The sequence below is a fragment of the Empidonax traillii genome, unplaced genomic scaffold (genome assembly GCF_003031625.1).
Source record: "Empidonax traillii isolate 1590-97213 ecotype Southwest subspecies unplaced genomic scaffold, ASM303162v1 scaffold545:size423049, whole genome shotgun sequence".
Lineage (NCBI taxonomy): Eukaryota > Metazoa > Chordata > Aves > Passeriformes > Tyrannidae > Empidonax > Empidonax traillii.
In genome coordinates this window covers 361374-414026 of record NW_020955738.1, presented here as the reverse complement: position 1 = coordinate 414026, position 52653 = coordinate 361374, and the positions used below count along the sequence as shown (strand labels likewise).

General features: G+C 36.0%; 1 protein-coding gene across 1 annotated transcript; it reads left to right on the top strand.

Moving 5' to 3' along the window:
• The first annotated feature begins 6692 nt into the window (after positions 1-6692).
• Positions 6693-51165, top strand: TBC1D19 (TBC1 domain family member 19). The gene is made up of 21 exons (XM_027897528.1): positions 6693-6829; positions 16549-16621; positions 17368-17413; positions 19177-19252; positions 22505-22579; positions 23629-23692; positions 24716-24762; positions 26730-26840; positions 27704-27776; positions 28653-28691; positions 31137-31249; positions 36629-36703; positions 37160-37222; positions 41061-41145; positions 43430-43474; positions 44583-44615; positions 46722-46831; positions 48043-48134; positions 48811-48926; positions 49740-49810; positions 50806-51165. The coding sequence occupies exons 1-21, from the start codon at positions 6731-6733 to the stop codon at positions 50878-50880; spliced, it is 1581 nt and encodes a 526-aa protein (XP_027753329.1). The 5' UTR covers positions 6693-6730; the 3' UTR covers positions 50881-51165.
• The last annotated feature ends 1488 nt before the right edge of the window (positions 51166-52653 follow it).

Here is a 52653-nt window from a genome sequence, read left to right as displayed (position 1 = left end):
AAAGTGTAACAGACTACCTTAAAACATTTATTACATTTTCTACAGGAGACAAATTCCCCTACTGCAATAAGTACGATATAGCATCCAGAAGCTATTTCAGTGGAGTAATGCTCAACACTGTATAACACATAAATACAAAATCAGAGGTTTTGATATTTTTAAATAGTAGTAATAAAACAACACCACGCACAGTTTTTTACATATTTTCATAGAATCGTAGAAAGGCTTGGGTTGGAAGGGACCTTAAGGATACCCAAGGGCAGGGATGCCACCCACTGGATCAGATTGTTCCTATTTTTAAAAAGGGAATACAAGTGACAGAGAAAACCCAAGTTCTGCTTGGTATTTATATCACATAGACTGGAGTCAATAGGTTTGAAAAGAACACAGAATCCCACCCTAGCATATCCACATACTGATAAACTCTGATCTGGACATGTTAACTAAGACAGCTCTCTACTGAGACAGCTCTTTTTAGTGCATTTCTTGCTTACGGGCCAATTGGTTAAAGTTCGTAAAAACCTTAAAAGAAGTAGCTGAAGTAAGCTATAAAATACATGCCGTGCATGAATATAAATGACATTTGCGATTCAGCGTGTGTTTCTGTTCAATGTATATCTAGATTGAAAGACTCCATTTCTGTTTTTAGTCCAAGAAATCCTACATCTCTATAATTATATCTTAATACATGGTAAGAGTACACATGGGATTTTACAAACTGGAAGATACAGAATGTTACTGCTAAAACCCCTGCCACTTGCCCAATAATAAAACACATGAAAAATGGACCAAATCTAATAACACTAGAAAAACTTGTGCATGTTAGTTTTGTTACATATCTGGTAACTCACAGTTCCTGCTATGACTCAGCAATGCTATTAAATAGTACCAGCAATAGATACTACGACCTGAGTTGCATGATCCTCTCTAGGGAGGCTTATACCTAGCTAAAGCTGAAGTCTGTTAGGAAATTACCTAAAATCAAGAACCTGAAGCAACGTGGTACTCCTAAAACTAGACTGATAATCCTGGATGTCATTGGGAGTCAGAGCCTAGCTCTCACATTCAGCCATGTATTAGATAAAAAACACTACTTCTCATAAACAACAGTTTGCAATAAAGGATATTTTCTGCCTTGATAACTAAGCTTCCTACATTCTTCAGATTCCAGCAGTGCTATTGGGGGGGTGGGGGTGGGGGGGTGGAATTCTCATTACTCCACAGGAATGGATTATTTTAAATAAAGTATTGGAACTTTTTAAAATATACACCATCACTTCTTGGGCAGCAATTTGAATAAAGCTTGAAAGTGATGAGAGTGAGTCATTGACAGATCTTTCTATTTTGTCACACCTCTTTGTTATCAGCTCCAAACAATATATTGTGGTTCTGACTGCACAGGGAAAACAGTGGATGTTATGAAGGGGAGCTTGCAGGGTTGGCCCATAATTGAGACTAAAATTTAATATATGTTTCTCTAATATAAAAAGTGAACACATGGAATAAAAGACTGTTCTCTGTGATGTTCTGTGTGATGTTCTCTATGATGTTCTCTGAAAGAACCTGCTTCGATGAGAAATTCAGGGAGCAGCTGTTGGAACCTGACACTTCATAGGTGAAGTTCTGGTAATGGCTTGAGATGGATGATTGAGATGGATTTTAAACCCTCATGAATTAAAATGATTCCAAGCGGAGAAAGAAGAAATGAAAGTTTGGACAGGAATAGAGCTTTAGATTAAAAAAACCACAAACCAACAACATAAAAATCCAGTTTACCTGAGAGGGGATAAAAACGCCCTGCCTGAAGAAAGGTAGATTTGGAGGGGCTTGGGGGCAGGGAGGATGGGTGTAGTTTTTGAGTTTGCTGTTTTTTCCTCTAATGTCTTATATGTTTGTTCCAGCAGAAAATAGGAAGTTGTTAGGCTGGAAGCATTTTTGTTTTGTTTTATTTTGGTTTGGTTTGGTTTTAAACATGGGTTTCTATAGTACTTGGCTAATCTGGAACACAGCCATCCTTACACTTGACACAGACAGCCATCAGGGATTGCACATGCTGTCATCCTCTTGGGAGTGTCTCATGCAGCACAAAAAAAGAGGGAATAACTTGGAAATCTACACAGTATTTGTCATAGAGTATTAGGGTGAATGCAATGTGCAGCTCCCCATGGATAGCATTAACCCCCTTGGCAGTCAGGGTGCCCAGGAAAGGTAAGCAGCTCACCTATAGTAATAAGTTCCCAAAATTGCATGCTGAGTCCAATTCTGCACCGTATCTCATTCCCTTACCCTGCTTTGAGTGCATGAAGACACTCACCTTCAGCACAGGTAAAGGGCCAGTCTCCTCCCTCCAGTCCCTCCCCACCCCTGCTACCCCAGCAGAGAAACAGCCCTAAGAGGAGACTTCATGACTGGGCTTTTCTAGCAGCAACAAGATGAAAGGTGAAGCTGGGATCAGGGCACTGTGAGTGCTGTGAATTGCTTAGGGGTTGAGTGCTACGTGAGTAGTTGACTGGAAGTGCTAGGATTTTGTTGACTGCTGGGATTTTGTGATTGGGACTGCTGGGATTTTTGTTGACTTCCCTCAACCATTATTCTGTCTTCTGAAGCCACTGCCTCCTTTGCTGATAGCTGCAGATAGCCCTCTTTCTTATTAGTTCAACTAACATTGCATGTAAAAATCCAAGCCAACTGACTACGTAATTTTTACTTTCCATTACCAAATTCTTGATGCTTTCCAGACCTGCAGTGGCAGATTAATAAAAGACACTTGGGATACCAGTATCAGGTACAGCTAAGTGCTGTAACTTGACATAAAACACACTAAACAAAGATATAACACTGTAGAGCGCTGCATCTGCCAATGGAGGAGGAATACAATGCGGAAGAGAATTGGTGTTCAAGGGTGTAAGACTGAGACACTGAGAGGGAAGGACCAACAACCCAAAACAAAAGCAATGACATCGACACCAGGCCTCTTGATAAAACCAGCGAGCTACCTCTGGTATGTGGTAATGGACACCATAAAACCACTCTATGCTGACTGTACTGCAGTTGCTTATTTGCAATTTAAATCACAACAAGGAAGCAGTAATTGTCAAAAACTTATCACACGAACCAAGTCAAACCAGTCATGAGATACCAGGGGGACAGGCTAAAGAGTTGGTTGGGATTTCTGCCAATGCCTGTTAAGTGATACTTTTTAACAACAACCCCGTATTTCTTGAACTGCCACACAATAAGTTCCTTGTAAGGAAGCAAAAAAGATGCATGCACTTAAGTATGCAGTCTTAACTGGATATAGTAAGGATACACAAGAAGCTGATAACAGCCCTTAGTGAGATTCTGCAAAGATTATCTCTTTATATTGCCTTATTTTTTGGCTTTGATAAAATAAGTTTTCCTATCTGTATTGCAGAAGTAAGTAACCAAAGAGAAACTCAACGTTTTCTGGAAGGAAATCAGACTGGAAATAGCCTAGAAAAACAAAGAATGAAGAGCGACAGATATGCACATGCAAAGGGTAACAAAAGCAGACTTGGAGCAGAGGTAGTTGCCTGCAGCTGACATTAGCCTGTTCTCCTGTTTTCCTGACCTACAGAGATAAGGATGGCTTTTGCAGACCTGCAAGGTCTTTTTCATTGCACAGGAAATTCACTGGGTGTATCATCCCCCCGTATTTCCCAGAAGTAGGGGAATTCACACTCCGAATCAGCAAGGCGTTATGGCTTTGTCCCACTCCACAACATCCCATCTGGCCAAATGTAGTGCCCGCAGACCACAGCATGGAAAACAGCCAGATGCTGTGTTGTGCTACCAGCAGGAATGTACCAGACCTCTGAGTCCTCACATATCAAGCAGTCCTGATAAATAACATGCTTGCTAAATGCCATGTAAGATTGCCACCCCTGTGGCAGTCCACAGGTTTTCACAAAAACTGGAAAGGAACTATGCCAGACAAGGAGGGAGGGCTTCCTTTTACACTTCCAGCTGCAATGTAAAAGGCCTGGACTTCAGGCATTGACCTGCAGAGCTTATTGTCATGCCTTGTTTTTCTGCTTGTACTTGTCTTAGTAGGTAAAGTTCCCACACAAACAAATGATCTGCCTCTTTTTTTAAACAAACAAACAAACAAACAAAAATATGAGCAGGGGTACTGTCTCCATGAGAACACTTTTTGCAGAATTTTATTATGAATTAGAACTGAAATCTATTACACTTTATATGCTTGTTCAGTTGGGAATGTAGACAAAAAGTTCATTAACTTCCAATACACGGAGAAAAAAAATGTGCTTGCTGTGTCCCCTAACTTCATACATGCATGTAAGAGCAAAACTGACAGAAAACTTCATGTAAATCAGAATAGATATTCAAGGCATTGGTAGACAATTGGGCACTTGATCTCTCCACTCTGTCCATGAATTGAGAAGCAAGCTCTCCTCAATATTTTGATTAGCATAAGTGACATCTTCAGGTTTCAGTTCATTTAAGAACTTTTTACCTCTGATCTTCTATTACTATTCTTTTTAAACATTATTTTATCCAGAAATGCTGACAGGTAAGTCAGAACAGGTTGTAAACATATGAGTTCAGGTGCATTTTTATATCTAGTTATATGTAGTTTTTTTTTTCTATCAGTGTAGGTGATGATAACTATAATTTCCTCATCTCTGTCACTCAGAATAGTAAAGAAGTTGCACCTGATGTTTCTGAACCTTGGAATATTTGTTTTACAGAGACCATACTCAGAGCTGTAAATGGGTACTGATGCTTGGCTTTGGAGGACAGTGATCAAGCTTTTCCACGTTACCTCCTCTCTTATTTATCAATTCTTCTGGGACTTTAAAAATTAGAATTTTTGACTTAAAAAATCAGTTTATTAGGTAAGAATTTGATTACATGGTTCTGTTGCTGATGCACATAGGAATAGATTTTCCCAGAAGGACTAAGCAGATGAAAATTCCTTGCATTTACATCATACAGTGAGGTGTACACAGTGCCACACAGCTGCTCTGCTTAAATGAGGGCTGTGTCGGCTCCTGCTACTGAGCCTGAAGTAATGCCTCACCATGCTGAGCAGACAAAGGTAAAATATTTAAGAGTGCAATAAAACTTCACCTGGGAAACCTTGGGACTGAATTTGCTGCTTACGCCATCTGGATGTGATACTTCAGGGCCTGAAAAGCAGCTTTAAAAATTGTCTCTCAATTATATGAATCCTGTTACCTCACACTGGTGCAAAGCCACTTAAACCACAGCTAAAGACATTTTTAAGCTACTCTTTCTGACTGCACTGAAATGGATTTGAAGCTCATGCACTGTCAACTCCAGCTGAGAAGCAATTTGAGAAGATGCTGCCTTGCAGCTTTTGATTGCAGCAGCTCAGCTGAGGGGCAACAGCTGACTGTAAAGGAAAGTTTAGTCCTTTCCACGGCAAGGCAGACAGGTTAATAGGGCCATAGGTAATGATGATTATTTTGCTTGTTGTGGAGACAGACCTGGAATGCTCCTAACTGGTTACATGATGCTGGAGCAGGCTTGGAGGTGGCGAGGATGAGGACACTTTTCTCTGCAGGCTCCGCTGGGGGGAAGAGCAGGGCCAGCAGCCCAGGTGTATTTGGATGTTTCCAACAGCGTGGCCAAAGTGCCAGACCCACACATAGGCTTTCCTCACACTCATTTCTAGTGATGATACATTATAAATGTTTACTTTGGAAAAGGAAGCAACGTGAGATTGTCAGGAGAGCTTGAGGCAAGCCTTATCCAACCCAATGGGTGTACAGCTCGTGGTCTAGAGAAAGCCTGCCAGGTGTTGGGGGCAAGGTTGTGTAGAATCCCAGTATGTCTTGAACACTGATAGTTGATGGCTGTGGAACGAAACCAAGCACTGTCAGAACTGACAGACAAGGATTGTTGGCACCAACGTGCCTTGAGAAAGAAGAGGTTGTGACTGGAGCAGAATAGGGCAGGACTTTTCTAGGACAAACGTCCTTGTTGTAGTTCCTGGGGGTAAGCATAACAAAGTACAGCACAACTGAAGGAATGAGGCTGAGAAGTGGGCATGGACTATGGGGGGGGGGGGGGGGGGGGCAGAATCAAGGCCACCAAAGACCCCAAAAGCACTCCAACCATTTCCAGAAAGGCCTGAAAGAATGGATGATAACTAATTCATATAGAAAGCAAGAAACCTGCCTTCAGGGTATCAAAACCTGTCCATAAAAAGGTATCCCCCAAACCTGGGTGGCACCCCAAGAACATCCCAGCAGCTGGATCGAGACCCTGGAACGAGGACTGATGATCTTTCTTTTCCTTCCATCCTTCCCTTTTCTCCCTGTTACTCTCTTTCTTTCTCTCTTCCTCTTCTCCTCTTTAATTCATCTCTTCTTTTCTTTCTTCCCTCTCATCCTACCCCTTTATCCAAAACCCACTGCCGTGTGCTTATATAGCAGGTCAGAGACTAACACACCAATTCTCAGTAATGTACTAATAAAGCTTTCTGATTCTTTGCGGACCCTCTGGCTTCTACCCTTCCTTTCGACCCACGAGCATTTACAAATCTTGGGGTTTTTCCTTCCCCTGAACGGTGGGACGGAGGCGGCGGGGAACCTTTCAGCGCGGCGCCGCTTCCCGCCCGGACGCTGCCGCGAGGGCGCTCCCGCGGCCGCCGTTGCCGGGTAACGGGGGGTGCGGCGGCGAAGGCGGCCCGGCCGGGCCGGGCGGGACGGGGGTCGCGATGCTGGACCCGGACCGCGAGCTGTCCCTCACCATCGCCAGGGTCGTGCAGCGCCTGCAGGGCTCCAGCCTCCACTCACAGCTGGAGCGACAGGCCCGGGTGAGCCCCGACCTGCCGCTGGGCCTCTGCGTTCTCCTCTCTTTCGCGCTCCCCCTCCCCGGCGCTTTGTTCCCGGCTGTCGCCCCCGGCCCCGTCCGTGTGGCCTCCTCCGGGGGGCCCGGGGGCTCCCGGTGCCTCTCCCCTTCTCCTCTCCCTCCCACCCCGGCGGGGCCGAACGGTTTGTTTGGCTTCTGGAGCCGTGTTTACGGTGTCTCCCTTTGGGATCGAAGGATTTCGCAGGGAATATGAAGACTATCCCTCTGAAATCTCACTGCTTCAAATATAGGTCCTGAAACGAATTGCTTTTTTAGTCTTCCATTTGGAAAGCTTTAAATGCTCCCCCCCCCTCCCCCGCTCCCCTAGTGCCCCTGAGGAAATGAGGATTAGGTGAAAGGAACTGAAAATAAAAAAACACGCATGAAAGTACATTTTATTAGCTGGGAAGACAGTTGCCTTTTTAGCTTATCTGCACTTGAAACCAGATTTTCATATTTCAGCTAAATTTAATTTAGGATGTTTCAGATTAAAATTGCATCAGTTTTCACGATCTTAATAACATAGTTGTGGTGCTATAGTAATTATTGTACATTACTGAAATATTTTGGATTGGGTTCTGTAAAATTTTGTGGATTTCTTTTTTTTTTTTTTTGGTAAACGTTGCTTAAAATTGTACCCTTTTTAAAAATCTGCCTTAGTTTTGTTTTGTTTTTAAATGAAATATGATTTTCCTCTTTGAATGTTCCTAAAGCTTTCCAGAGCAAGTGACCTCACTGTGTTTAAATTTGCTGATTTGGTCCCTAAATGCTTTTATAAATGTGTCTCTGCTTTGCTCCTGTTGGCTGTGCTCTCTGAGTATGTGAGTGAGCAAATGTGTGTGACCTGAGGGGGTCTGGAATTACAGAGGAATTTAGGGGTTGGGTTCTACTGAGTGTTGGGGAATTCAGCATCCCAAGTAGCCTTACAAGAGTGGAGAGGAGTGGAGAGGCAAGTTCAAGACCTTGTCCTCAGTACAGGCAGTGAACAGGGCTCTCTTTTAACGACTCTGCTACTGCTTAAATAAAACCTGTTTGAACTCACTGCTGCACACAGTCTTTTATCCCTGACCTGGCTTCACTGTCATTTGGTCCTTAGAAAGTTTGTTTTGAGACTGGGAGAAGCTTGGTGTAGTCAGGACTTGGTGGGGTGTTTAAGTGCTGCTGGTGGGTGACTTTTATAAAGCCATTTTGGACACTGGGGACCTGGGCAGTGTCTTTCCATGGTGGTGGGTGGTGTCTGAAAGGGCAATGAAGTGCCTAAATCCCTCCCTGACCCGATAGCATATCAATTTACTCAATACAAGCAGAACCTCTGCATAATCAAAGCATTAAGGTAACCTATAAAATAAATAAAACGCAGTGTAATGGCCACAGTTAAACCTATCACGGTAGCTTTGCAGAGCACTGTTTTATAAATGCCTTGTAAAGAAGAAGAAAAAGTATTTTGATAGGTCAGAAGATCATTCCAGTCACATGAGGAAAGAAAACAAATAAATAAGGGGACAGGAAATAAACAAATATTCAAGTTGATTCTGAAGAGTAGGTGTTATTTGTTTGAAGAGTTTGTTATAGAAGGTTAAATCAGAACTATAGTTCAGTGTAGTGATCTGAAAGACTGGAAAGTTTATGTATACAATAACTAGGAGATTACTCAAATTTCCTTTTGGAGCTTGCAGTTTAAATTAGGAGGGCCAAAAGTACACCGTGTTTGTCAGGAACCTGTATGTTCTCCCTGATACAGACTTTTTTAATAATGACCTTGCATGCATTTAAGTTTGTTCATGCACAGAAGATTTGTTTTATTTATAGTGCCTGGATGGTTGCATTATTGCTGTTCTATGCAGGTGCAAAGGCCATATCAGTGGGTCCCTTCTCTCTTGTCCATCCCTTTGCAGCTGCACAGAATTAAAAAGCTTTCTAAATTTTTCTGAATTTTGCTTCTCTCTCTATGAAATCAATGCTTGATTTCCCTCCCATTACAGAGGGTATTTCTGAAGTTGCATTGTTAGATATGAAACCTTTGCTGTTGCTGTGCATCACACCTGAGCTCCGTTTTATTGATAGGATTGCGATGGGGTTTTTTGTCTGCTGGTTAACAATGCTTGGTCTGCACCAGCTGCAGGTTTGATCTACAGGTGGTCCCTTTCTAGGCAATTTTAAGCTGTTTTGGGAGACATATACTGTATTTTGAGAAGTCTTTTGAAGCACTGCATCAGAATGAAACTTAATTCTTTTGGATCTTTATACTGCAGTTATATTTTACAAATATTTCTCTTCATCTGTTAGAGTGAAAAATGACTTTGCTGGTATTTGCTCCTCAGAAATATTTACCATCTTTGGAAACATGTATCAGAATGGATAATAAGGTCCATTATAATATTGCCTGAAATTTTGAGAGGTCATGTAGTCTCACAAGTAGTATTTAACTATTAACAAAAATGTTTTGTATGTTTTGTAAATTCATCTCTTCTTCTATTGTCTAGGAAGGAGAGCTTGAAATGAACAGTTTCATTCACAAGTTAATAGAATTTTTGGGGAAAACACAATATATCCCACATCATTTGTGAGAGGTGATAGAGTAGCCCTGTGGTTATGAACTGATCACACTGGTGCTATGCTTGACTGTCACTGGGAGCCTGAGCTTGTGTCATGGGCTGTGATACACAATCTCTTGGAAATAACTTGAGCCTGGGCACCAAATGATTTGCTGTCAAGGCTTTACCTCGGGGGATACCAAGATAATCACATTTTTGTCCCAGGGACTGAAGTAGAGGTAGAGTCATATGCTTGCAAGTGATGATTTGTTAAAAAAAAATGTTAGGTTGATTTTAGTAGGTTGAGTTTTGGGATATTGATAATGTTCCTGCAGTTAATGTAGAGAGATTAATGCAGAAAAGAGTGTTAACGTGCCTGTTGTTTGCTTTGGAATTTCTTCTGAGCATGTTTATTAGTGTGTTTGAAAGGAAAGAACCAAGAGCCAAAATATTACATAGTAAATTTTCAACAGGTAGAACTGTGGCTGGGGTTAGTGGGGTAAGGGCAGAGAAATCTCATCCTGGTTTCTCAGGCACAATGTCACTGTGCAAGTTTGTAACCAAATTTGCTTTTGTCTTCATTTTTCTCCTCCCTTTCTGAATTGTTAATGTTTTTAAGGTAAGAATTAAATGTGGTTAGAAAAACTGAGACATGGACATCATCAATGACAAAATGCAGTTTTAAAACAAATTATTTTGTGTAATCTTGCTAGAATTTTGTTTTAGGGAAAATCTGTGTCAGTGAACTGACAGTAAAAGTTGGAACAGCTCAGAGACATGAAAGAAGTGCTACATTTTTAGTACATTTTCGTGTGCAGACAATTCAGGAACATTGTCTTTCATCATGTTTGAAAGAAGCTGGGCTTTATTAATCAATTAATTCATTTTTGTCCCATGAAAACCTCTAATAAAAAATCAGTCTGACTCAGAGTTGCCCAGTACATCTAGTGGCCAGGGGCAAATAATAAGTTAAAAAAGTCGTCAACAAAAGCAATCAACAAACAAAAGCCTCAGAAGTTTATTCCGAAAGAACTTTTCTAAAACAGGAGGTGACAATAAAATGAAAGATAAAGATTCTAAATTATGTTTAAATGCAAGGTAAAGGACTCACAATGCAAGGAGTCCTTCTGGGCATCATCTGTGTCGATGTTCTCAGTTCTCTTTTGTGTAGCTGTGTCTGTAGTGGGACAACTTGATGGAGAACTTGTAGAACAGCTCAATAAGGGCTGTCAAAGTGGGCTGAAGTGGCAGTGTAAGCATAAGAATGAGCCCTGGCACCCCATCCCACCCTACTGTAGCAATTAAGTTTGGGAGTGAGAGTAGATTTTAGGAGGTACCCGAAGGTACGAAGAGGGTGTGGAGAGGAGATGTCATGATCAGAGTCGTTGTCCTGAGGAAAGAACTCTGCCATCATTCTTTGAGCAGACCTGTGATAGAACCAGAGGGGTTTAAAGACAGTATTAATCTAAGTAAGAGCTAAGGGTCTTCACAAGAGTTCAGATGGGGCAGAAGAGAAGAGGAGCTTGCTTTGGAAGCACAATGAGCATTGCAGCTGGAGTAGTGCCCAACTGTGTGCTTCTAAAGGGAGTACAGGTAAACAGATTAATTTCTGTGGAGTGAATGGTTTGCAAGGTATCTGATGATACTATTTTCATTACATTTTTTTCCAACAGTTAAAAAAGAGATTTATACCAATACCAGTTTAAATAAAAGATCAGATTAAGGAGGAGAATGTTTCTGTGCAACGTAGCATTTATTTAATAAAAATTAGCGGAGAAATGTGTAGCCTCATGAGTCATCATATGTAATTAATGGTTCATTTTCATGAACTGTATTTAGCAAAGGACTTATTATCGTCTCCTGACAGAGTTGTACTTTGTTTTAAATGATTCAGCAGTAACATTTGCAGTACAGTGAATTTTAAACGGAGTGTTGTTTACTGTATGTTGAACAGGAATTCAGAAGCAATGCAAGCTTGATTGGTGGAGTATTACTTTTTCAGTAATATGGATTCTATTTTTTGCCTTGTGTGTGTATTTTCTTTTCAGTAATAATTTTATATTCAAATAAACCCTAGAAAATTTAAATAAACATCAAAATTACATTATTAAAATATATCCTATATGTCTTGTAGCACAGTGTAGCATTTGAAGCTGTTTATGCCTCTGTTAGGCTGTTTCAACTGCCAGGTCATTTTTACTTGTATAAGAAAGTTGCCGACACTTCTTCCCTTAGTGTAAGTACTGTAGAAATTTTGAAGGGTTGGAAAACTCTCAATGTAAATCGGGGTTTTACACTTATTGAAATTTGTTTAGTTAGGCTCAGAATGATTACTCTTTCTGTTACAGAAATGTATAAATGAAAATCAAAATCCCTCCCTTGAAGTTACAGATTTTAAATTTTTAGGGAGTGTTTATGTTAAAATTGTTGTGGTTGTACTTGAAGTGGTTTTTACCAAGTCAGCTTGATCCTAATAAAGTCCAGTTATGGCAGAATGGAGTACATAAGGAAAGGTGAATATTTATTAGCTTTCGTTGAATTTACTTCTGCTAAAGTTAGGCTATGTTTGGGAATTATGCTTTATTGTAATTTGGGAAATAATAGCAATAAAAGCAAAAAACATTGTGCCCTTGTGCAAATTCATAATGAACAGTAATAAATGCTTTGAGAGGGTACATGCTTATCTAAACCAAAAAGGCTTTGAAGAGAAATTATAGTGGATAGCCTGTAAAAATATTTAGATTGTGTAAAGTTATTTGCAGAACTGTTTGCAGCAGGATAAAATTATGTGTTCACCTGATGCAGTTCCACATTTCAGTCTAGTTGGATCACTTCTCTGCTGTGTTTATTCTTGTTGAGAAAAGAAATAGTTTAACCCAGGAGTTATGCTGGAACACTTTGTTCTGTCAAGCCTCCTCTTTGTATTATGTTGCTGATCCTCTAGCTATTTTCTTTTATTTCTTTGCATGCTGTGGTTGATGGATCTGTCTCTTGCATGATCAGTGCTGCTCCAACCGTGATGCCATTTCCAAATTTAGATGCTAATTTGCAGATATGTTGATCTCTGTGTTCAGTTGCTCTATGAATCAATTTATTGTGCCCACCAACTTTTTTATCCTGGTGCTGCGCTATCCTTTTGCTTGTTTTCAGCCACATCAGTGTTGAGTGTCTGGATTTTTTTCCATCTTGGCATCCAGGCACAGAGAGTTTACGTTTAGAGTATCACTTGGGGTGGTGACTGCCATCACAGGATACATCACAGCAGAATACTTTGCCAAAATCGAAGGCAAAGATGTACACACAAGATTGCTAGTGGCACCTTAGGCACCAGAAAGTATGGCAAAATTTTGAAAGTCCCAAAACTATCCTGCTCTTCTGTACAGCTGAAGAACAGAGGGTGGCAGGAAGTGCTGTAATGAGAGCTTGTTTTATGAAGGAAGGTCTAACAGCCAGTTGCTTCTTGATTTGCAAGAAATGGACACCCAACACCTGGACCCCAGTGCCCTATCATAAGATTATGCACAATGGTAGTTTTATGGGAAAAGAAACTATTAGGCATTAACATTTATTAAAAATAACTTGTTATTTCTTGCTGAAATGTGCTACATTTGTCCCTGTTTCCTTTCAGGGCGCTGTGTTGGCCTGACTCAGCCTCTGAATATTGTGACTTTTTTCCCTGGTCTGGCTGCCACCCTTTGCCTTCATGGATTGTTCCCCTACATTGCTCACTGCCTGTTACCCTGCTTGTGATGGTCTCCTTATAGTACCAGATATTATTTTTCTTCTAGAAGTAAGATTCTCTTTCATCAAGATGTGTGTATTGAAATTGGAGTCTGTAGTTCTACTGGGTGTGTGCTGCATTTTTATCATGCAGGAAATGAATTCAGTTCATCAGTACAAATCTCATCGAGGTGGGTTTTTTTCCCCAGTAAACCCTAGCCAGGCGTTTTTATCTTGTAAAGTTGTAGTAATGATTTTTATATAAATAAAGTTTTGTCAACATATTTTTCGTTCCACCAAAAACTCAGAGGATGAAAATGCAAATGAGACTTAGGCAGTATGTTGTACCAAGCAGTTTAAAACAAACCAACCCTACCTAAAATATAAACACCTAAATGTGTTTTGCAACATGGTACAGCATCTTATAAGTTAGATCAGTTACTCCACAGGAAAAATAAAATCATGTGGGAGACCTGGTCTAGTAATTTTGGAACATTAGCTCTGCTAAGTCTCCTTTATTCCTCAGTTTAGTTCCCATAAACACATATATAAATTTCAAAGAGGCACCATGCTGTTAAGTTACAGCAAAGCAGTTCTGAAAGATTACCTTTCACTTAGCAAAATGGGTATTTTCCCTGGTTATGTCATATAGAGGCAGGCTGTGTTCTGTGTGAGAGCTGGCTGCAGCCATTAGCTGGACTGTCTGCTGGATCCTCACCTTTCAGCCATCTAATTTCTGATTTGAAAACTGATCAAGAGGGCAGTGAGTCCCTAAGAGTTTCTGTGGCTCTCTTGCTCTGCTTAGCACTTAGGAATATATCGATCCTAATGCAGTAGTGAGCTAAAGGGAAAGAGTAAATTGGAGGAGGCTTTGGCAATTGAATCCTGAATTGGCAAGAGTGGAGACAGAAGTGCCCCTATAATTTGGTGTGGAATTTTCACATTTCTTATATGAAAATTTGTCTCAGTAGGGCATTTTTCAGCCAAGAGAAGGAAATTACACCGGAAAGAGGCTAAAGATAGAAGTTTTGGGAAAATCAGGATTAGTCTAGGAATATTTGCTGCAGCTGCAGAAGGGCTAGGAATGAACGAAATAGAACTTGACTGAATAAATGGGCACCAAGATAACTGGTGGAGTTGATGCACTAATGTAATCCTTGGAACTTTCCCCAAAGTGCTGTCCTGCTTCGTTTTTGACTGCCATCCTGCTGCATGCAAGGGAGTCACAGGTTTTTTGTTCTGCATCTGGGAAACAGGCTCTGTTGGTAACAGCAGTTTACAGGAAAGACCTCTGTTCTTGTGGCCTTACAGGGAAAATTGGAAGTAGTCTGTAGACTGAACTCCTTTATCCCCTCTAATGCAATATGCTGTATCAATTTTCAGAATTTCAAGGAATCTACAGAAAACCCACTGAGAGTTGTCAATTAGACTGTCAGACCTTCCTTAATAAAACAAGATCTCACAGATGTGTGAACAGCAGAGAATTAAAATACTATTCTGATGGCTCTTCTGTCATGTCTCGCACTGTTTACAGTGTCAAGACAATTAACTCACCTTTTAGTGGATTGTACAGAAGCTTTTTTGTGTGTGATTCATCACCTGTCATTGAGTTGTATTTGTGAGGGGCCTTTTGCGTATCTAAAAAGCATGTGTACCAGGCCTGACAGGTAAACAAACACCCTGTGGACCTTGAGATTAAAGTTAGCCATATTTAACCCAGAAGACGAAGTTGAATGTTTACAGAAGGGTGCACAAAAACTTCCAAGGAACAGTACTGCAGATTTGGCCCAGCTTGATGCCCGTTAATTTAATTTAAAATTCCTACAGAAAAGGTACAAACCCACTGCCTTGCAGCAGGAGTATTCCTGTATGAAATACTCCTTGAGACTGTTGCTTAAAGGGGTATTTTTGAGCTGCCCAAGAGCTCCAGTGAAAATCTTAGTTTCCCTGACATTAGCAGTGATCCTTTGCCAGCTTTTGCCATTGTGCTGAATGGAGTATGTGTTTGTCATTTGACATGAGAGTTCTGTAACTCACCACACCTTATGGTCTGCGCTTAGGATGACCTTTCTTTCTCAAAAAGCATGCTTACAGTCTTTTTGCTGTTGCAGTCAATAAACCAAACATAAAAGCCTTCCTTACCTGTAATAGCAAGGGAACTTGAAATAATAGCGGAAGTGCTGGTGCTGTCAGTTTTGGAATTATTGGCCACTCCTCTTTTCAAAATTCATGTAGACCAGCTTTTCCAGCAAGCTGTGCAGCACAGAAACACCCTTTTGCATGTATAAATTGTAAGGCAAATTGTAGGACTGTGGAGTTTTAGTTGTGTATGGTGGACCTAAAGCATGCCATGCAGTCAGCAGTGCTGTTAGGGCTGACAAACTGTACAAGCTGGTGAAAGATTATTTTTAATAGCAGCATAAATTACTGCAATAGAATCAGTAGCTGATAGGCCTACAGGATATTGTTGAGTAGCTTTTGGTAAGAGGTGTCTCACATTTCTGCTTAGATGATGTGGCCATATGCTTCTAACATATGCCTTGAGCTGTCATGGCAGCGGAGTAAGTTGCACACAGATCTCCCAGTGTTATTTTCAGCTTGGCAGCCAGTATTGCTATTTTTTTTTTTTTCTAAACCTCCTGCTTTGTTATCTGACATTAATCAGCTATTGCCACATTCCATGCTCAGAAAATTATGTATTTGTGGTCACTTCACAGAAACTTCTGAGTTTTTACCTGTTGTCCTTTTGCACCCTTGTGGTGTATTTGTTTTCTCTTCTTGGTCTAGCTGTAGAAGAGGGAGATGCTATAGCAGCTAGTCCTGCTGTTGCTGGAAAATCTGCAGCACCATCTGTGTGGTAGTGTCACGGTATGATTATAAAGCTGGTTGGTGCCTAATTGTCTGTGTGGAGTGCATTTCAGTACAAGAGGTCGTATACACCCAGTAGTCACAGCTGCAGTGGGGAATGTTTGGTACACACTTGGCTGTTTTGGTCTGAAAATGACATTTCTTATCTGAAAGAGGTGAACTGTGGGAGAAGTGAGAAATTATAGAATGTTTTCAGTCTGATTCTTTAAGGTAAAATACAGTGAGTGTCTAGTTTTTTACATGTGTATGTGTATATTTATGACCATTTGTGCTAAGTGTGTGGGGTACTTACTCAGAATATTAAGCATATATGTCACTGCATACTCCTGCTCCCTTCTTCTCTCCTTCCCCACGTACAGCTTTTAGAACTGATGTAAAAGACAAAGACATTGAGTGAGAAAAAAGTTGACTGATATTTTTTTTTTGCTGCAATTACCATTGCTCGAGGAAGCAGTTTGTTTTGTGTGTAATCTTAAGCATGTATATGTCCTACTTCATAACTTAAATAATGCAATTTACTTTCTTTAGTCCTTGATAATTATTTATTCATTTTTCATATTAGGTTAGCCTACACAAACCAGAAATTAAGCTGGAATCACTAAAAGAAGATATTAAGGATTTTCTGAAGACATCAGGTTTGTAATACTTCATTGATTCATTTGTGAATAGTATAGTTCTATGTAAGCACATATATGTCATAAGATGAATATAGCACTTGGTGCAGCTGGGTGTCTTGTCACTGAGAGGAGCCAGAAGCAGACATTCAGTGATTCCAGATTATTAAAATAGAGACAGAAGGTTAAAAGAGAAAATGTTCTTGGATTCCATCAGCATTTTGAAAAACATACTATGCAAATAAATGCTTTTATAATTTTATAAGATACTGGAAATTTTTTTAAAGTTCTGAGTGATACGACCGTTCAGTCACTTCTGAAAATGGAGTTACTCTTGAAAATTTTACCTTACTTAAATTTCCCATTTGCATTGGAAGTTGTAGGCTATGTAACTATAATGTGAAGATTTTATGATAAGTGATTTAAAATTTATAATCATCAGGAACTGTGTCTGTTAATATTAATAGATGTTTTAATAAAATGACGTCTTTGAAAAAATAGGATGTAATTTTTTTAACCAAAACTATGTTGTAATTATTTGAACAGCAGATGGAAATGAAGGATGTTCAGTCTTTACACAGGTTTCAGCTTGTAGTTTTCCTGTCTGAATTGGATTAAGGTTTCTTCATCTCTTCCTGTCTGTCTGGTAGGTAGACAGGAACTGAGCACAGACAGAGAACTCCAGTGGCTGCAAAGCAACCTCTGATTCATGTTCTGTTAGTATTAATTCCTGAAGTTGTCTTCTGGTTATTTTTTTTTTTTAACAGGTTGGGAAAAGAAGCTTCAGAATGCTGTTTATAGTGAACTCAACGTGTGAGTTTATTTAGTATTTTTATTTAATGAGCTCTAGTCCCATCCTTTACTTTTGATTCATTTGTATATGTAGGTGTATAATGTGTTACTATAATCTGCAAGATCTGGCATACCAACAGTACCTGCTTCATTTCTGTTTTTAAAGTGTCATTAATTCTTTTTCATCCTAGTGAAAATATTGGACTCAAGTACTATTTAAAGAATGAGTGAAACAAATATCACCAAATCACCAAATTTTTTAGTTACTTTAGTATTTTCTTGCTTTATTTCCAAAGGTACCAACAGTCATAATATAATTCTTCTGTAGATGAGGTAGTTGCTGCAAATGAGTTTTAATTATTTTACTACAGCATTGAACATAGTTGGTGTATTATTATTTTTAAAATTTTTTAAGATATTGGATCTCTAGGCTTACTAGTGTGTACAGTCTTCATCATGCTTGGAATATGGTTATAAACACACTAAAATTGGTCAAGTTTCCTTTTTATTACTGTTCAGCAAACTTTGGATTAGACTTTTGGGAAGCATAAGTTGACTTTACATTCTGGCACATTGGAAAGCTGAATTTCATAACAGATATAGCCTTAAATGCAACTATAAAATAGGAAATGTGTATGGAAATCTATTTGTGCTAACTTAAATAAGCTTTTTAGAGTTACCAATTTGGCACAATGTGTCTTAGTAGTACCCGGGACTTGATTCAGCCAAATGCTTCTGTCTGTCAACAAGGATTCATCTTCATCGTCTTTCCAGGGAAAAATATTTACCTGTATCTAGGGCTAATGCTGATACTTTCTTTGAGTTCATGGAAATAAGCAGCGAAATAATGAAATTAGCCCTGGAAAATTGAAATTAACTAAGAATACCAAGATTTCATGCGCACTGTGGAAAAAGACAAGAAACAGCATTGCTGAAATCTGTTTGTATTGATTCCATTTTACACAAAGGGACACGGTAGTCCAGAATTTATACGCAGCAAGTAAAAGAATGACTTTATCAGTTAAAAATGGGGAAGGTTTCCCAAAAACATGTAACAGGAACTGATTGAATACATGTAAACAAATGAAAATTCAGAAAATTAGAGAACCTATATGTAAATTTTGTTTCCTGAAAGACATTTCAGACATTATAATTAAGCTGGATAAAATGTTTGGCAGTAACACATTGGAAATAATCTGCCCTACTGGAAGATAAATTAGTGTTTTGCTTTGGTTTTTATTTTTTGTTCCAGATTTAATATTTTGGCATAATGCAATTTATGAGTGAAACATTGAGTTTTGCTTAGTCAGCTCCTCAAAGTTCTAATTGCTCTAATTGATGTACATGCTCACTGTTGATTTTTAAAGGATATCCTCCAAAAAATACATTGTCTCTTGAAAAAATGTAATGCCCTGGAGAGTGAGAGTTCCAGGGAATCATAAAGACGATATGATGTGAAGAGAATACACTTTTAAAATACCTGATTAGTAAATGTAATGATTTGATTTTATTTTTAAAATATGTGAAATTATAAGAGATTATTTTTAATATAAGAAAGACTCATGTTGAAATGTTATTAGTTCTTACATATTGTTATATTATTTGTATCCATAGAATGGATGAGGAAAAAATACTTCTAAAAATAATTCATAATTTTGCTCAACATACCCTGTGTTTTTACTAGTGCTCTCATGAAAGAAGTTTATGTTTAGGTTTACAACTACAGGATTAATTAAGCAAAATACTAAATTGTAACATTTAAGGTATACTATATTTTCTTTAAGGTTTCCTTTGCCCTGTCATCCTGCAGCACCGCCTGAGCATATTAAAGAACCTTTAGCCTACATGAGAAAAGCACAGGTTGGTGGTTCAGTTTTATCGTTCATATCAGATCTTCTATTAGTTTATATGAGATTTACTCTGTAGAATGTGTTTGTACAATTTCCAAGGTTCTATACCTTAGGAAAAGAACAGATTTGTAATTGCATCGAAGTTAATGGTAATATTATATATGTGACATTTTACATACATAAAAACCTGCTCAAGTAATTCTCCAACTGTGAAAGAAGTATGATATAGCGGCAGGCGGGTGAAAAATGTAGAATAGACTCAATGTGACTATGTCAATGAGGAGAATTTGGTTTTACTGAGAAGAAGAAAAAGGGTAGCTATAGGTCGTTTCACCTGGGGCTACAAAAACATTTTTTTGAAGAGACACAGGCGGTTTTGCAGTGAAAGATAACAGGCTGCAGAGACAGCGAGATCTTCAGAAAGAAGAGATATATTTAGGACTTAAAAAATGTGAAAGGAAGATGAAAAATGTAGAGCTAAGCAGCTTATGGCATATTGAAGGAGAATAAGAGAAACTGAACTATAAAGATTAAATGAGGATTTTAGGTGTCAGAAAAAAATTTTGCTTCATTGGTTTTATTTTTTGCCAATATATGCCATTTGAAAAAAAATTTAAAAATCCATATAAAAATGTAAAACAAAAAAAAGCTTCAAGAATATGATCTAACCAAAACATCTGAGATAGTATAAAAGTGTATTTAACTCAGCCGTGCCTAGAAATACATTGCAGTATTGTTTTACAAGATATTTGACAAATCATGTTACTTTTGCAATCATACTATTGTTTATTCCAAGAAGTCTTACCTTGCTATCCTAGGTTTCAGTCTTTCGCATTTGGGGACAAAGATTGCATTAACCAGTTTTTCTTGTTCTTGTGTGGTGTGAAAGGTAATGCTACAATTTGCAGCCTGATTAGTGCAAAACCCACAGAGCTGTATCTATGTCTGTTTGTCTAAAGCAGTTTCACTGGTTATTGTTGTACAACAGTGTATGCAATACTTGCAGGAGCCAGTATTTTTAGCTTTATGTAGAAAGGCCTGTTATTTCAGTAGTTTAAAAATGAGGAGAACTCCTGTCTTTGCTAGTTCTAAAACTTGATAGGTCTATTTCCAAGAGTATTAATCATCCATGTCCTGTGGGGTGGGTTAACCCTGGAAGGCAGCTCAGCCGCTCCCTCAACTCCTCCAGTGAAATGGGAGAGAACTGGAAGGGCAAAAGTGAGAAATCCTGTTATAAAGACAGTTTAATTGGCAAAGTAAAAGCTACATGTGCCAACAAAGCAAAATAAGAATACTTTGACTATTTTCCATCGGCAGACAACTTCCAGCCTTTTTATTCAGAGCACAATGCCATAGGTCCGAAATATCCCTGTGCTCACTTGGGGTCATCTGCCCTAGCTGTGTCCCCTCCCAATTTCTTGTGCACCCTCAGCCTCCTTGTTACTGAGGAAGCATTAGGACAGAAAAGGCCTTGAAGCTCTGTATCCTCTTTGCAGCAACAGCTAAAACATTGGTGTGTTATCAACACCCCTTTGGTCCCAACTCCAAAACACGGCACTATACCAACTACTATGAAGAAAATTAACTCTATACCAGCCAAAACCAGTAGATGCTCTTTCAAACTTTTTCTTAAAATACATCTCTTTGAGAAAGACTTGTGAGTCCTTTCCACTGAGAGTTATTGGTATATTATGATAGTTGCAAAATGGTAATAAATACGCAGTTAGGGAACTAACATTATATTTTCTAAAACCCCTGAGATGTGCAAATGCTTGATTTTCAAGATGACGTACTTTTATTACTGTAGATGATGGGTCTGTGAGACCCATTATCTAGGTTTGGGTTTGTTACCTTTTCTTTAAAGAGAAATAAACAATGTGAAAATCTCACAAAGTGTTTGATAATTTTTTTTTCTGAAAATATTTGGAAATGGCTAAAATGCTAATATACAGGTTGCTAACACCTTTTGGGAGAGAAAGAAAAGTGGAAACTTATCAATTTACTCACATAGGTATTGAAAATGTAATTAATGGTTTGAAAGTAGAAGACTGTTTTTGTTTTATTTGTAGATTTTTTTTTCATTTTATATTCTTTTAGCATCATAGCAGCTGGAAAATAATATTTTGGTGCTATCATCAAAATTTGTCCTGGTAGAAAAATGTTGTCCATGTAAGTCATACTCTATTTTTATTAGGCACAGTCACCATTTATGATGCTGTTTCCATTGTTATGAGTTTGTTGACAATTTCTTTATCCTTTTCAATCTTAATTAATTTTGCTCCCCTTCAGAGTTCTGGAAAGAAGGGTAATACTCCCTGAAAACCATCTATGATATCAGTTATCAGAATGACTTTGAATCAGTAATTAAAAATGTATTACTATTTTTCTAGAGAAGATATTAAAAAGTTCACAATTAACCCTTCTTCTCAAACTGGTTCTTTTTCTCATAGGTAGCAGACTGTAGTTTTTCTATTGTTTTCCCTACCTCAAAAGAAAAACAGATTTCTAGTGAAGGAAAGAGCATTAATGGCAGTGAGCAGTAATGCTGTAAGTCATAGACATACAAAATGGTTTGGGTTGGAAGGGACCTTAAAGATCATGGAATTCTCTAGTTCCAATCCCCTGCCATGGGCAGGGACACCTTCTGCTAGATCAGGCTGCTCAAAGCCCCATCCAACCTGGCCTTGAACACTTTCAGGGATGGAGCAGCCACAGCTTACTTCTCTGGGCACCTGTTCCAGTGTCTCACCACCCTCACAGTAAAGAATTTCTTCCTTATATCTCATCTAAACCTACCCTTTCAGTTTAAACCCATTCCCCCTTGTCCTATCACTTGATATCCTTCTGAAAAGTCCCTCTCAAGCTTTCCTATAAGCTCCTTTTGGGTACTGGAAACCATTCAATGATTCTATGAAGCCATTTTCAAATTGCACTGCTGCCTTTCTCAGTTTCTACTATTTTACTGAATGTTATAATTGTAACCATAGCAATCCTGGTGGTGTGTTTTCGTAGCGTTATTTTCTTCATAAAACTAAATCTTGTAAAATGTATTGTTCCCATCAATTCAATTACTTTATGAGTTCTGCCTCTGCCTTTTATTTCAGTCAAGGACAGTGTTTTGTTTCTGCTCACTGCAGGTAACTCTGCTGTCCTGGAGAAGGAAGGATATCTTGCTTGGAGAGGCTGTATAACCCTCACACTTTTTTTTTGTTTTTTCAGGAAAAATAAATTTTCTATAATTTATTTTTTGTGTGTGTGTTAGGGAAGCTGGGAAAAGCGAATTCTAAAAAGTCTGAACAGCATGTGCACAGAACTCAATATCCCACTAGCTCAGAAGGTAATGTAATTTTCTGTTGTCAAACTGACTTTGTTTTTTAAGTTAGGCCTTGTCTTGCACACTTGTAATGTAATGTTCATTTTGCAAATGGTTTTCAAGAGCTGCATGTCTGATATCCAAATAATTTCAGTCCAAAATAATAATATATGAGTATGTCTTGTAATATTTTCTTAAAAGTAGTTATTTAAAATATGTTTGGATAGATAGATATGGAGATTTTATAAACATATATATATATATTTATATATATAGGTAGAGTGGAAATGAATGCATCAGCTCAACTTGAGAGAAAATGAAGGCCATAGGTAGATTTTCCTCTTTGCTGTTGCAGTAATTATCCTCTTGAGGGATATTGCAGCATGTTGGAAAGCTAATTATTGTGTTCATTGCTCTTAAATAGAGTATTTTGTGTGCAAACTCAGCAGTGTGAGTTCTAGCTGTGCAGCTTGCATATGATACAGATGTAGTATGTGTGCCAGAGAAGGCAGTAGTTGAACTGGTGCATTAGGGGAGAGAAAGATACTGGCACATTGCTGATTTTGTTTGTCATTCATTCTGGTCTGTTTTCTTTTGGGTTTTTTAATTAATTTAGAGGCTTAAATTTTAAAGATCATGGAATTAGGGAGCAGTGTTAGAATTTTTTGTTCATTCTCCCAATATATCTCTGTGGTAGATTGGCAGAACCTCAATGGTTCATCATGAGATAAAGGATGCAGCTGTGTTTGTTTTTCATGACTGCCAAGGAAGGAATAAATCCAGCAGCTGTATGGAATGGGCAGTAAATCATCAATAACGTGAAACTAAGTACTAAATAGCATAAAATTAATTAATAAATACCTGAAACTATTTAGTGGTCTCCTTTTTTTTTTTCCTGGAAGTGGAACCTGGGCTTCCTTCAGTAGAATGTACCTTCAGGCTGGGGAAAATTTTTAAGCAAAGAAGCTTGTGTTACAATTTTTAAAGTGTTACATTAATGTATAAATATTTGAAATGGGCATGTTTTTATTCATACTGTTAAAAAAAGAAGAGTTACTTTTTGTGCCTTTCAGAGGCCTGTAAATGAACAGAAAGAACTGCTTAGTAAATGGAATGAAATGGGAACTGATGAGCCAGGTAAGATCAAATAATTGTACATGCATTACATTTTTGTACATAGAAAAGTGGAATGCACATCTTACTTACCAGTCAAAGATTAATCTCTTCAAGGCAAACTGATTTCAATCTGTTTTCTCATTGATAATTTGTCATTATGCATAAATAAGTATTTCATTGTTATTTTGTTCCAAGTTATGGTATACTAGTATTGAATCATCACTGAGAGGTTATGTTAGAATACTCCATAGTCCAGTGCTTTATAAATTTATACAATTAGGACACAGCTCCTCTTAGTGTGTAAACTCAGGCTGATAGAAAGAAAACGTTCAGAACTGTGGATAATTAAGCTCAAACTTTTTCTTGATAAAAATATCTGTTGCACAGAATAGTCAGTGATACACTTTTGGAGAGCAAAACTAATTGCATTGCTAGTCCATATCCAAATTCCTTAAAATAAAGGATTTTCCAAAGGTGGTAGTTTCTATCACAGTGCCACCTGCCCGATGGCAGATAGTTTTCATGGATTGTTTATGACTACTCCCTAGTTTTTGTTTGACAGCAGTATGTGCAATTCAACAGTCTTATCATCATGGCTAGGCTTCGTGAACGAAGATTTGAGAAGGGCTCTACCCACACTTTCTACAATTCAGTTGTGCAGTTCAACAGTCTAAGATGTTAAAAAATACTCTGCTTTTGAATATCCTATCTGATGTCTAGGAATTGTTCAGTCTGTAGACTTAAGAGATTAAGTAAAAGCGACCTGTGACTACTGTTCACTTCACAGAATCATAGAATGTTTTGGGTTGGAAGGGACCTTAAAGAACTGCCCTCCCTCAGTTTACTTGGGGTTTACAAAACCAAGGCACTATCAGTAGCATAATCGTGAGAGAATATGTGGTGGTTGTAGGTGTGATATCTGTGATAGTGTTATTTTGATCTTTGCTCTAATATGTTATTCAGATTGCTAGATTGTGTTATAGATATGGTGTATGTTTTTTTCATATTTTGATTTTAACATATTTCATTGAAATCTCATTTCAGATCTAAGTCTCTTCCGGCCTGTTTATGCACCTAAAGATTTCCTTGAGGTAAGCATTTATGAAACAATACTCGGCCGCTGACTTGTATCTGTTATAGTCTTTTATGTGAAGTGGAAAAAATAATTGATAAGTGTATTTCATACAAGGTGTTGTTTACAGCAAGTGAAATTTGGCATATTTTTTATAACAGTCCATGTTTGGACAAAATGCTGTTGTCCCTTTTCTTTAACTGCAGTTTTAAATTGTACCTGTGATAAACTCTCTTTCTCCAAAGAACAGTCTGGGGCAACCTTTTTCCTCTGAGAGCAATTCTCCAACTGATTTTGTAAATCATTTTACGTTTTAAATTCCAGTACATTAAGCTGATAAATCACAACATGTGAAGCTGACACACTTGGTGGTGGTGGATTGCAGACCTGTATGCAGTTGAAATTGTAGGTCATCTATGAAGACTAAAAAATCAGATATGAAACAAGACTATGTGGAATTTGGAGGCTTTTTCTGTAATCAAACTGAACCATTAAAAGAATGGTGACTGTGGATTTAAACTCAGAAATGACAGTAATATTCATAATTTTGTATGGCTCAAGCACAGAACATCTTAGTAAAACAGAACTTGCTTTACCAGCTATGTTTAGAATAAGCATGGAATAATGGACAGTAAATGACAACAGTGAACTTAATGGTGACACAGTTGGAGATTTTTGGATTAAAATGTGATTGGAAATAAAATTTTTAAAATTGTTGTCTGTATATCCTTTGAGTTATACAGGAAACAAATCATCTAGAGCATGACAACAGTGTAGAATTCTGGAGTTAAAGTGGCCTCCAGATTTAGAGTAAAACTTAGAAGTTTTACTGAATTATGGGTCAGAATTAATGTATTCACATTTCAGTGTGTTTCAGTGCGAATGTAATGGAATGTGCTTTGTAGTAGTAGAGGAGATCATAGTGTTCTGACTTAAGTGTAAATTGTTTCATGGTTATGAATTGTGAATACATTTCTGAATCCAACAATAAACTCTCTATCCTTTTTATGACATTTCTAAAGAGGTCCTTTTGTTCACTTGTCATAAGAATCTTGAAAATGTTTCATTTATTCTGTTTTCCATCACTACACTAACAACCAACTTGTGTTCTTAATCTTGGATCTGTAAACAAATTAATCTTCTTTTTAGCCTTATCCAATGACCCTCACGATCACTCTCTTTTTCCTTTATACTGTTTCCTTTCCAGAGTTTGCAGTTTCTTTAAATTTACAAGTCTTAACAGTGAGGTTATATGGTATTAGAATGCTTACAAGATTGAGAATTATAGAGGTAGGATGTTATTAAAGAATTTCATAGCAGTTGGAAACTTGAAAGAATACTTGCAGTATCAAAATCTATACCATGGAATAACAGTAGTGAAGAGACTTTAAATTCCTTTATAGATCACAGTTATTTATCTTGACATGATTCTGTGTCCTTTAAATTTTATACTTGCTTTAGGTTTTCAATTCTGTAATTACTTTTGTTCTTAAATGAAAGAAGGTATTTAGATATATTGCTATTTAGTAAGAAATTATTTTAGTAATAAGTTATGTAGCACTTTCATTGGAAGCTCCATGAAACGCCAGTGGATAAAATTCTTTCAGAGAAAAGCAATACTGAAGAATATCCTGGATATTGTAGCCATCAGAAATATTCTGTTGGGATTTGAGCAGCTTTGATGAGGAAGTAGATTTTAGTTAAGACATTACTATGTAGCCAGCACTTAATCCCATAAATCAAAAATTATTTCTGCCTTTTTATTTCATATTTTGAGCCTACTTTTCAAAGTAGAATGTGTTTGCTTCCTTAAACGTTTGAATCCTTTTTGATTTTGAAAATATTGAGATATAATTTAATAATTTGGGTCTATATATATAAGTTGGGGCAAAGGGTTTTATGCTGAATTTACTGTTTCTAATACTGGTGATGTTAAGAATTGAGTTCTGAATGTAAGCAAGGAATGACAGAGCTACCATTTTTAAGGTACTGATGAATCTTCGAAACCCAAATTATGAAAATGGAGAACAGCCTAGTTTCAGAAATCATCTGGGGCTAATTCAGGTTCCTTTAAAAGTTAAAGATATTTCAGAATTGGTAAGTATATTTTTTTTTATAAGAGGTTTCTGTAAGAGATGTTTTGCCTTCCTAATGAAAAAGATTTTAAGGAATAAGAGTATTAGTATCATCATGAGTTTCTTCATTTGAAAGTGAAAAACAATCTAAAAATGTAGTTAAAATACAGAGCAAAAAAAAAGTTTTATGAGAAGACATTTTCAATGAAAAATAAAGCATACACAGTAAATTATCTACCAGTAGGGAAGTTTTGATTTTATGTTACACAGGTTTAATTTGTGCCAAAAATACACTTCTGTACATGTTATTCACTTACTCATTTTTTTTCCTGTACAAGAAACTTGAAATATGTACCTTAATTCAAAGTGTTATTTGATGCTGTACAAGATCAGTAATCTGACAATGAATTAGCTTCTGATTTTCTTCTCAAAGTAATTTTAAATCCCTTCATTGTCAGGTTGTAAATGAAAGAAAATGTTTGAGTACTAGTGTATTATAATTAGAAAAAAGGAGAATTCTTCTTAATGCTTTGCTGATGAGACTCTTGGGAATTTTATCCTAGCAGAAAAACTTTCACCTGGGTTGGAAAAGAGCTGGGAATTAGAGATCCTTAACCTGATCTTTCATTCAACACTTTAGTACATCCAGGTGTAAGTCGTAGTTGACATGCAAACTGGGGCTCATAACTAGAACTAGAGTAAGAATTGATGTGAGATTCTTCTCTTTTAAAACCTGACTTCATATTTCATATGCGTTTCATATGCATTTAAAAAAATTTAATTTGGTTTAGAAAAGATTTGCATTAAGCCTTTAAGAAGAAATCTCTAGTGATTTAGAGAATTAAACATTGTTAATTACTTTTTTTTGATTTTGTTTCTTTTCAGAAAGAAGACTTCAGTGAACTTGGCTTAAATATAGGACAGCTGGGTATTGATGATTCAGCACAAGTGCCTCCTGGTAAGCTAATGCTGTGCTTCAGTCATTTAAATAGAACACTAATCAGTAGAATACTTTGCAATTATCAGGTAATTTGTATGCTTTTCTTATAATAAACCATAAATATTTGTTCTGTAACTGTGGTTGTAGTGATTTTCTTAGTAAAATACAATTAATAATAGAAAACATTGCATATATGAAGAGTCAGATTTGGCTAAGATTAAAAATCATTACCAGAAGTTGAAACACCTCAGGATCTAGAGAACCACACTGACTATTTCCAAAAATATAGAAAATATCAATAAATGTTAAGCCAACTAACAGATAGGCATATATGTATGTATAAAAATATATTTTATTTATATATACATACACAGGTATATTTATATTTATAAATATATATTTAATATATACATACAGAAAAATGTATTTTAAATTACTACTGTTAAGAAAATATTACAGGGCATATCCATATGTTAATATTCAGTAGCTTAAATAGTGCATAATTTCTATTGGTTTACCATGGATGCATCTATGCCTGTATAAGAGGTTTTAAAATGGTCTTTCCATATAAAAATGGAAATCACTATAGATTCAGTATTGTTATCACTATTCTTTTTAAATGGAAACTTACCTAATTGAAAATCTAAGTTCATGTAGTATAGGGCTACTTTGATATTTGTGTCCTCCAGACAAGAAATAATCCTGTAGTATTATTTCCTCTTAGATTTTGAAAGAGTACTTTGATGTGGTGCATGTTAATTTTTAGTGATGTTAGCAGTACATATCAACTGAATTTAATGGTGTGTAATAAAAATATAAAATACATCACCAACTGGAGTAGCTTTTATTTTTATTTTATTTTTTGCCATTCTTCTCTGTGTCTTTATTTTCTAGAGTTCTTTGAAAATGAACATGTACGTGTTGGACAGAAAGGTTTGGATCTGTTTTTATCTGTAATAAACTGAGTAGTTAGGAATGTGATTAGTCAATTTGTGTCTTAATTTCCATGTACCTTTTAGAATTTTAAGAATTTAGACAGGCTAACACAAAGCATTGTCAGTAATACCATTGTAGTTTAGATAATACAGTCACTAATACTGTTGTCATTTAGACAGAGACAGAAAAGCAAACATTTGCAGTCTACCAGTAGCTACCAGATAAATAACTCTGCAGATATTTCATTAAAAATGGATTGGGAAGCACAGAGACATAGCTTTTTGGTGATAACTTAACTTATGCTGCTACTGAATTTCATTTAAAAATGAAAATACTGTGGACTCCCATCTCTGCACACAAAGTTCTCATCAGCATAATGGGATTTATGCCTGTGCGTCAGAACAGAGTATTTTAATGACTGTTTGCAATTGCAGAGTATTGCAATACTTTGCCACTCTGGAAAATTCACTCATTTGTCTCTGCATACTGCTTTTTCTGAGAAGGTTCCAGGTTTGTTTTAGTAGGTTAAGAAATAACCTACCCCCCCAAAAAAAAAAAAAAAGAAAGAAAGAAAAAGATAAAAAAAATAATAATTTAATAGCTTAGGTTTGCTTATAGAAGAAACATACAAGGAATACTTGGAATCCTCAATATTTGTTTCTCACTGTCTGTTGTGATTCCTGCTAAACATTAGCACTACAAAGGAAAAAGAGAAAGGATATCATCTCAGAAGCACTCCCTTCCCTCTTTTATGTGTTTCACTAACAAAAGAGTGACCTTCCTGGTGTCTTCTTTTGTGATCATCTTTCTGTCCTTCATTGTAAGTTTTCTAAACAACTCATTAGGTACCACCTCTCTGTTCTTTTCCCATTCTTCCAAATAAATTCCCTTGCTGGACTCCCCGAGCCATCCCTTCAACCCCATATTGTAGTTCTTATTTTTATGTCTTGTCTGTATAGAGCAACCTCTATTACAGAGAATGCCTTAGTTTTTCTGTATGCAAGGACTCAGAATTTTGTAAAAACGTAAGTTAAAAGTCTTGACCATAAACTGAAATCCCAGTTCGTTCAGTGGGAGTCCTGCTGCATGCTCTAATGGGTGTTAGTTATGAGTTTATTTGCCACTGATGTAATGATTTTGCTTTTATATTAGATGTATTGCCAAGTCTGAGGATTTTTCTTTGTTATACTGAGCAAAACTACTTTTTAATATTTTGTCTCAGAAAAAAAAATAGGACAAACACTCATGGACACCAAGATGAATCACATCCAAAGTCTTCCTAAAGTCTTGTGGAGAATGTAGGAATGTTTTTAATTTTTGCTCTTCATTTAGAAACAAAGGATCACAAAACATTTGTGTTAGCACTCCACAGGTTAAACAGAAAACTGGCAAACTGGTCTATTCAGGATTTAAGAGAAGTATTTAAGAGAAGACAAGAAACAATTACATAGATTTTTAATTCCAGACCTCTTCCTTCTAAGTCACATCAGGACAGGTATTGTGAATATTGAATTTACTGAGATTTAGAAAACCAAGTTATTTCATAGAGACTTCAGAAAAATCAGAGGATATGGATTTGGAAACTTCTGAGTACCAGTACAACACCTACCTGATGTCTAGATAATATCGTAGAAATTTCTCCCAGCTCTATTGTAAAAGACATTTTGGGTATGAGGGTGCAGTGAATCACATAGCCTTGGAGGGAAACACTTTTGCCAGATTACAATAGCTAAAGATATATGTCTCTCAAGTGTATAGATTTGAGTAAGGAGTGAGACGGTCTGTCCTACAGTACGTACAGTCCTGTATTCAGTATGAGACCCTTGTGACAGAGCAGCCTGAAGCTTCACAACAATGACGCATCTAAGCACACCTGTCAACAGCAGAATATTTGTTTTATGTCAGTATGAAGGAAAACCAAAATCTTTTGAGAAAGAAGGTCTTTATCCTCCAGAGTACGCATACCACTAATGAGAAGACATGGCAGTTCACTCTGAAATGGAAAGTTGTTGCCCCACAGTTACTTGTGAAGATACTTGTATAGTTGACGTGAAAACAAGGGAGACACAGAAAAGCCAGAATGAGTGAGTGCCAGTCTCTTATTTGAGCTGACATACCACTCATAATTAAACAGGAGTATTTTGTGACTGTGTGTGACTGCTTGTTCTGCGTGATGCCTACTAGCTGCAACTAGCCTTGATATAATCATGGATACATTTGAAGTGCTGTTTTATGACAGAAGGTAGTACAGCCTTGCTTATTAATACCAATGGCCTTGTTTCCCAAGGAACTACTTAATTACATTGTGGTAACCAAACTTTTCGGTGTTTTCCTGTTAGCTAATGCTTCCAGCATGGTAAACCAGTTTTTAAAGTTAAAAATTAAGGTATTTGAAAGAAGTCTTACACTATCTCAATTCTTTACCTGTTTTGTTTCTTCCAGTTTTAGCAGAGGAAGATAGTGCTGCAGCTCAACAATATGTTCGACAGGGATGTCCAACAGCACTCCGAGCTGATCTGTGGGCCCTCATTCTTAATATTTCTAATCAGCCAGAGGTAAGGAACAAAGTGAGAGTAAAAAATGAAGACTAGGTGAGAACACAAAAGTGCAAGTGCATATCTTCTAGTCATCTTCTTCCAGAATAGAAATGCTCTACTGAGTTGTCACAGAAACTGATAAATATTATGATGTAAAAAAACTCTGTGCTGTAGGCTCTTCCCTAGTTTTTTAATAGATATATGAGCAAAATACTGTAGAACAAATTATTCAGTTGAGCTGACTAGCTGCTGAGGTTTTCTTATATGATGCTGACTTTTTCAGAAGGAGGCAAGAAAAAAATCCTGGAAAGAAGACCTCTCTTATTTTTGCCAACTTTTATAAAAAGAAGATGTGTTATAAGTTTTTCCTGGTTGTTTGAACCTTTCATCATATGCATGCACATATTTTATAAATTGCTTCATATATTAGTGCATATAGTGCATGTGTACAATCAAAAACACTTAGAGAGGAGCTGGAAGATGTGGGTTGTTTTCATACTCCCTTGTACAGCAGCAGTTTTTCATAGTGCCTTATAGATGATGCAAGACCTCAACAATTAATTTTGCAGTATCTGAAGCCATGCTGTAGTCAGTATATCTAATATACCTTAAAAAGTTAAATCCCTATTTAAAATATTTGGAGAACTGGGAAAACTTTGATGCAAGGCTTTTATTGCATCAATAAAAAATAACATGCAGATTTTCTGATAAATGTGAGAATTTTGCAGTGTCTCATGTCCTTTGAGGGTGGAGCCATTTTCTTGTGATTCTGGGGGGTTTTATTGGTAACTACATAGTACACTCATAAGATCTTGCCCTTAGAAACAAATGTAAATCTTACTCATTAACATCTTACCTAAGGACTTCAAGTTATTTGGACTGGTATTAAAAGACTAAGTTTATTTGTTTTTGAAAAAATAAAATGGGCTTTTGTTTCTAGTAAATAACATACTAATTTTTTTGTAAAAGATGTTGAAATAATAATAAAATACTATACCTCTTACTTAAGATGCTCAAGACTAGATTTAAGCTGTGATAGTTTGAATTTTATAAGCCTTTATCTTTTTGAAAGCAAAAACATTACAGGTGTGAAATTACTGTTGCTGGTTACATAGCATCTGCTTATATTCGGTTAAATGCTTCATGTTTTAAAAGCATGTTTATCTTAACATGAAAAATGAAATAATTGAATAAAAACCAGGTATTCTGTTTTGGTTACTGAAAGTCAAGATAATAATCAGAAAAATGATAAATTTTTCATCCTATATTCAGTTTAAAGCATGACTTGTTATGGGAAAATACATTTCCTGAAATACACATGGGCAATTTTCTATGGTTGTCTTTTCTAAAGAGAAACAAGTTATGCCTTACTGTTAATGTATTTGTCAGCCAAACTGTTACGTCCTTTTAAAATTCAGGCCTATTTTATGGTTGGTTTTACTATGTGCTTAATATGTGCATGATCTGCTGAATTTCATATCAAACACTTCTTTCCTCTACCTCTTGTGAACAGTTTCTCTGCTGGAGTTGAATTGTGTGGTTGCAGTCATTTCTTGCCTGTTAGATTTCTGATTTGCAGTTTAGGCTACATTACGTTTATTTGCTGTGTGAATTTCTAACTCACGCAAACTGTGAATTTGCTTTCTTTAATGTAAAACGTTATTAGGGTTTGGTATGCTAGCATCCAATATTGTTGTTTGGAAAATTTTATTCAGTAAAGCTCAGCCTCTGTATAAAGCCAATATACAACCAGGCAAGGGATGATAGACAATCCAGCATCATAATCGCAAAACTGATAAACTGTGAGCTCTCTATGCAGGATTATTTAGAAATGCGGAAACACATTGCCTGACAATGAATTGTTTATTAGTTTTCATTTGTAATGGTACATTTTAGAGGAACTGTGTTAAAAGAGCATTTGTAAGGTTGCAAAGACAAACATTGGAAAGGTGAGCAGTGTCACAGTTAATATTGTCTGTGCAAACAATCCAATTTGCTGCATATATATTTTTATCGTATGATCTTGAATCACACAGTCACAATGATTTCCTGTGGGATGTCTGCATCATTGCGTAAAATGGATGGCACACACTTACTGAGAATCTGTTTAATTTTTTTTTTTGTCCTTCTGTTTGGAGTATTTCACGATTATTTGTTCATTGCATGCTATTGAAACAGTGTTTAGAAAAGAATTTGTTCATTATCTGCTGGGCTTTTTCTTTTCCCCTGTATTTTTTTTGAGTTAATAGGTTGCAAATCTTAATTCAGAAAATTCCAATATGCAAAAATTAGTAATGCTTTCCTTTACTTTACAGCTTTTACTGAATGTAGTTTTTGAGGTTTAAAAACTTAATAAATAGGTGAGGGAGCATTATGTATATCTGTGCCTCATCAGAAGAGTTTCTTAGATTAGGATCAGTACCCAAAAGTCCCCATCCAAAAAGCAGAGAATCCAGCAGTATTAATGCACTGTCATCATCTTTGAATGGAGAAGGATGTACTTTACAAGTACATTTCACAGATCTCTGGTAAAAGGAGAAAAAGTTTTGGACCCTTCTCAAGGATTTACCAGGATGGACTTCTTTAACTCTTTTATCTGTTTTCTCTTTGTATAATCTGATTAGATTTTTTATGTTTTACTTGTTTCTGGTGCTGCTGTTTCAAAATCTAGAGCTCACCTGATTAATGCTGGTTGCCATTCTTTAGGCTTCATCCCATTCCTGTAAATCTTAGTGTCTCCTTTCTGGTCTCGCCAGTGTCAATCTTTCTTCATATTCCTATTTCTGTGCTTCACCCACTCATTTCTTGTATTAGATTTGAGAGGCAAGTGTAGACAGTGCAATCACATGGCAAGGGGAACTAAAATAGATTCATGAGCTGCCTACAGTTCAGCAGTGAGAGTGCAGCTCTAGTGTGAGGGATTTCATGACATGAGACAAGTGGATTGTGCCTCCACAGAGGCTGCTGAGTAATCCAAACCTTCATTTCGAAGAAGGTGAATCACCAGATTCTGCTTAAAGTAGCTTTGCTGGGTTCTGCTGAAAGGTGCTGTTCTCTCTTGCTTGTGAGCTACTTTGAGCTCCCTTAAGCTCTCAAGTGGGTACAGTATAAGTGTTGGGGTGAAATTTTGGGATGTGGTTTTGTAAGGTCAAGAGGGCTGGTCACTGCAAGCCTGAAGTGTACTTTATTTCAATTTGGAAAGATTTGGAGGTGTAGTAAAACAAAATATATAAAAATATAATACAAATATAATACATCTTTAAAAGCGAAAAAGTTTACAAATCCAAGTTATATGAAGATTTGGCAGACAAAGAAATGATGAATTGGATGAAGATGATAAGATTTTGGTTTTGTAAGTGAAAACATTTTAAATAACATAAGAAATGTAACAACATGGTTTTGGACACTCCTGAAACCTGCTAGTAGTGAGTTAGTTATCTCATCTGGAGAAACAAATGCAGCCAATAAACAGTAAAAGGAGATTTGTATCTTTTTTGAAGCCTAAGTGAGGCTCCTAAAATATTCTTCCATGTGTAAATGAGAGACTGATCACCAGAGAGTCTTATGTCCTGAAAGTAATTCTGTGACCAATCACGTTTATGATTCAGATCTAAGGAATAAATTTATTAATACATCATCAGTCACAAGCCTCTGGTCTTATTAAGACACATGGGCAAGATCCTCTTGTAGCCACACTGTGGCTGAAAACCTGGCATGATTCACAAGCCCACATCACAATTTAAAAGGAACTGAATGACAAGTGATGAGCTAAAAGCTTTATTCTTAGAATGGTTATGATTGTGTTTGCTTTGCAAGTCCCGTTTCAGTAATTTCTGATGTGTTTCTCAAACATTTTTGCTTGAGTTCTTGTTCAGGTAGACAGCTTGCCTTTCTGTTCATCTTAGAATCATAGAATGGTTTGGGTTGGAAGGGACCTTAAAGGTCATCTAGTTCCAACCCTTGGGCACGGGTTTTGGTTTGGTTTTGGGTTTTTTTAGTTGGTGTTTGTTTTGGGGGTTTTTTATTAGCTTCTTGTGTTTTAATATAGAGAATCATTTGAGATGGCAAAAAAGCCTTTAGACATTATTGATTTGGTAGTTTTACACTTGATTAAACCACTGTATTGATGCTTTAAAGTTGCAACTCTAATATTACAATAATTCTCTGTAGCTTTGAAGAACAGAATGTTATGTTCATACTGCAAATAATTTACATTTAGTAAATATTTATTTATGATCCTTTGTGAAGTAATAGTACAATATTTATACCTCCCCTTTTTATTTCTCAAAAAAAAATCTTCCCTGTGGTAGTCATACTTAATAAATACTTAATATTTATAGTACCTAATAAATACTGCTTTTGTCCTCATTTCAACTTAACAGTTTAATAATATATTTATTCTAATAGTTTCTAAGTGTATACTGCTTAGAAACACTGCTTAGAAACACTTAGATACACTGCTTCTTAGTTTTGGATTAATAAAAAAAAGTTAAAATGTTCATCAGACTTCGGTTTTTTTTCCATTCTCTCCCTCTCAAAATTTCATCTTAATTCCCATGTGTTCTTTAAATCCTTACTTCATACTTGTCCATTTGTCAAAGAAATCAGCAGTAAACATGTAGAGCTTGGAATGTACAACTGTTTGTGTAATGTCCATATAGATACCTTGAACTCCAAATAGTTTTGAGAAGTGGGAAGGAGCCTCAGGACAGCTGATTTAATTTATCTGTTAGTTCAAATCCATCAGAAACTGTTATTCAATTGTAGGCATAATGGCAGTGAGGTATTTAGGGATTTGGGAGATAAATGACGACAGTGCCAATATTTAATTCTCCTTTTTTTTCCTTTTCAAGCTCATTCTAAGGAGAAAGGGATAGAATAAGTAAAAGCAGAAAAGTGTTCTGATTCTTCCCCATCAATTCATCCTTGTTTATGTTCTATAGATACTCAGAAAGTAATTGGAGTTTAAAAAAGATATGAGTTCTTTGTACTCTTCACAAGATTTTTTAAAATATTCATCATTTCATCTTTGCACATTCTTATTTTATTAATTAACTAAAGGGGAGCTTATTTTACAGTGTCTCAGGATCCTGAGATTAGCTCAGCTGATTAGAGCCTGGTGCTAATAAGGTTGTGGGTTCAATCCCCATATGGGCCATTTACTTTTCAGTTGGACTTGATGACACTTGTGGGTCCCTCCAAATAAGAATATTCTGTGAATTTCAATGAAGTCTTAATTCTTAGGGCTTAAACTAGAATAAAATATGATAGAATGCTTCATAAATATGAAGTGATTTTTTTTCAGCTTTTTTATTTTTCAATTCCTAAAAATTGAATTTGTTAGTTTAAATATAAAGTCATATCTCAGACTGATGATGGTAATATTTTTAATTTTAGGATATCTTGTATTATGAACAGCTTAAGTCAAACGTGATTCAGCACAACCTTTTAGTGGACAACCTGATTTACAAAGTAAGTAGTTCACTAAACAGTGAGTGAATGATTTATATACTCATCACTCTGGTATCTTGTTGAGTTTTTTTAACAAGGAAAATATTAGATAGTTTGGTTTTAAGGAATGTAAGAAGAACTAGTATGAACTTATTGTGAGCTCAGTCCTTTTGCATGAGTTGTCTCTTGTGGAAGACGTTTAATTTGAACTTCTAAGTTGTAGAGAAATGGTACCTTGATTTGTTTTGTGAGAAACAAAGAACAGGGTTATGACAGCTTCCATTTCAAGTTTTTACTTTGAATACTTCATCATGTTATTACCGTGTTTTTTAATTTTAAAATATGGAGTATAAACTTAACTACAGTTGTTTCATGATTCAGTGGTGAAACTGTCTTCTTCCACTGTGTTGTTTAGCCTCCACGGGAGTCTGAAGCGAGGCCTTCTGGCTTCAAACTGCTGTATTTTTTTAATTACAGGATGTAAAGCTGACAGCAAGCAATGATGACTACTATTTTGTATTTGAAGACTATTTATATCAGGTATGTAACTATTTTTTGGTTAGAAAAGCTAGGAAATACAGTTCTGTGGGATTGTACCTTCTTTGGAGTGAGGACTGCCTTTGTGTAGGCAGAGTACAGTGGGACACATGCACCTGTTTGCTGTATTACACATACTTTCCCTTCTGAATAACAAACTTGTACTCTTAAATAGATTAAGCAGGACAGGCTTCTAAAACTCCTACAGTGAAGAACCCTACAAAATGTCTTTCCAGTGCAGTAAGAAAATACAAAGTCAGCTATATTGTTCCCCTTTCCAGCTTTGCAATATAAAAAGAAAAACAAAAAAAAAAAAAACAAAAGAATGAAAACTGTGGCATACAGAGAAATTAATACTTGAGAAATATATTCAGTGTTCGACATTAAAAAAAATTGCTTTAAAGTGACCTATTGCAATAAGTATAAAAGATCTTGTATTGCCATATTTTTAATTTAAAGACCTTGGTTCTGAATAATTGATTCTGAATAAGGTGGTGATATGTATGGTTACTTCTAGGATTACTCCCATTCTAAAGCTGCTTCTAGTAATGGGGTACCAAGCTAATTTGTAAAGAATTATCTTTGTTGTTGCCTGTTAGATGCCCTTAAATAGAAGGAGATTACATCTATGAATCTCTTAATGTGTAGTTGATTGCAGTGTCAACATAAATGTCATGCAGCAAACTTAACATTTCCACAGTGCTTTTGATTTCATTAGTCCTGTCTGTTAAGTTAGACTTGCTTATTTTTTTGGTTTAGAGCTATGTGAAACTAAATAATTTCTTCTTTGATGGGAATATGTAAAACTGCTAGTTATTTAACTAGTCAAGAGATTGTCCTTAATACTTCTTAGTCCATACAGATATAAAAAACATACAGTACTATTTAAGCATACTGTTCTATCATGTCTATATATAATTTAGCATATAAGCATTTTAACATTAATACTTAAAACTACAACTTTGTGAAATTAGACCTTTTTAACTTAAAATAGTTACAGTATTAAGATCTGTATTCAAATCTGTTTCTGAATTAAAATTTGAAAACTGCATAATGACAACTCAAATATTGAGTTCACTTGAATATTTATGTGTAGGAATTTTTCTTGATTTAAGGGTCAAAGATAATCTTCATTATTGTAACACTGTGTCTTCATCATGGGACGTGAAAATCTCATTCCTAGTTCATTTGTTACGTAGACTTTTAAGGCATATTAATTAGTCATTAACTGACAGTTCCACTGGACACAGAATTATAAACTATGAAGGAACATGAACTGGTATACCATATAAACTTTTGTTTTAAGACCATCAGAAGTAGATTTTGTTTATCATTCTCAGTATATAGCACATTTTAATGTTTTAATTTTTTATATAACTGTTAACTAAAAGAATGACTACAGAATGAAAATCATAAAAGAGACTAAACTATCTTTAGTAATTTGAAGGAGAGTCACCAAAAATTATGTGGCTCGTTTTACTGCTAGGCTTTCAGGCAAAGAATATCTCAAACTTCTAATTATTTGTTGCTTTAGGTTTTTTTGCTACTTCATGGTATTCTTCAGATTCTTCTCTAGTAGAAAGCTGTCCGTTTTCCTTGATAATTTCCTCTTCCAACCTAATTTGCAAATGCTTTGCTGCCAAATTATTTTGTTCGATATCCCCTGGAAAAATTCTGCAGTATGAGTCATTCTGATATGGGATATTATTTATCAATTTAATACGATAACTGGAATTAAATATTGGCTAAATAAAAAAGGTAATGAAAATTTTAGTTTAAACCAGATACATTTTGCACTGGTTTTATGGATATTTTTCCATGACTCTGAATTTTCCAAGTCACTGAGCATAGTGGGCTGTGTGTTGCTTAGCAGATAAAACATCCATCTAAACAAGAAAATTTATGCTGAAAATAAAGATGAGAGTATTTCATTGGATTATTGGTACCTCTTTAGCAGCATGCAGTCCTTTTCAGGAAGAACACTGAAATTATGTAATTTATTTCCTTTAATAATTTTGCTTTCTTTACCCTGACGTTTACATGGTTTTATTACTGAAATAAAATAGTTACTTTTAATAAAGTAATTTCTTTTTTATAAGAGCTTTGGCTTTGTTTTTGTTTCTTTCTGTTAGTGATTTGAATTAATTTGGTTTCTGTTCATTTTTGATTATAAATGTCCAATAGTTTGCTAAACATTTCTGTACTTGAAACAGGGTTTGTGTCATTGTTTTGTTTAGCACTATCAATTTTTTAATGCCAAAAATAATACATGGATTAATATGTTTGTAAATTCATTATTTCAGGCCAGAGGTTCAATTTGAATACTTTAGTCTTACATCCTGCATAATGAATACATAATAATACAAAGAACCTCACCCAGCAGTTTTTAGATATAGTCATAACTTCTGTTTGAGCTAGAGTCTACCTCTTATAAAGATGCATAGTCTTAATTTAAAGACTTCCAGATAGTGGTACTAGACACTGTATTCCAAAAAAAGGGGGCCTCAAATTAAGGTTACATTCTTTCCCCTGTGAGAGAATATAATTTATGTCCTTTTCAGATTAGTTTTTTTTTTCACCTCAGTTAACATACACAGAGAATTACATTTGCCTGTGTATTGTTATTGTCAGCGATATTTGGCAGCTATGAAAATGATTTTGTATTGCACAAAATAATATTTAGCTTAAACTGCTTGAGATAAAGAAACTGTTTATTTTTTATAAGATGTTTGTATCTGAGAAATAGTTTTAAGGTTCAAAAACAGAAAAAGTCTCCAAATACAACCAGCTTTTCATAAAAAAGTTAAAAAAGCAATAATGTTCAGAAGTTTAATTTTGCATGTTTCCTTTTGACAAATGCTGATATCTGGAAGATTTTTGCAGTAATTACTAGGAAGGAAAAATCAATTCATTTTTATTCTCGATAAATTAAGTAGTGAAACACCATCTAAAACCTTTCCACCGTTTGCACCTCAACTACCGTTGAAACAAACTCTTAAAACCTGCAAGAGCAGAGGGATTCAGGTGTGCGAAAGTCAGCAGCAAGTTGAAGTCTGCCTTACGTCTGCCCTCTTGTGTACATTTTTGATAGTGCACCTTTTGGTGCATGAAAACATGAAGATTTTAAAATACAATACTACTTATCACATTTTTTACAACTCCAGATAGGATGAGATTCCTTATTATTATTTTTTTCTATGAATGCTTTTACTATTTAATTTTATACTCAGTTGCTGTGAATACTGGATTTTTCATTTGTGTAAATAATAAAACCCACAAATCGACTTTACAGAATACAGTGTGCATTTCAGACCTTTGGGGTACAAGGTGAACATTATTATCTGTACTTTTTGAAAGAGCTGAATTTCTTGCAACCATTCTGTAAAGATCCTGGGAATGAAAGCAAATGATCAGCCTTCTGGAACTGCACACGTGCAAGAATGGAAATGGTTCATTTACTTATTCACTTACTGGGACTTCCCCAGGTCATAGTAACTGAATAAAAAAATCAGTCTATCAGACATCAAAGCACCCAGTTACACACAGTGTCACCAGTGTTGTGACAGAAGGGGATACACGTTTGCTGAGAGGGGAAGAAGAGGAGGGTTGGAGAATATTTGACTGACAACAAATGAATGTGAAGGTAACATCATAGCAAGTTTAAAGTGAGCCTGGAAATTTGAACAGCAAAATAAACTAAGCTGATTAAGAACTTTCAACCTAATTGGCTCTCTTCAACAGCATCTAATAGGTGCCAGGTAGGGCAGGTCCTTAAATTTGTTTGACACTGCTTTGTTGATTCAGTAAGTCGGCTGACTTTCATATTCTGTCTTTTTTACAGGTATTACTCTGTTTTTCCCGAGATACATCTGTCTTGGAACACTTTACTTACAGTAGTGCCACTCCACCCAAATCATACATACAAGGTAAAAGGAGTTGTTTTAAGAGAGATCATGTAGATTTTTGTTGGCTGCTGCAATTATACAATATGTGAATTTGCTTTGCGTTCATTACACCTCGTAGACTCCATATAAAAGAATGTTAATAAAACTTCAGTGTATCCAGTTGACTTCTGCACAGATTCTATTATGACAGTTCAGAAGCTGATCAGATAAAGGTCGGATTGCAATACTGCAGTTTTCTGTGTATAATTCTGCAGTGTTTTACCAAAGAAGTGAAACACACAACTATGGTAAAATCTTGACGACATCAGTCTTCATTAGAGCCAGAAATTTAAATATACAGTGTTGTACTGTGCAACTTCAGTAAATCTTGCAACTGGAAGTGGTTTTAGAATGTCATCTTCCCAAAGCAGTGAGTTTTGCAGATATTTGTAGACAGGAGCAGAACATGTTGCTGGAGAACTGTGGGCTCTGTTCAAAGGTGTGGGAGAGTAGAGCTTTATCAAGCATACTTAAAACTGATTTTTTTTAAAAAGCATGACATCTTCAGAGTGTTAGCTGATTTTTATATGTTCTTTGGCTTAGGTTATTATTTTTCTTAACAATCTTAAATTTATTGGTTCAGCCCACTTGCGTTCTCTGCCAAATTCTGATGCCATACCTTTGGACTTGTTTCCATGCTTCTTAGAGCCTCACCTGCCTTGACTTTACCCAGAGGTTCCTAATTTTTCTTTCATTCTTGAGTCATGCAGTAATCCAGTCATTTTTTTTGCCATGTACCTTTACCTTCTACATTCCCGTTTTCTTTCTTGGTCCCTGGTGCCTTTGTATTGAGCCAAATGTGATTTCCAAGTACTTATTTTGAGCAGGACCTCTGCTGACAGTTTTCCTCTTATTAAGTCACTAGAGGTAATGTTTGTTTTCTAATCTTTTAATTCCTTCTTTATTGCTTTTGGGTGTTTTCTCTCTCTTTAACTGAATTAGGGAGTTTCCTTTACGTGCTTCTGGAAATGAGCAAATGGCTCACCTGAGAGCAGAACAGCGGGGGGTCCCATATCTCACTTCAGACACAGAGCCATGGCAGCCCAGAAACACAGCTATGGGGAACATCCTTTTTATTCCTAGACAAATCTGGGGAACGAAGTTGCTGATATTTAAATCTGTGCAGTGTAAATCCAAAAGGCTTATAGGTCCTATTTTTGGCTAATTTTCCAAGGGATGTGCTTGCTAAAAATACTCTCCCTCCAGATTATAACTCCTGACTGCTCAGCAAGCAAACTATTGAAAGGAAAAGGAGAAAATATTTTTAATGAAACAACTCATTTCTATAATTGGGAAGTACTTGATTTTATTTACATAAAGAGTTTCGCAGGTTAATTTTGATTTTAATTTAGTCAATTCATGCTGCAGGAAAATAACAAAGTCCAGATTCCATTGAACCTGAAAAAAGTTCCCTATGCTAAATTCTTCTGTATAGAGTGAACAGAATATACAGAGATCTAAAGGATCTCTGATTATTCCATAAATTTTCACGTAACTGATTACATTTTCTAGATTAATTTTCTCATTTTAAAACTAAAATTATTATGTTTTAATTATAACAATTATGCATAATAACACCTTTATATTTATAAATAAATTATTTTTAAATAATATATTTTTGATTATTAGGTTCTATACTTAAAATATGGTTTAATAATACAACGTGTTCGTTTTTCAGGGAAGGTAAGAAGTTATATGGTCAGTCTATCTGATCTGTGATTTTCTTAATTAGAATTAAAAGACTTAATTAGTCTTTTGTATCCAACAGATTACTTAAATATTTTCTTAGATCTGTCAGAACCGTGCCATTCATCTTCCTCTCTCTTGCAGGCTTAATGAAGCCTTGAGTATTTTTTATCTGTGTTTGTATCTGTTTAAATGCTTTTCCTGTCCCTAGGTCACTCTGCCCTTAACCTTATCCCCTCACAGAGTTTTGCCGTCTTCAAGGTCTGCAGCAAACACCTTTAGAGCTCCTAAAACACATTCAAATAAAATCTCTGTGGAACAGCATTGCTGAAATTTTCCTCCTCTATTTTGTTGTTTTTGTTGTTTTGTCATCCTTCTTTATTGGTGCTGCATTTCAGTTTTATATCTGACACTATACCTGCCTATTGCATTGCTTGCTTATTTTATACAATATCAGATGATCCATTATGTAATTAGTTATTTTTTGTGTAATTGTAACTTAGAATCTACTTAAAAAATTTAAATCTTTACACTTTTTAACTGCTTAATCACATTTTCTTTGTGGTTTGATGGTTAACAGGAAAACTTGGAATGGAAGAGTATGCTGTTTTCTATCCTCCAAATGGTATGAATTGTACTATTGCCTCCTCTAGTGGTAGATTGTAAAGATACAAAATTTTTTCTCAAATACATGATAACTTTTCTCTCTTTCACATGTCATGTTTTACTGTTACTCTGTGAAATTCATTAATTTAAAGGAGTAAGCTGGACTGAAGCTGCTCCTAATCCACATTCAGCCTGCTGTTAGTAGTCACAGAGTTTGTCTGTGTGGGGGGAGGAGAAGGAAAACAAGTCATGGTGCAACAGCTTGTATTCCAGTCTTGTATCACCACTTAAGAGGATCTGAATGATACATGCTGACATTGGTTGACCTCCCAGCTTTTCAGTACTCAACAAACTACACCCTAAAGCCTTGTCCTTTTGAAATGTGTGTTCATATTAAAAATTCAGACATAACTAATCTATGTAATTTTAAGTTAGTATCGTTGTTGTTGTTGTAACTGCAGTTATTAAAATTGTTTCTTCCAGCTCTTTGACCGTTTTAATCGCTGTCTATTGAATCCTTTCCCTGGTCTTGCACTGCATTTGTATTTCCAGTTCAAGGTCTTTGCTCTTGCTTTCAGGGCCTTGTGTCACCAATCTTAAGTCTGTGTCTCTGGCCTTGTCTTACCTTTTGTCAAAGCAGCTTCCTCTTACTAGTCCTATATAAAAACTAGTGAATGGGAGCTAAAAGCAGCTGGAAAGGAGGAGAGAGCTGTTGTGCTGCAGCTGCCAAGTGCTGTAAATGTTTTATCTGAGTGCTACATGAATTACTGGAGGTCTTGGCCTCCTTTTTTTTCCTGCTCTGCTGTGGTCATTGAATGGCATTTACGGGTTGTCATTTATCTGAAATTAGGTTCTGATATTGGCAAAGCTCTTATGTAACAACTTCATGGAAACTGAGCTTTCTAGGAACTATAGCTTGTGTTTAAGCATGTAACTGGTTGTACTGAAGTAAGTGATACTGTACTAGAATATTTCAAGAGTGTGATCTATGCAGGTGCCATAACAAGGAAATATTTTATTCTTCCGGTAGGAAGAATGGAATTTAATAACTCAGAGGGGGGGGATTCTTTTTGTATTCATAAAAAGGACTATAAAAGAACAAAAAAATAAGTATTTTTGTTTTGTAGGTGTAATTCCTTTTCATGGCTTTTCTATGTATGGTAAGTGTGACTCATAAACTAAAACCTCGGGATTGCTTTTTATCATATTGCAGTTTAAAGCTGTAAGTACTTTTCTGCAACTTTTAAACTTGTATGTGTTATTTCATGTTTCTTTTTATATAGAAAGTTGATAGTTTGTGAAAACATGAATTATGTGAAAGGCCTGTTGCTGTATCCATTTGCCTACGAAAGGCATTAAAACAGCATTGCGTAATAGAATGGTTGCTTCTTTACTGCACAGAGGAAAGCACAAATATCAACAAGATTTTTAGGAAAAAAGCAGAAAAATGCCCGTGGTTTCAGATATTACAAGGCAGCTACTGAGATGCACTCCAACAATGTGAGACTAGTTGTCTTTGTTTTTCATTTTTTCTTTTGATTTATCAAAGTTGTTTGTGGCATCACAGGGCAAGCAGATTTAAAGATTATGCTTAAAATGCTGTATTTTAAAATGCTATATTTTGCTACTAATAAGTTTCATGATCACACAATCATTAAATTACACAATTTAAATATGAAATGCAAATTTGAACCTGATTAGGGAATCTAAAGTCTTTGAAGTAATGAACATTTTAGTTACAAACTCCTCCTTAGGGACTCACTAGGAGGCTTTCACTTATTCTGTGTGAACCACTTTTCAAAATGTTTGGATTTGACTCTGCCCTTGAGAACAACATCTTCCAAATTTTCCTCTCTCCCTCCTGTTCTTGCTCTTTGCAAGGGCTCAGAACATGCTGGTTATGAGAAGGAGGGAGGCTGAAAAGCAAGGCAGCAGGAACACAGTAACTCCAGGCTGTGGGTACAGTGGCTGGGACCAAGCACAGCATCCTCTGTATTCCATGTTGTGCTTCTTTATGAGAAAGTATCTGGGTCCTTATGTAAATCCTATACCTTTTTTCCTGTTTGCATGCATACATTTGTGGGGTGCCAGCTGTCAGAGGCTGTTCTGTTACCCTCCTGACCTTTGTGTACATATGCACACTGCCAAGTCTTCCACCTCCATCTTCAATCATTAAAAACATAAACACTGGTAACACCCTCTGCTTTTTTTACCCTATGTAAATACACATTTCTGTGAACATCTCACCCTTCCTTAGCACCCCACCTCTCATACACAGACACCATTTTTTTCATTAAGCCACCTTCTCTGATACATAGATATGAAAATAAATTCACACATGCATATATCCATACATATATATATATAAATGTACATATATGTATGTGCATATGTATACATACATATGCAGACAAATGTATCCATATCCCCAGCCTCTGTAAATAAAACTGGAAGGGAAGGTGAATGTAGAGATAGAGACTATGAGTGTGTTAAAATGTAAGCTGTCATCCAAAATGAATGCACCTGTAAAATGAAGCAGTCAGCATGGTGAGTGAACAGATAAAAAGGCTGTTCACAAAAATGTGTAAGGACAACTGTCTCTGAAAATGCATTGAGTGAATGGAGTATCATCTGATGGAACTGGCTGTGTTTGTGCAGCATGTACATATAACATATTTATCTATATGCTGGACTTTTACAAAACAACAAAAGGCTGAGATCTGCTACTTTACTAAAAGACTTCTAAACATTAGACCACCAAATGTCTGTGCTTTACAGATCTTGTAAGAAATAAACAGGTCCTATCAGTTTGTCATACTTACGTGATGTTATTGTGGCAACCAGAAGCTTTTTGGTTTCATTTTCACAACATCTGTCTTCAAGCACTTACAAGTGAAGTAAGGAGCTGGTCACTAACCCCTGGGCATATTGGAAATTATAGACAGTTGAATCAAAAATTTGCACTGTTTAAAGTCCTATTGCCCTACACCCCAGAGAAACCAGCACTGTAGTAAGCAGTTCTTATTAGTTTAGATTCTTGAAATATATATATAACCTAGAATGTATCACTCTCCCTTTCTTTACTTTTTACATTAAAAGATAGAACTATTCTATAACAGTCTTCCTCAGTAACTGGTTTAGTATTGTTTTTGTAAATTGTGCTACTGTAAATTACTTGGTTTTTCCTCATACTTCATGCACTTAATCATTGAACTCTTTTAGCAGTTTACAGTGTTGAGTCAATTATAATTCTTTTATCCTTTCAGTTGCTCCACTTTGTTTTCTGTACCATGAACCTTCCAAATTGTATCAGATATTCCGTGAGATGTATGTGCGTTTTTTCTTCAGACTCCATTCCATCTCTTCTCATCCCTCTGTAAGTTCATTAGGAATTAAACCACTCACTTGATATTCTGTTTACTACAGAACAATAATATACAGTAGCATGGTTTTCTGTGCGATTGAAATGTATTCTTTTAAATATAATAAAATATTTCAGGTGTGTTTGGGAAAATTATTAGGTAATTCCAGTTTGGATATTGTTGTTTTTTATGTCCATGTTACTCTTTGCAATAGAATATCATGTACCTTATTAAAATATTAAGTTCTCATTTTATGAGCGTGTGGGGTCTTTTATAAGAGTCGAGTGTTTTAATGTAATAGGTTTCTCAGTTCAAGGAGTCACAAAATGCATACTCAGTTTCATTAATGACATGTAAGTGCACAATGAAGTATTGTTTGGGGGAGAGGGACTAAAATATATGTATACAGATATTGTTTCAGTGATATCAAGTTAATGTGTGTTTGCTTAGCGAAGTATCATGTTGTGATGGCACATCCTTTTTAGCACTAGTAGATGAATTTAGATAATTTATTTTCTGTTTATGATCAGGTCCTGCTGTCCTGAATGTAAGACAGTTGTAGAAATTGGCTTATCTTCAATTTCTGAAGAATAAAACCTAGCAAATATTTGTTTCCTTCAAAAAGCGCAGAAGAGTATATTGCTTTTTGAAAACATTTCCCGGTTAAAAGAAAATCCTTTCCTTGCTATATCATTTCAAGGCTATGTACTCCACTATCCATCATTAATAGCAAGGAAACAGGTCAAATAGGATCTGTTCATTTACGTGGTAATTTTAAAAAGAAATTTTAAAATGTGGTTAAATTATAACTTTTTTGTAGTTATCCCCATTGCTGTTTTATTGTAGTCATCAGAGATACTTTTTCTCACACCCTCTGTTTTATAGTGCAACTGAGGTCTGTTTCATCAAAGTGGAAATATTTCAAGTCAGTCATATTTTAATAACCCACTAAGTACTTACATCCTGACATACAAAATGATAAGTAACTTGGAGCTGAAAGAGACTATCAGAACATATGATGTTGCTGATAGAATTGTAGGAGCAAAGCTTTAGTGGCTGAAGGTGTTGGAGCTGCTTGGGCCTTTCTTACCTGAGCTGAATGTTACATCATTAATAGCGTTCTGTTGTTTGAATTAAAAATTCATGCATACCTACCTGCTGATCATGTTTTCTTGGATTTGACAGGATGAGTGTCAGTATTATTTCTTTATGCTTGTTTCTTTAGGGCATTGTATCATTGTGTTTGCTTTTTGAGACTCTTCTACAAACCCATCTGCCCCAGCTCTTTTATCACCTCCGAGAAATTGGGGCTCAGCCGTAAGTACTTCTTCCTGACTTGTGACAAATGTTGCAGATTCACTGTTCTGAAAATGCTGTTCTGTGGTATTTAATTTAAGATCTATGGGAAATTATTCAAAGGTGTGAACATCAGCTTGCCATTTTTCCTTGCAAGTCAGCTGGAGTCCGTTGTGTATCTGTGCTTTGTGCATTTGAAAAAGAGAACTGCTCTAAGACAAATGCTGCATTATTCAGCTAAGTTTCAGTAATTCATGCCAGACCTGATGGAACTAAGTGACTTATTTCCTAGGGGACAGAAGACACAGAGGTGTGTTAGTTACAGGAGAAGGTACCAGAAAGCAAGAGCGTTCATAGCACCAAGTGCAATAGAACCTGAAAACCTCTTTGTCATAATTGGTATCCATTTTAATAGCATAATAGCAGAAAGGATGAAACATTGAGGATCACTCTAATGTGATTGTTTGATCAGAACGTAATGGGAAAGATGGTAGTACTTTATCAACTGAGGTGCTAAATATTAGCTTTATGATGGCTGTTGCAAATTAAAATATTGATTATTAATGCAAGAAAAAATGGCTGTTCTTCCTGGAAGAGAAATGCAAGAGGATAATGAAATGTTTTCAATTTATAGAGGATCTGTCTGATCATATGGGAGGCAGAAATATAATAACCTTTGTTTATCCCTTGTCTGCAGGCTACGAATTTCATTTAAATGGATGGTACGGGCATTTTCTGGTTATTTAGCTACAGATCAGCTCTTGCTTCTGTGGGACAGAATCCTGGGATACAATTCTCTAGAAATTCTTGCTGGTAATGGAATTATTTTTACAAAACATTTTAAATCTGGGTGAATGTGAGGCGGATACATGTTAGCTTCAATGAAGAAAAAAGCTCTTTGAATGCTGAAAGCAGATGACATACATGTCAAAGAACATACTTCTAGAAAACCAGAATTGCATAAATACTGCATCTCTAACTAAAAATATGTGAGGTAGTGTTTTTTTTTTTTTTTTTTAGTAACACTTAAAAAATGCTTATTGGTCTCTGAGCAGAACATAGGATGTTCTTCAGTGGTTTTGGTAAATGAGTTCATCACCTTTCACAAAATACAAGATTCATGTTACTCGTTTATGACAACTACTACTTCAGTACTTTAAGTGACTGGGAGTCCCTCTGATTTTGCTGGATGATTTCTTCCTTTGAAGTGGTATCTTTTAAGAGACTTTGAAAGTTTTATACTTAAATAATGCCCTCATAAATATGAAGGTTTAAGATGGTCATTTTAAAGAAGACATGTATCTTCAGTGGGGTCAGTTTTTAAATATGAAATAGTTGAATAGAAGAGAAAAGGGTTTGGTTCCATTTGTATGTATAACACAGCTTGTCCTTTTAAGCAAAAGCTAGTAATCTTAAACTCAAGCATTTTCACTCAGTTTTCTGAAGGAATGTTGTGGTTTTTTTGTCTAAGAGTGGCCAAAGAAGCTCAAACACAACCACTTTTTGTATGCTATTCTTCAGAATCAAAATGATTAATCTAAGGGAGTGAAAATTGGTATTTTACATCAAGATTAATTCTAACCACTAACAGGTCAGGAACTTAAATATTGGACATTTTCTTTTCAGTGCTGGCAGCTGCTGTGTTTGCTTTCCGAGCAGTCAACCTGATGGAGGTGACGTCACTGGCTGCAGCTGAAGTAAGGATAAATTTCAGTTAGAGGAGATTGAAATAGTTTCTGATGCTTTGCCAATAGGAGTAACTTAAGCTTCACGTGGCACATAGTGCAAATCTTTCTGTCTAAATTCTTACCTTAGGTACAAAGTAAGGAAATTGTGAACATGCTACTTTTCTGGAGTAAAAGGAAATAAAGGATATTTCCTACAAAAATGCAGTGTTATAAAATTATTTTGTACAATTAGATTTTTTTTCTGTTTTAATATATAATCTGTGTTTATTGGGATATACTGTTTTTGAAATATTGTAGAGGTTTGTACCTTTTCCTCAGCACATTTTTAATGGAGTTGCTTCTGTGCTACAAGTTACAAAGATTTCACAAGATTACTTTGTCAGTATGAATCTGAAATTTCACTGTGCATAAGGTCATGGGAAATTAAGGAAATTAAGTCATTAAGATGAAGATTATTATTGTTTAGTAATTTGTTGGTTTGGGGTTGTTTTGGTTTTGTTTGTTTGTTTGTTTTTTTCTCAAAAATATAATGATTAATTCTTTCCAAACCTTGAGAGTTTGTGGTTGCTTTCTTTGGGTTTTTTAAAACATAATTCATGAGAAGACATTAACTATTTGAGGTATTACATTGGGTTTACTTCACAAGTACTAGCCAAGCCACAGGATAACGATTCTTAATTCCCAATTATTTTTAGAAGCAAGTTGAAATGTTAGACCCCTTGTTCACCCATGATGCCATGTGTATTTGAAGTAAGGCTAAAGGGTAAAATAAAGTTACTTGGGTTATACACATAAACATATGCTTTTTCTTTGAAATTTTAGAATGAAAAATAATGGAATAAAGTGCAAACATAAACCAATATAATTTGTTTCTAGCCAGGTCTAAATCAAATTATTGACATTATTTAAGTCAGTATTTGAATCTTTTTCTGACTTCTTAACTTACTTTAAGGAAATTTGATTCAAATGTCAAGTTTAACAAGCCTTTTTGGTTTTCCTCCTAGGCTGTACTTGCTGATCTTTCAACCCTGAAAGTTATGCCTCTTCTTCAAATCTTCTTGTTTGCTACTGTCACTTGATCTGCTTCAGCAATACTGCTACCACATTTCAGTCTTTCAGGAGAAGCTAAGCATCAACTATGCAATGTCTTCATAAAACCAAAATTAAACTCTATAATATCAATTTAGAAATCATTACCTTAAAATTTTCTAACTGAAAACAGTAACTTTGCACACAGTTGTGTGCAGTGCATGCTAATGAGTTTCACTGTAACAGCAATTACTTGTACATTGAGAGTACTGCAAATAAACAATATGAATCACTGTCTAAAATGCATGTAATAATAAAGTAAATGTAATTCATGATCTGAGGTTTGTGATGTTAATTTCAGAGTTGTAAAATCTCTCTTTTAATATGAAATTACTTTTTCAAGCTCATAGCTTGGAGCATATCCACTCAAATACTGTCACTTGAGAAAATAAAGATATTTAAACTTGCAAGGTCTTTTTTTTCTCATTTTCTAAGGAAAAGATAAGATCATACACAAGTTCTGCTATCTCTACCTTGTTTATTCTCTTCACAGAAATTTTGTCCATGTTCTTTCTCTTGTTAATTGCTGCTGTTTATTCTTTTCGTACGCAGAGATGTAGTCACGCGCTCCCCGTGCTCCTTCGGTTGGGCACACAGCCCTCTCAGGCGTCTGATAAACTCCTACCCACAGTCCCATCAAAGGCCCCGTGTCATAATAAAATATGTTCCCCTGCTGAGAAGGCCTGAGCAAAGCTTCCTTCAGAACTTGTTGGAGCCAGTCCTTGCATGAGACAAAATATTCCCCTGAGAATGATGCCAAGAGTCCTTTTGCTGTGCTCCACGCCCTCTTTGGGAGCGCAGTGCTACGCCTTTGACAGTTTTCCAGCCTCTGTGATTCAACAGCTCAGGCTTCAGCGCAAGATCCAAATGCATATCCATGTGTGACAGATTGTCACTACACTGTCGGGCTGGCATCGTCTGTTAGCTATCAGACCTTTTGTGAGGTCTTTCAGATCTTTTCCACTGATATATTTAATACCAAAGTTGGAATCAATCATCTGATTTAAGTGCATCTTAACACCCAAAAAAGGCTCAAAGTCAAAAAAAGTCTGTGATTCTTGTTGTCTGTGTTGTCTTGTGGTCTCTGTCAGGATAATGTAGTAAAAACATACTGAACTTTTATAGACTGGTAGTAAATTTATAAGGCCAATTTTAAAAATGGTAATGTTGTGGACTCGGTATGATTACTTCTTAAAGAAAGAACCAAACTGCTTTAACAGTTGCAATGTATCCAGTGAGAATACTTGGGGAAATTTCCTTCTGGATAACAGAGAAAATTGATCTTTTCCTTAGTATTTGAAAGAAATGGTTTTAACTGTTTAAGTAGAGGTTTTTCTATGCCTGTTTTTAGAAAGGCATGTGACAGCTTTTATACTTTACAGCAAGTATTGCCCTGTTGTATGTATGGGGAATGGAGGCATAGAAAGATTAAGTGATTTGCTAAAGATTACAGTGTAAATTCCTAAAAGAGGTAAGCAGTCTCTCCTCTCTTTAATTCCTGTTTGCAATTCTGGATACTCAGTTTGTGTATTACCTAGAAGACCTTATTTCATCTTCAGAACAGATAATGTACATCTACCTGTAGAAATATAGCATTTTGCATCTTTTAAAATCTGTAAGACTGAGTAGCAGTTTAGAAATGATAATGTTACAAAGCACTCACAAGGATTGTGGCTCAATAAGGTCATTACAAGGTTACCATGGCTTTTTAGAGAATTAAAAGTATTTACTGAATAGCAAGGGAGATTCCCTACAGGCCTGCT

Excerpts from the sequence above, each read along its gene's own strand:
- TBC1D19 (XM_027897528.1), top strand. The coding sequence starts at position 6,731 with ATGCTGGACCCGGACCGCGAGCTGTCCCTCACCATCGCCAGGGTCGTG. Across the intron at positions 31,250-36,628 it reads ATATTTCTAATCAGCCAGAG|GATATCTTGTATTATGAACA; the intron begins GTAAGGAACAAA and ends TTTTAATTTTAG. Across the intron at positions 41,146-43,429 it reads ACCCAAATCATACATACAAG|GAAAACTTGGAATGGAAGAG; the intron begins GTAAAAGGAGTT and ends GATGGTTAACAG.